Source organism: Tasmannia lanceolata, unplaced genomic scaffold, assembly GCF_043159265.1.
Source record: "Tasmannia lanceolata isolate RefF3 unplaced genomic scaffold, GAP_Taslan_0.1 ptg000002l, whole genome shotgun sequence".
NCBI classification, from domain to species: Eukaryota; Viridiplantae; Streptophyta; class Magnoliopsida; order Canellales; family Winteraceae; genus Tasmannia; species Tasmannia lanceolata.
The window spans coordinates 54823805-54894920 of record NW_027518679.1 but is presented as its reverse complement, the minus strand read 5'-3'; the positions used below and the strand labels follow the sequence as shown (position 1 = coordinate 54894920).

Here is a 71116-nt window from a genome sequence, read left to right as displayed (position 1 = left end):
ATGATCCTAAAGGGCTGATTTTTGGTACACGCCCTATCCATGGTAGGGCCTTCCAAATGAATGCTTTGGATCCCCCAAAAAATGTGGCCCCCACTATGGTTTGTGCAATCATGCACATATAGCTTATCTGTGCAGCTGCACATACTTCATTTACTCTCTCTCTCTCTCTCTCTCTCTCTCTCTATATATATATATATATATATATATATATATATAGAGAGAGAGAGAGAGAGAGAGAAGGGTTCATGCGCTCGAGCGGAGATAGCTTATCTACGCTCGAGTGCTGGAAACATGGGTGGGGCCACATTGGGGGCGTGATCCTAAGCATTCATTTGACAAGCCCCATCATGAATTGGGGGGTGTACCAAAAATCAGCTCCACTGGACCCTCTTAGGGTGTCCATTTGTAGGGGAGACAGATACTGTTTGTCTACAAATCTGCCCATTTTTCACTCCACAAATGGACACCCTATGGTGATCCAATGGAGCTGATTTTTGGTGGACACGCTATCCATGAAAGGGCCCGTCAAATAAATTCTTTGGATCCCCCCCCCCAATGTGGCCCACCCCTGTTTCTGTGCTCGAGCGCAGGAACCCTTTACTCATATATATATATATATATATATATATATATATATATATATATATATATATATATATTACTTAATGGTATTTATTTGATGTGTTTACTAAACGAGCCGAGCTTGAGCTTTGTTGAATTTTGGCGAGCCGAACACGAGCCCCAAAAAAAAAGCTCGTCACGAACTCGAACACCCCAATGTTCAGCTCGGCTCGGCTCGTTTGCAGTCCTAGATCAGCCACCCTGTCTTCTAGCAATGAAGGAGGCACTTCTACATAAGCCTTCTACAAGGGTGCTCTAGCTTAACATCCCTCGAAGCATATATGTTTGGAAAAATTGTCAATTGGTGACACAAAAAATGACAAAATTGTGGATGGGTGACACCCTTTTGAAAGCTTGTGAACGGAGGTCAAAACACCTTTTCCGTACATGGCCTTTTACCTAAATACCCCCCAGAGCAAAAAAAAACCCATCATTTTAACTTTTCTTCGTCTTTAACTGTGGAGAAGCTTCTATTTTTCACTTTTACTCTCTCCTTTTTCATTTTTAACCACCTGCAACCCATCTTCTCCGGCATGAGGTGGTGACCGGCATGAAGATCAACCCATTTTCTCTGGCGTGGGGCGGTTTTCTGATCTAATTCGAACCTCTCTTCTCCGTTGTCGACCGTATTCTGGCGAGGGCGTCATTTTTTTCGGCGTGTTCCCCATCGTCTTAGGTATGGTAGGGTGTCATGTTTCATTTTTTTACTTTTTTTTTCTTTCTATTAAGTTACATTTGTGGTGTATTGTATCATTTTCACTATTTGGAAGCCTTTACACCTCTAGGGTTTCATTTTTTATTTATTTTTCCTATTAAGTTGGCTTTGATGAGAAACCGTTGACATGTACTGTTTCATTTTCACTGTGGAGAACCCCATTTTGATAATCTCTCATTTCCAGTGTTGAGAACCCCCTTTTGAGATTGATAATCCCCCAGTTCCATTGTTGGGAACCCTCTTTTCACTGTTGAAAACCCCCTCTTGAGATTGATAATCTCCCTTTTTCCAATGTTGAGAACCCCCTCTAGGTAGTTCATAATCCCACATTTACCAGTGTTGGGAGCCCCCTTTTGAGGTTGATAATCCCCCATTTTCAGTGTTGAGAACCCCCTCTAGGTAGATTGATAATCCCCCATTTGTAGTGTTGAGAACCCCCTTTTGAGATTGATAATCCCCCATTTCCAATGTTGATAACCCTCTCTAGGTCGCGATAATCCCCCATTTTCAGTGTTGAAAACCCCTCTAGGTTGTTCAATATCCCCCATTTCCAGTGTTTGGAACCCCCTTTTGAGGTTGATAATCCCCCATTTTCAGTGTTGAGAACCCCCTCTAGGTAGATTGATAATCCCCTATTTCCAGTGTTGAGAACCCCCTTTTGAGATTGATAATTCCCAATTTACAATGTTGAGAATCCTCTCTAGGTAGTTGATAATCCCCCATTTTTAGCATTGAGAACCCCCTCATTTCCAGTGCTGGTAACCCTCTCCAGGTAGTTGATAATCCCCCATTACCAGTGTTGAGAACCCCCTCTAGGTAGTTGATAATCTCTCATTTCCAATGTTGAGAACCCCCTGATTTCCAGTGTTGATGACTCTCTCTGGGTAGTTGCCAATCCCCCATTTCCATTGTTGAGAACCCCCTCTAGGTAGTTCATAATCCCCCATTTCCAGTGTTGGGAACCCCCTTTTGAGGCTTATAACCCCCCATTTTCAATGTTGAGAACCCCCTCTGAGTAGATTGATAATCCCCCATTTCCAGTGTTGATACCCCCCTTTTGAGGTTGAAAATTCCTCATTTCCAATGTTGACAACCCCCTCTAGGTAGTTGGTAATCCCCCATTTCCAGTTTCGATAACCCCCTTTTGAGGTTGATAATCCCCCATTTCCAGTTTCGATACCCCCCTGTAAGTAGTTGATAATCCCCCATTTTCCAGTTTTGATAACCCCCTATAGGTAGTTGATAACCCCCATTTTCAGTGTTGATAATCCCCCATGTCCAGTATTGAGAACCCTCTCTAGGCAGTTGATAAGCCACACATTTTCAGTGTTGAGAACCTGATGCAGGGTACATGTGTGTGAAAGATGTACTCGGCTTGCCCGGGTGAAGTTCGGGTGGAACACTGCTAAACTACTAGTGATTTGTCACACTTCAAATGCTCCAAAACATGTAAGGGTTCTTTAGCGAATGAGCAACCCATTCACAACTGGATATCAACATTGAAACTAGAATATGCCAACAATTTTATAGCATATGTGCAGCTATATTTATGCTCGTCAACATAAAGAATAGCTAGGAATTAACATGGCCAAATAGTGATCCAAAGCTGATGAAGAATTCCACTATCTATAGCATGTGTTGTATATCTGTTTCTTGGACTTCAACATTCAACAAATAGATGGAGTGCAAGATATTAAACTACACAACCCTGCGATGCCAACTCAAAAAAAATCTGAGATAATTCTATTTGGGAGGCTAGCCGAGAGTTGAATTTTCCAAACATGTTTGTTCAAATTAAATCATTTCAATATGAGGCAGTAGCTATCAATTCAATTCAGCAAAATCAAATGGTACGTCACACAAATGCATTTTTTTGACAAATTCTACATATTGGAACTTTTTCACATTGACCAAGCAATTAGGGATCGAGTTCCAGATTTGAGAAATATTTGCAAAACTCACTGATCTAGATTTCAATTCTCTTGAATTTCAACAAGCAACTCAAGAACATCGATTTACCTCCATTAATCACAACTCGACCAGCCATTCTAAAGTTTTCTTGCAGAAAATGAGATGAAAAGTCCAGCTCTAAAGGTCTCTCACAGAAGATGAATTAGAAGAGAAAATTATCATCAAAACTTACAAATAAAAGCACGGCCCAGCAAATTGCATTTCCATGGCAGATTTGCACCTTCCGATCCAACTTGCATGTCTTTTCAACAAATTTGGGCGAAAATCCCTATTAGAAACCCTCTTTTACAAGAAACCCCAATTAGGGCTAAACTGCTCTAAATTTTATTTCCAAAAACTAAGGTATGAAATCTACAAAATGAGAGGGAACCGAGCCTTTTATAGGCTTTTCCAAATACAGGTGATGACAAGAATACCCCTACATGAAACCAAATGACCAAAGAGTCATGAATGACTAGGAAATAACCAAACTATCCCTGTATAAGAGAAATGACATAAAATGGTGTAGAAAAATGGTAAAATGCCTAAGCTACCTTACCGATACAAGTAAACTAGAAACAAAGGTGGCCCTACACTAATGGAGCAACGTCGGATGCTGATGGGATAAGGGATGCTCCTGCATCAGAACCCCCTCAAGGTAGTTGAACACTGTGATAACAAGTTGGGTGATACTTGATGTCCATGAGAGACTTGATCACCCCCCTCAGTAATGTTGGTAACCCCTCTCTATATTATTGATAACTCTTTCTATAGAGAGTTGAAAACCTTCTTTCTGAGGGTCGATTAGTCACTTCTAGATTTTTGGCAATCTCGCTTTTGGGTCCTCGTAAAGATACTATTTTTTGTCTCTTTTCTGCACTTGAGAATCACATTTTGGAGTTCTGCACCCCATATTAAGAAAGATGACCTTACAATTAATTATGTTCTATTTGCTTTGTCACAGTGATAATATATATATATATATATATATATATATATATATATATAGTTGGATTGGGGAGAAGGCAAAGTCTACAATGAAGACGCGTGTAAGTGTACTATTTTTGTTGTCGTTTTAGATTGTTAGTCAATAGATCACTCTCATTTTATTCTCTGATTATATTAATAGGCAAAGGGGGGTCGGACTCGAAACTCTAAAAGGAAGCCCTCAATGGGTTTAAAGAAGGACGAGATGAAAATCAAAGGTGCTAAGGGGAAAATGAAAGTGAAAGGTGAGAAGGGAGAAATCAGACTGAAAGGTGAGAAGGCGAAAATGAAAATGAGAGGTGAGAAGGGGATAATCGAAGTGAAATGTGAGAAGATGAAAACCTAAGTGATAGGTGAGAAGAGGAAAATGAAGAAGATATATGTAAGTGTATTTGATCTTTACCGTTTTAGTCTTAGTAACTTGATAAAAGTGCAAGCTCTGATTATGTATTTTGTTTTACAGGCTCCATATGTCCTTGCACGATGTTCTCTATCGTGCTTTAATAAGGAGTTGCGGAGTATACAGTTCCAGCAGTGCCACTATGATGCTATAGGCAAGACTCCCTTCAAGGACTTCATCCGCCTAGAAGAGAATCCCCCTCTAATTAGAGCACTACACAAGAAGTGAGTTCCAGCGACGAAGACATTCACACTAGTGGGTATCGCAGTTCCATTTAGGGCTAGCAATGTTGCATTGGCTTTAGGCCTTCCATTTAGAGGGGAAAATGAATTTGGTGAGGGTTGCGTGGACGAACAAGAGTAAGCCCACTCTATTACTGCCTGGGTGGCCATTTTTAAAATGATATGTTATGGCATTTGTACTTGCCGGGGAAATCAAGGCCTTAGTTGGTCTAGAGGATCAACCCTCTATAGAGAAGTGTGTGAAATATGTACTGCTACACCTATTCGCTACTATGTTATTCACTGAGAGTGCACATCGGGCCGACCAGCTGTTTTGGCCCTATATCGATGATTTAGAGAAGATGTACGACTGCAACTGGGGGGATGCAGTATATGATTGGTTATTCGAGTATTTAAACAACTTAAGCGTGGCAGGCGGTAAATATCTTGGTGGTTGCTCTCTCGCATTGCAGGTATCATGGCCTCTGCAATAGTTTGCCTTTGTTATTTATCTTCTTATTAATAAAATATTAACAAAGTATGTCTTCTCTGTGCAGGTGTGGCTTTTCGAGCACACAAAGTTGTGGATACCAAAAAATCCTGATGCCCGTCCACGTCTTCTGAAGTGGAACTGGAAAGGAAATGAATCGAGGAAGTACTATGTGATTGAGTATGGGAAGATAGACAAATCTGATGTGAGACCCTATCTCCTAGATACTATATTAGATAAACTCTAATATATTCTGATCTAACAACTTTCTTGAAATCATTAGGTGGTGGTCACATTGACGTCACGAGAGGACGAACTGCGGTACATTCCCGACCAGGTATCGCAATAGAGCTCTTTTATATTATGTTTTATTTCACTTGGTAATGTTTACAAATTTTGTGTGTTGTATCCCTTATTTGTATATTAGGAACCCGAGGAAGCAGGAGTGATTGGCCAGGTAGAAACATTAGGGCAGTCCCCTACAATCCCAGCATTGACCGGCACACCTACGATTGAAGGAAGGGACACCGTAGTTAAGGAGGGTGATGACGAGGGCAGTGAGGATAGGAGGATGAAAAGATAATGGGAGAAGATCGGAGAGGCATGGGATATTATAAAAAGAGAGAGGGTACAAAATGAAGAGGAGAATGAGAGGTTAAGAAGACTGAGGGGGAGGAGAAGTTAAGAATATAGAACATGGAGATTGCAGCTGAGAGGGAGTTTTTACAGAAGGAGTGGGAAGCGGTGAGAAGGGAGGAGGATGAGCAAGATGAAATGGAGAAGAGTTGAGAAAAGATGGAGAAAAAAGAAGAAAGGAGGAAGAATCTACAAGGATGAAGGAGATCTTGATTGGAAATGAGACGTAGGAATTGAGAGATAAGTTCGAGGAAGAAAGGAAAGAGAAAGAAGATGTGAGAGAAAATATGGAGACAACAGACATCGTCAGTTATGGACTAACAACTGAGTTCATAGATGTGATGAGTCAGGGTGAAGAGGTTGGTGTCGTAAGCGAAGCAGTTGTAATGAAAGCGTCACATGTTGTTACCATTCTCAATAGTCCTGAGGTTAAAAAGAAGAGGAAGAGGAAGGTAAAATTGGCGATGGGGGACAACAAAAGCGAAGGAGTAGGAATATGGAGCATTGAGAGGGGAGTGAAAACTGGTGGAAGGGATAAGAAACCAAGCTACGCTAATAATAGCCCCTATGCAGCACTCCCATTGATAAAGAAAAAAAGTGAGAGGACGATGAAGAAAGTAACAAAGAGGAAGAAAGACATAGTGGAGAAGAAAGATGAGGTGAAGGAGAAGGATGGGGAGTTGGGAGAGGAGGGGGAAGGGTAGGCGAACTGATCTCATTGAGAAGTTGAAAAAACATGACCAAATGCAAGTAGACGTGTTTTCAATTAACCATTATTCAAAGTTAGATAGTTGCTTCCCTAACCTTTGCATAATTTTGCAGTCATATTCTCATGACCATTGATGGGGTAAAAGTCTTGGCCGAGGATTTGGAAACCTTGTGGAACATGAGAGGAGTCCTCAGTGGCCAAGTGTCATTTTTTAAAGCGTTGTCTTCATTACCCATGGTTGAGATTATTAACATATAACAATAAGTTCTTTTCGAGTGGTAGGTGTTGGATGTATATGGGAAGTATTTGTACGCCTCCAACAATGTCTTGACTGGACGGATTGCATATGTTCCTTTGTCGCTACATGTAAGAGATTTTTTTGTACCTATACATGTAAAACAAAATTCATTTTGTTGTACAGGCATTAAGACTTCAGGTTGTGAATCAATGGATGACAAACAAAAGTTGGAGTGTGATGGGTTGGCGAATGAGCTATTGCATAGTACAGTTAGCCATATCCCGTTGGAAGATATTCGGATGCTCTTAATCCCATGCTGTCAAGACTTTCACTGGGTTCTTCTGGTGGTTGATATGGAAAACAAAAAGATCGTCGAGTTCAACTCAATGGAAGGGGACTCATTTCAGGAACGAGCATCTCTCACTGTAAGTAAATTAACATCTTCCCTAACATTTAAAGTTACCTACATATGTACAACACTCAATTTTCCGTCCTTGTCTTAAATTCAGGTAGCATTCATCAAGGAATACTTGAAGGGACGGGGTTGTAACATCGATGACTTCCCATATTCACAGATGGTTGGCTTCCCAAGCAGAACAATGGGTGGGTACAAACTATGCACTTTCGAATTTTTATACTATTCTTATCTCATTCGTAGATAGTTTAAAAGTAACTCCATTTACTACATATTTTTTTACAGGGTTGATTGTGGCGCTTTTGTCCTAAAAGCGATCGAGCATCTCTATCATGGTCACCCTCTCAATTTTGGGTCAGCAGACATTCCTCAATTTCGGCTTCAACTCTGTCAGAGATTTTTACGAGGAGACTTTGGGTACTGCGAACTTCTATAGGAAAACCTATTAATGTTCATGTTCCGTTACAGGTTTTGATGATCAGGTAAAAGCTGTGTTTTTTAATGGAGATTAGTAGAAACTATGGGAGGGGAACTTGTTTGTGAATGAGGCAACTTGTTTGTGAATGGCAGGGCAACTTGTTTGTGAATAGATGGGGAACTTGTAAAATTAAAGAGGTTGTGATGTGTGCTGTGTTTGTGCTTCAACTTTGAATAGGGGAACTTGTTTGTGAATGGTTGGGGAACTTGTAAAATTAAAGAGGTCGTGATGTGTGTTTGTGTTTCATCTTGAACAGGGATCTTGTTTGTGAATGGCTGGGGAACTTGTAAAATTAAACAGATTATGATGTGTGTTTGTGTTTCAAGTTGACCAGACTATGTGTTTCTGTTTGTATGTCAAGTTGAACAGGATTATAGAATGTAAATTCTAAACAGGTTATGTTATGATGTATTTTTTTGACTATGTAAATCTAAACATACTTACATGTTAAGTAAACAGCTTTTTATGGTCCTATGATGTGATCTTGAGACCCATTTTTGTTGGGTCTTGTGAAAATATGCTATTTTTTATTAGTTACCTCTCTCCATGGAATGGCTTGCACACTGGAAAAAAAACACTACTCGGAACTCCGAAATTTTTTTCGGAATTCCGAGATCAAAACTCCGAGAAAACTCTCGGAATTCCAAAGTTCAAACAGAAGCAAAAAAATATAATTTCGGAATTCCGAGAAAAATTCTCATAACTCCGAGAATGAAACAGTAGAAAAATAAAAAAGGGGCAGAATTCCGTGAACTTTTTTCGGAATTCCGAGAATAATTCCAGGCGGGTTTTAACCCCCCTGGACCGAATCGTTTCGTTCATTTCCCCTCTTTTTCTTTACTTTTCTCTCTTTCACCTCTCTAAAAACCCTAACTCCATTTATCATTTTCCCTTCAAAATCCACCCAAATCCAACCCTAATCCACCTCATCTTTCATAAAAACCCTATTTTCTCCATTAAAACCCTAAAAATTCGTCCCTCTAGATAAACCCCTAAATTTCTCACCACTTTCACCTTGTTTTGTGCTTTCTCTCTCTGTTTTCTCCTTGTTTTTGCACCTTTATTAGGTTGATAACCCACTTTACAATGTCGATCACCCCAAAAAGTTGAAGGTTGGTAAGCCAAATTTCGAATTCCAGTAACTTTATCTACCCAGGTAATTGGTTGGTAACCCATTTTTTAGGTTGATAACCCACTTTACAATGTCGGTCACCCCAAAAAGTGGGAGGTTGCTAAGCCAAATTTCAAATTCCAGTAGCTTTATCAACCCTAGGAATTGGTTGGTAACCTATTTTCTTTGTCGGCGACCCACTTCCGAATGTTGGTAACACTATTTTGAGGGAGTCGATAACCCGGATTGTGAATTCCAGTAGCTTTATGAACCCAGGGTGTGGGTTGATAATCTAATTTGTGCGTTGGTAACCCATTGTCGAATGTTGGTAACCCTATTTTGAGGGAGTCGATAACCCAGATTATGAATTCCAGTAGCTTTATGAACCCAGGGTGTGGGTTGATAATCCAATTTGTGTGTTGGTAACCCATTGCCAAATGTTGGTAACCTCGTTTTTAGGGATTCGATAACCCGGATTGTTAATTCCAGTAGCTATATGAATCTAGGGTGTGGGTTGATAATCCAATTTGTGTGTTGGTAACCCATTGTCAAATGTTGGTAACCTCGTTTTTAAGGAGTCGATAACCCGGATTTTGAATTCCAGTAGCTTTATGAACCCAGGGTGTGGGTTGATAATCCAATTTGTGTGTTGGTAACCCCATTTTTAGGGAGTAGATAACCTGGATTCTGAATTCCAGTAGCTTTATCAACCTAGGGAATGGGTTGATGATCCCATTTTGTCTGTTGGTAACCCCACTTTTGAATGGTGGATAACCTATTTTGAGGGAGTTGATAGCCCTAAGTTCGAATTCTAGTAGCTTTATCAACTAAGGGAATGGGTTGATGATCTCATTTTGTGTGTTGGTAACCCCACTTCCGAATGGTTGATAACTTATTTTGAGGGAGTTGATAACCCTAAGTCCGAATTCCAGTAGCTTCATCAACGTAAGGGATGGGTTGATAATCCAATTTTGTGTGGTGGTAACCCAATTCCGAATGTTGATAACTCCAATTTCAGGGTGTAGATAAGCCTTTGCAGGATAACAACAACTAAATTGAGAAGAAAGAGCATGTTTATATCCAAAAAAATTGTTTATTTATTTATGTTTCGATTACAACCATTCTTTACAAAATAACAAAAAAAGTCATCACAATATCTGACTACACTCAAAAAATTCAATTACAACTTCTCCTCGACAGAAGCAGCCCCCACTTTAGTATGCCTGGAACACACCCTTACACGAAGAAGGGAGCTTGGCAAGGTACACCCGACCTACTAAGTATGGGTGCAGAAGGCCCAATAGCAGTTTGGTCAACTTGTTGTCTTACCACGGGAGGTTCTTTGTAACTTCTTCTATTGTGGCCAAGTTGTCGACATCGAGTGCATTTGTAATGTAATCCAGCTTTCAATTCGCGATCTGTTCTTCTCGTACACGGCCTTCCGAAAGGTCGCTTTGCAATCGGCGATAATATTGTCATCAAGGATTCGGGATTTAATTCCCATTGGATCATATCTAGTGTTGGGTGCAAAACCTCAGTGTACGTATCCCGATATGTCTCTACATGAAATCATTTCTTGTAGTAATCGTACGCATCGAATTCTGTGATGCCAATGGCTGCCATGGCATGTCCGCATGGAAGTCCAAATGTTTGGAATGCACGACAACTACACTTGCGAAGTTGCAAGTTTACTCCATATGTATGTTCAAGGGACCGTACTTCATATGTATGACCCTCAACTCGATAAGCTGTATACTAGCGGCTATCTTCCCTCACTAATGTCATACGTTCTTCTGCGTAATGACTCAACTTTGTTTGCCAACTACTACCCAATTTCTGATGCTTTTGAATGAAGTCAGTAGTCTGATGTCTATTGTGCTCTACCAATGATGCAATCGGCAATCTTCTCGCATCCTTCAGGACAGTATTGAAGCACTCTGATCTGTTGGTAGTCAGTACATCATACCTATGCCCCTTAAAATAAAAACTAGCCCAGTGTTCTTTCGCAATGTCACTTATCCACTTGTGTGCACGTTCATTCCTCACCTTAATTTTCTCTATTGTTTCTCTGAACACACTCTCTCACAAAGTCCGTGCGGCTTTCCAAAACAATCTCTCAAATAGAACATCTTTGAACTCAGATCGCAAATTGGCGGCGAGGTAACGCATACAATAACTATAATGAGAATTGGAAAATATATTAGGCACTGCCTGCAACAACCCCTTCTGTTAATCAGAGCATATGGTGAATATGTCCATCTCCGCTGCCAATACGTACTGCTTTAGCAACATAAAAAACCACCTCCAACTATCTTCGTTCTCCGTCTCAACAACCCCAAATGCTAATGGATATAAGCCGTTGTTACCATCGACCCCGATTGAAATCAATATGATCCCTAGATACTTCCCTCGCAGATGTGTCCCATCAACTAAAATTATAGGTCCGAGTGTTCGATGAAAAGACCGTATTCTGGGACCAAATGTTCAAAATAAGCGAACAAATCTATCATCTCTCCTTGGTCGTAAATCTTTGGCTCTGAAAACAAGCATATAGGTGCTGGGATTTCTTCTCATCATCTGAACTGCAAGTGCAGGCAATATTTGATAAGAGTCATCCACATTCCCACACTTAATCTCAAGTATGACGTTCATCGCGTTGTACGCTTTCCAATAGCTCCAATGCATCTTGATATATTCTCGTATGATTCTCGTCCTCACATCATCCGGGCGAGCGAATAAGCCTAAACATGTCTGAGCAACCCAAGCTGCTGTGACAAGAGGGTGATCATGCCCCTTAATTGAGTTGTACACGTATGGTCGGGGACAAACGACTTCACTAACACACAAGTCATATGATTAGTACCCGTTATACGTCATTTGCAACTCTCTACCTTGCATCGAACGGCATACTTCTTCAGTGTTGACTTTGACCCCACGAACATAAACCTCTGTCGAATAGTATACTCTTTGACAATCTTCTTGAAGTGTTGCATATTAGAAAACATTACCCCAACCGTTAACTGCTCAAACTGAAGATCATTAGCATCTACATCATGGGCCACAACAAACATCCCATATGCTTCCACTGGCCAACTACTGTCAGTCGGAACCGGTTGACAACCCCCTCTGATAGGAGAACTCCCTCTCATAGGCTGAGCGCATGGACTAACACCGATCTTTCCATGATCGTCATCGTCATCCTCCTCCTCCTCATCATCATCGTAATCATCATTACTACCATCGTCATTATTATCATCATTTCTTTCTTCTAAATCTAAATCCCTCACACAGAAACAATCTTCAAAAACATTACTGAAGTCCATTTCAACATCTACCACATTTTGGAAGTCATCGATACCTTCAGTAACATGATTGGCATGCAAATCACTTGCCAATGTTTCATTTAAGTCAATTTGAGATCTGCATAGTTCCGCAATATATAATCAGGTTCGATCCATATCATTAATTCATAAATTGAAATATGAAAGTCTTGAAAGATTACCAAAGAACTACAATACCTTAGACCGGGTTCTGCTGGAGGACATCCGATCTCTTCACTTACATATTTCCGATCAAATTAGCTTTCGTAGTCTTTTTGCAAGTCCACTTCAAAACGCAGATGTTTTTGGGACAGAATCGAAGTAGAAGGAATACTACGATTAAGAAAGTTTACTAGTACAAAGATTGTTTGGGGGAAGCATTAACGAATTCAAAGAATTAATATCATTGTCAATTATGCTCTTCGCTATGTATATCATCACAGAATTAAAAATGTATCTGTCAAACATCCTCAACATTATTTGGAGGACATCATCATCATCGACGTCAATTAAAGTGACTATATATGAATCGACAACATATCGACATTTTATCGATAGTAAAACCTGCCTTTCTATAACACAAATTCTTCTTTGGATTGCAGCTTTAAATTCGTCGAAATTGATTCCGCGGCTGACCGATAACAATGTCTTCTTCCCCCCGACATATTCCCAAGAAACATCATCCTTCAAATCTCCATCACAGTGTAAAAGAAGAGAAACCATTGTTTCGAACATTTTTCTAAAATTGTAAACATGGGTTCTAAACAGAGTTTATCAAGTCATTGAAAGGGGTTATCAAGTTGTTGCTAAAAGGGCCTTTTCATCTCTCTTTGAGGGGTATTCAAGTGTACACAATGGGTTATCAAATTCTTTGTTTGGAGGGCTTGCAAGTCAGTACACAAGGTGTTCTAAGGGATTATCAGGTAATGGGGGTTTCAAGTCTATACAGAGGGTTCTGTAAAGGATTATCAAGTAGTAAATTAAGGATTTTCAACTCTCTATAAAGGGGTTTTCAAGTATTTAAAAGGGGAATTACCAAAAATGTACAAGGGCTTTTCAACCCTCTCCAAGTGGGTTACCAAGCCTCTCCGGGGTGTATCAACTGTCAAAACAGGTTTATCAAGTAAATAAATGGGGGTACCCAACAACAGATAAGGGATTATCAAGTGTAAAAAATTGTGATTCATGCACAAAAGGGTTTACATAAACCATCTATATTCGGGTCATCAAACACTAGTAGCAACTTTATTAGCAGGGTACCAACTCTAGAAGCGGTTCAACTCACTTGTACCAACTCTATAACAACGGTTATAGAGATAATAGAAGCACAAGCCCTAAGTCACCATTTTTAAAAGGGTTATAAGACAGAGTTATCAAACACAATAAAAAGGGTTATCACACACAATAAAGACAGGATTCAGACACAATAACACTTATTAAAGACATTAATGGAAGCACAAACCCTAAGAGAGCAGATAAGCTATACTAACTTTACTTACACTATGTGAGTTTCAGGCGTTAATGGGAAAATCTGCAGGAGATTGACAGTAAAATTTGGTAAGTGAAAAGTTAGAGAGAAGAATTTCTACTCTAACTTGTTCTTTTTGTCATGAGGGGTATTTAGGCAAAAGGCATGTAAGAAAAAGGTGTTTTGACCTCCGTTCACAAGCTTTTAAAAGAGTGTCACCCACCCACAATTTTCCCATTTTCGTGTCACCCATTAACAATTTTTCCTGTATGTTTTGCTTAAATCACATGATAGTACAATGCTTGTGCTCACTCACTTTTTATAAAAATGACCAAGTGAGGGAAAAGCATGAAACATATCTCATAAGTTTCAGGAAACCATTGGAAGCAGAGCTACACGGCAAAAGCAAAACAGTCACTGCTTTTAGTACTTCTACTAACAGCATTAACAGATGGAACCTTTTTCGGATAGGGATCCTTTTAAGGCTTAAAAAGAAACCAACTGCTCACTGTCTTTTTTAGCATTAACAACTGAGAGAACCATGTCTCCTATAAACCAAGCATCTCTAAGGAGAAAATAGGGGGGGGGGGGAACTAGACTCCTACAAAGTAGAATGAAATGAGAAGGTAAATGACAGAAAAAACTTTCCAGCGGGAAAATATATACAGAGGCTTCATCTGCATGGTGTCAAATGAAAAAGGTGGCGATCACTTCTGCACCCTTGATGGCACCGGTTTCTTAGCTTCTTCTATATGGAGTTTCAGATCCTGTAACTGTTTGATGGGGATAGAAGGAAGAGACCCATTGTCTTGAGGCGGAGGAGCACCCCATTTCAGATCCATGTCCAAGGGCTCAATCACATGTACAACACCGTCACTCATGCCCAGAGCAATCTGGTTGGGTTCAGATGGGTGAGCCGCGATCACCAAAGGATAGCTAGAACTGTTGCTGCAAAATTCAACACAATCCCAAGGATTTGATCAGTGTCAAAATAGATATTCATCAACAGAAAGATTTTTTGAAAAAATATTGATATTTTTAGGAGCCATTCAAACACACACACAATGCAACCTTCCCCCCATAAGAATTCTTTTCACATGTCTCTCACCCTAAAAAGAACTCCTTGCATTGCTCTACTCCTCTCTCACCATGTCACCATCAGAGTTTCTTTTTCACACATAGCCCTGGCATGTGCGTGCATTGTTGCGTGACTCCTTAGTAGTGATGACTATAAAAAGAAATCATCCTCAACCACTATGGCGAAAGTAATTTACTAAATTCAAAATAAAGATTAGGGAGCTAAAATCTACACTAGCTCAATTTTGAACTACAATTGTCTGGCACACTTCCCAACAAGCTACTAAAAACCAATAAGAGCAGAGCAGAGCAGAGGAGTACTGATTCCAAAACGAGGGAGGGGGGATATTGTTTCCAAATGTTTTTTTAAGTATTTGGAAGCATTTCCAATTGTTTCCAATTGTTTTTTCAGTTCCTGTAACATAGTGTCTGGCGTAAATTTGAGTAAATTGTGTGACCTTAAGAAGTGTCAATCCAAAACCTGCAATCACCGCTAACAGTTTCATTTGTTCCAGTACTAAAACACACCAACAACATTTAAGCCCTATTCGTTTCAGATTTGTGGCAACCGATTGTCACCCTCCAATCCGATAATTGGACTCAAAATTACATTAATTTTGAGTCCAATAATCAGATTGGGGGGTTGGGGGTGACAAACTGACAATCGGATGTGATAATCCCAAACGAACAGGGCATTAGCGTGCATACCTAGAAACGGAAGGGGTATATAAGTAATCACCGCTATTTTGAGCACTAAAACACATTGACAACATTTAAAGTGCATACCTAGCAATAGAAGGCGATACATAAGCAGAGGGTGCTATCTGACATCGGAGCCTCAAGCTGTCCGCATCAAAGACTCCCACAGCGCTATCACAGAACCCAGTGTATACCAGCAGACCATCACATGAGTAAACTGCGCTTGAGATGGGAGCAGAGAGGGTATCTCTAGGCGACCACTGTACAAGGAAAAAACCTATAAGGAAACTGCACACTAGTTCCATAGGAAACAGGGCCAAAATAATCAGTTATACCAGAAAATGATAGAAATGAACTCCATGTCCATCAAATGACCACCGGTCAGCAGTATAGCAGAAACATTAAGGGGCCGTTTGGATACGCGGATTTTAGAATCTTGAATTTCCTCAAAATTGTAGATGGGAGACAAGAGAAGAAAGAGACCAGCCGTCGTTTTCTGATTTCTTGCTCTTATTTCTGACAGCAAGAGAGCAGGCGATCATCCTGTGTTTCCAGGTTTTAGAAATCTCAAGATGGGGAAGATATTTCTAAAACCTAGATTTCATACTTAAACTCCAAGAAACGCTGTCAGGACAGCATACGGCAGCTTGATCATGAACCCTCTTTTACACTGTTTTCAAACTAAAACCTGGATTCTAAAATCCATGTATCCAAACGGCCCCTAAATATTAGGAAGATTCACAGTTGGTAAATGAACAAAGATCCTTTCATGTGATTTGCATAGACACTATAGTCGATAAAAAAATTTCCCCCATGTCTAGAAATATTTAAAATTCCATTCCCATCTCTGATTTCTTGCTGACACCACTATTCTTTCTCTTTTTTTCATCTTTATCATTTGTTACAGAAAGGTCGGAAATCATATCCAGATCCTCAAGTCCTGACAATATAGCACTTGTCAATTAAAATCATGATACAACATCCAAAATACAATTATATCCATTTTCTTGGGTGCGAGTTCGACTACTTTGAAGTGAGAATGATCTGTCCAAACATGAATTGAGAATGATGAAAGCAGTTCGACTACTTTGATATGTAAAGGAAAGAACTTACTGAACGCAAGCAATCGAGCTTGCCATCATAGACAGCAATTTGACTTTCATGGACCACTAAGAGATGTTCTTGGTCATTGTGGAACTGAACTTTGGTTTCTCCCACTAATGGAGCTGGCCGACCGGCCGGTGCTTCTATTAATCTTGCTTTTTTCTTCACCCACCCATCAATGCTCCATACACATAGCTGCAATTAAGTCCATTGGAAAATAGAATTAGGGCACACATAAAGACAGACAATGCGCAGTAGGTCCACAAGGAAAAAGACACCAGTATTTTTCCATTTTATATTTTCCTCTTTTTTTTTTGAATGATTTTTTATATTTTTCTGTAATAACATCTATTGATAAAATTAAAGAGGTTAAGACAAATCAGAAAGCTTTCCATTTTCTTTAAGCTGGAACTGATCATACTGCCGGTTATTATTAATCACTGCTCCCATGGTTACCAAATATTGTAACTTAAAAAATGCTAAAACATTCGTTTTGTCAGTCACTTACCTGTGCATCAGCCCCTGAAGAGACCAACACATTCATGGACTGGGAAAATGCAAGGCCAGTGATTCGCTTTTGATGGCCCCTGAGCTTGATTTTAACCTGCCAACATGCAAAGGAGTTGAATATTAAGGTGGAAGACCTAAGTAACCGATAGCCAATGAGAATGAACAATAATTCCGGTTTTACTTAAGTTTGACATCCCAATTGTCCATGGATGGCCACCAAAATAACAGGACTTCTCTGATAATTATAATTACTATTTTGACCTCAATTCTGCTAACAAGTTAACCGACACTTCCCGTTATAATAAATTACAAAATGTAACGATTTCTACAAGGTATACTCCACTCCAACCTGGGAAGACCACCTCATGTCCGCTTCTAACAGCGAGCATGTTAGTGAAGACCGTGGTATCTACAGTTTGGATGGTACATGCGACTTCCAACCACAATGCATAAACAAAAATGACATCGAGTAGTGGCTCATATGAATATTGTGCAAGGATAAGAAATGACCATGACACTGTCATGTTAATGACTTGTGAAAGGTCAAGATATTTTATCAGGTTTGAATGATCAGATATACAGCAAATCTTAGAAATCATGTACAAATAAGGCAATATCTGTCTATATATGAATACAAAAGGCATCACCTCGTCAATCCTGACATTGTATATTTGAATAGTAGAATCATCCATCCCTATGGCAATGATATTATTATCTTGTGGGCAGAATGCCAGAAAGGTGGCCACAGGAGACGGTGGCATGAAAGTCGTCATGACCTGAAACAAGTTGGATAATGTCAGAATGGAATCTCCATTCGGAAGCAAACATATGACATTGAAACAAATGAAAATTTAACCAAGGAAACAAATTTTCATAGCATCAAACTTGTGAAATGGGAGACAACAAATATAGACCTTAAACGTCATCATGTTGAACAAAGAAACCTTCCCCCCAGATGCAGAAATGACATATGAGTCATTCTTAGACAAGGCCATACATGCAGCTGATTCTTCAGCTTGGTTGGCTTCACTTGTGTCATTAGTCATGAGTCTTCCAGTGGTAGGTTGCCATAACTGAGGCTGGATTGACAGAGTAGACTGAAAAACACAAAGGAAAGATTGGAATTATAAAAAAGGTGACATGAATAAATTATTTCAATTTTAACTGTATAAATGACAAAATCTAACCTTTCCAGAGGGGTTCCGATCAGTACGATGCCATTTCCACAACTTATGGACTGCATTGGAGAACAGGGCTAACACTGCTAGCCCAGAGTTGGTGTATATCAGCCGTACAACCTGGCAACAAGAGATATGAGAATGACAATTCTATAACCGGACAAATAACACGCTATCGAGAGTTACAAAAATGATTTTTTTTTTTTTGAAGAAGAGTTACAAAAATGTTAAAAAGGGATGGAGTGAAAAATGAAAACTGGACAAAAACGAACTTCTAGGCAAATCAAACAAAGTTTTCAAAACAGAACTGATGAGGCCAAGCCAGGCCAATTTGATCGGAATTAGCCATATTCTAAGTCTTGTCAGATTAAGTTGTCCCTAATTAGTGAAAATTGAATCAACTGGACAGTTTAATGGCTGAACTGTTCGACACCTTTCCATACAGGGCAGTTAATTTGTACAGATAAAAAAACACGCCGAAGAAAGAGGTCTCATCGAGATTTTCTCTTGATTACTTGACCAACATTCCAAAATTGAGTTGGAATTTTGGAAAACTATTAAATTAATGGATTGCATGACAAATTTTATGGTGAAGCAAATTAGAAAATTGTAAAATTTTAATTAGTTTTTTGAAGCTTTATTATTATTATTTTTTGAATGGTTTGAACTTTGAAGCTTTATTATATTAGAATTCCAATTCTAACTTACAGCTTAAAACCTAACCAACTCCCACCATTTCCTGCCTCATTCCATCCCATTTGCACCAGGTAAGTTTTGCCTGAAGAAGCATTTAAAAAGATAGTTTCATTTCTCTACTTTTCGTCATTTTTATATATTTTTTTCTTAAATTTCACTTTATTTTAAAATTATTTATTTGACTTCAGAATTCAACCTAATTTGAAGCATAACCAAATCGGAACCGCAACTAATTCTGGCTCGACCACCTGGTTGGTTTATAAAAAAATGTAATCAACCGGTGTCCATCATAATACCTGGAATGAGATATTTAATCCAAAAATCAGAAGTTATTTTCCAAAACAAGTGCTTGTAGAAAATAAGATAAAGATTAATAATAAAAATAATGCCCGTGAATAACTATGAAAGAATTGAAAATGATATACGCTCCTTGTTTGGAACATAGTTACCAGAAACTTCCTAATTGTAGGGGAAGCTCATTTTGGAAGCTAAGTTATTCTCGCTTCCCAAATTTAAGGTAAATGTGCTTCATACTTGCTTTACAAATGCTTACTACTCGTTTTCTATTTTGGTGATCATTCTTTCCTAGAAGAGTCCCAAGCCAGGACAAAGGACGGTTGGCATCAAGTTGGCAGCCGGCCGTAAAGTTTGCCACTTTTCCTATGAAATGAATTCTATAAAAATATATTCTTGCCTAGAAGAGTGTTTTTTTCCCTTTTGATAATGCTGAAACAAAGTGTCTAAAAATGTATTTAAAACTTAAAAACACATTATATATTTTCAAATGCTTCATACTTGCTTTACAAATTCTTCCTACTCGTTTTCTATTTTGGTGATTATTCTTTTCTAGAAGAGTTTTTTTCCTTTTGATAATGCTGGAGGAGCGTGTCTAAAAAAGAGTCGTATTTAAAAGTTAAAAACACATTATTTATTTTCAAATGAAAGTAATATAGATTTTTTTTTTCCAAAACTTCACATTAAATCTACATGCATAAAACATGTAAACCTATACATCCATAAAACATGTAACTATAATCACTTGCAAAGTCTTATTTACTACATGTAATCCTTAACTACATTAACCCAAACCTTCTATAACCCTACTTTTTTCCATAGGCTTCTAGTTTGCTTCCAATGAGGCTTATTACATGCTTAATGTTGACTTTCAATGATGCTTGTCACATGCTTCCACTTTACTTTCTTTAGATTTTGATACTGACACACGTCTCTTTAATTCAAGCTTCTCAAAATCGGTTGTTGAGGACTTTGTAACAGCCAGTGAGAAAAGTGTAGAATATAGGAGTCATATACTCAGTTGTAAACCGGTGACTCGATTTCTTAATTTTATGACCCGTGCCTCGTAAAAGTTTTTGACAAGAACAGAAATTTAGTTGGAAAAAAAATATAATTATATATCAAAAGATGAAGCATGTAAAAAATATAAGCCAATATAGCACATAGATAAAGCACTAAGTCAAAAATATAAATAACTATATGCTTGTGACTTGCATGCACACAAAATATTAAGTTCTAAGTTCCAACGTCCAATTTTCAACAGAGGCAAGTCACTCATGCGACTCGCCTCGAAAGCCTAGCAACTCGACTTGACTCGGGAGTTGACTCGTACGGCTCGTAAGAGTTTGACAACTATGCGAGTCACTCATGCGACTCGACTCGAAAGCCCAGAGACCGACTCGACTCGGGAGTTGACTCGTACGACTATTTAGAGTTTGACAACCATGCATATACTAACTCCCATATGAAAAGAATATGATTTCAAGACATATTTTACATTTTTTTGGTAGGTAAGTTTGGATTAAACCTGTAATGTCAAGGATGAGAAACAAAGTCTCAACTAATTGAGCTACAAGCCCAACCCCCATATTTAACATTTTACAACCAAAAAAGTCCTCCTAAAACAATTAAGAACCTCATGTCTTCCTCCCAAAAGAGTCTTGATGGCTTTAAATTAGCTTACGAGGCATACTTAGCTGAATCAGACTCCTAACATCCAATTCTAAAGCATACCTTGCCAGTTGTCAAGGGGTCGGGTAACTGTAGAGTTTTGAGCTGAGTTGAATCAACAATATCATCCAATTTCCGGGTCTTAATTTTATCAGCATCTTGTTTAACATTGGCCATCCTGTTGTCGTCAATAGCAACCTGCAATTTCATTAACCAATGTAATCTAACACAACTGCATATTATTGTTTAACATGTAAGTGTAAAGCATAACAGCTCTTACTAAGCTATTCATAGATACTGTTGGTGGCATTCTATCAGATCGGTCAAAGGTGGGAGCTAGAGGAGCAAAAACACTTGTCACAGCAGTCAGTGGATTAGCAATAGGAGGCTGCACAATCATGCACCAAAAAGCATGTTTAGACAAGAACCACGGATGCACGATATTGAAGTTACATTGAACAAAATTTACCTCCATAAGAAAATTAAGCGTGGGAATGAACAATTACCTTTGTGTTCATTGGATCAAGAGGGCCTCGAGTCCCCTCAAATATCCTGCTCTCCAGCATCCTCATCAAAAGTTGCCCATCAGTGTTTGCTAAGATTTTGATTCCATTGTCACTTGTTGTAACTGCCAGCAATGATCCCTCTTTGTTGAATCTCAGCCGAGGGGTCCCCTGCAACGTGAAGGAAGAGAACAATTAAACAATCTATAATTCTAAAAGCAAGTCAACTTGAGTGAGTTGCACTAACCGGCAATCCACCATCTGCATCTACAGTGGTTAATATATTAATTTTATCCATGTCCCAAAACTTAATCTGAAATTCATCACCAGCGGCTAAGAAGCGGTTCCCGGTTGTGTCAAACTGTACAAGACCTAACGAACGTTTCTTAAGACCAGAGTATGTCCTTTTGATGGCTCCTTCACTCTCATTCCACTCAACTAAGTGGGAGTCACCATCTTTACTTGTTCCACATGAGAAGAGCCTATAGGAATATGTAAATACTATAATGATAAGAATATGCAGAACAAATTAGTTCTTCCTATATGTCTTATGAATTTGAGAATAATTCAAAGAACTATAACAATTCAAAGAATAATTCAAAATGTAATATTACTTGTTCCACATGAGCCTGCTGGCAGCTTTTTGGGAATTGTAATATTATATATATATATATATATATATATATATATGAGAAAAGTGTTCCTGCGCAGCTGTGCAGGGAGCTAGCTCCCTGCGCATAAGTGGCTTATAAAGCCTCCAATTGGTCACTTTTTGTGGACCGCAAAGGTGGACCAATGGGAGGCTTTTTAAGCCACTTAAGCGCAGGGACACTCTCTCTCTCTCTCTCTCTCTCTCTCTCTCTCTCTCTCTCTCTATATATATATATATATATATATATATATATATATATATATGACATTAACACAAACATGTTTTGATAATATGTGCGAACTCAACCAATTGCTACAATTCCCAAAAAGCTGTTAGCAGCCTTTGAAAGCTGGTTAAAGCATATGCGACAAGCTGAGATTGTGGCCTATCATCAAAACATAGTTGTGTCTATATCATTTGCTTACATAAAAGTACCTACCCTATTTATACTCGCTAGCCCAGATAAGCTATCTGAGCTCTCCCTCAGACATGTATATATATATATATATATATATATATATATATATATATATATATATATATATATATATATATATATATACTTGCTCGCTCATATGTGTGTGTCTGTGTAAATAATTGTAGCAATCAGTAACAGAAAACATCAACGACAAAGTATTTATCCAACAATAAAAATATGTAATTTTAAGGCTCATAAACTTCACCTAGTTCCATCTGCACTATATGCCATTGTGGTGCACCAAAGTCCAGGAGCATCATAATCTACTCTATATCCCAAGCAATCATAGAGCCATGCTTTAATTTTTCCAGCAGTATCAGTGGAGAAAATAAACTGCAGACAAAGCTAAAGTGAGATAGTTGTATAAAATTGGCAATTATTGTGAAGTACAATGTAGAAGCTGCCACTCCATATCCACCACGTGCCAAAGATGATCTACTGCTACAATGTCATACTTTCAATAAATTATCTAACAATAACACAAGTAATCATGGAAAAGAAGAGGTACAGGGATCGCCTCTTTATGGTGGGGGCAGACAGAATATACAGGAGCTTCATGGCCTTCAAATATATGTTGCCTTCGTCCAGATACAGCTTCCCAAACCTGCATTTATATAATTACGTACATCGGGACAAGATCAACTTCCTTCGTGTATCTCCAAAACCAAATATGTAAGATTTCGAGGTAGTTACCTTAATTGTCTTGTCATCACCACATGTGATGATGCACAGTTGCTTGTTAGGATGAGAAAAGGCAATATCATTTACCCCACCAATATGAGCATCGATCTATATCAGGTACCACCATATACAAGGAGTCAACAAATTATACTTTGAGTTTCTATCAACACAACAAAATATTCATATCTCTGAAGCTACCTCCAAATGCTGTCTTAACCCTCCTGTTGGATCGTAAGTGTATATCTGAACGATATGCTTGGAAAATGCAACACCTAGATAAAAATATAGCAAAGTATAACTATGAGAAAGACAAATCTTATCACGGGAGACATGAATCTACCGTGCAATAAATAAAAGAATCACAATAAAAAAAACAACGTAAAAGTGACGCAAACTTTTATATGTACCAATTATAGATCCATCTGGTCCCCATATACATCGATTGACAGATATTGTGGCATCTTTCATCAGCGTTTTCTGGAAATTAAATCAGGATTAATTACTTAAACTGTTTGCCAAGACATCATAGCAGTTGCGTCAATAAGATTCACTTCAACCACTATGACGTTATTCCACAAACATAAGAAGCTATTTTCCATGCAAAGTCAAAGAGACCGTACCTTTAGTGGCATCGAACAAGCTGAGACATCCCAAACCTTAAATGTTCTATCGGCTAGCCTTTCTCGAGAACCAATTTCCCATATCCCAATGTCACCAACATTTGTTCCAACTAAAATATAATATGGAAGACAATAACAAAGCTCAGCATAGTAGACAATAGAAGTGTTTGCAATCCAAAAATAAGGAAACGAGTGTACAAAAATAGGAAATAATGGCAAAGGAAATCATACGAGTAACTACCTAGAAGAATTGTTTGTTGTTGTGGATGGAAATCCATGCTCATGACACTTGAACCCTGGTTAAGAGAGCGCACAACAGTTTTTGGAAGATCATCTTGCGAATAGATCTTAGGCGGATGTGATGCACCAGAGAATGACACCTAAACAAACCATGTTAGAACATGTTGGTTATATAGGAACAAAAAGATAAACACTGAGCAACCAACATCCCAAAAAGAAAGCCAGCTAATATCTATTTCTCAAATATGTTTATATCCTTTCGCACCTCATCAGATTGGACAGTGTGGATGCACTTCATCAAGTGTTCAGAGTCAGCTGATTGATAATCCATCCCATCATAACCTGTAGGCGTTCTTGGGTGTTTCAAAAATGCAGCTGCAGGCATTCCAGATACTACAGTTTTAAGCTAACAATCTTTCCGAAGCGATTTTAGAAGTTTCATTTAGCCACAGCTGAAATAAGACTGAAATAAGACCTGTGCAAAAGAGGCTCACCTGCATTGGGTGGGTAAACAAGACCAGGGGGGTCCGCTGCTATACCAGCATGTGGTAAAGAAGAATTAGTGCCTGACATCCGTCCTCCAATAGCACTAAGGGATGGAGAAACAACCGGTTGAGATGACTGCATGGTGAGGAAGTTTGATATGAGTAAATGCTCCGTAAGAACCATAATTATGCATGAAAGTTGGACCCAATTCTCTTACATTATTAGCACCAATCGGAGTAAATGCCCCAGCCATAGGAATGGGTCCTACAAGGGGGTTGTTGGTGGGAGGCGGAACACGAGCCCCGTTGCTGGGAGCACAATTGTGATCGGTAAAAAGTGTTTTGATATCAGGGTATGGGCGAGGATTCTTGCAAAGCTGATGCTGCCAATTAAGACTGAAAATGCCAAACCAAATGGTTGAGTAACATGTCCAATTAAAGAAAAGCAAAGGCTTTAAAAAGATAGAAATCTGGACTTGTACTGTAAAAATTTTAAGAACTCCGGTGCTGCTGCAAATTTCATGACATCAGTCCATTAAAAATTTGTTCCCAGAACTTCTGTTGCACATGTGATGATAAGGGTGTGATGGGAATCTAGCAATAACCAATTAAATACATGATACTAATGTTCTGGGCTTCCATTTCGACAAGATGTAGTGTAAAACTATAAATACCCCAATGGGTCCATAAACACAGTTCTAGATATTGCTCCAAAAATAATAGTAGACACAGTTCTCAACTCAACTCAACAGAGCCTTTGTCCCAAACTAGTTGTGTTGGCAATAGTAGACACAGTTAAGTTAAAAAAAAAAACCTTTGGTTAATTAAAGTTCGCAGTCGTGATGTTTTGAAGGGCGGAAATGTAAGCTTGTCACGGAACAATGGATTCTCTTCAATAAGCTTTTTAAGTTCCAAGAACATGATATTCCGGGCAGATTTCGTATCCCCATACTTGGAGAGCTGCTCATTTTCCCTACATACAATAAGAACAAAATGCATTAACTTCCAGTTACATAGGTATCAAAAAGAACCCGGTAGTGACCACCTGAAATTTTCCAGAGTAAGCAACTGGGCCATCTCCTTGAAAAGTTCTTCATTGAAGGGGGCAAAAACCTTGAGATCCTTCACAAGAATTTCCTTAGCTTTTGCCTGGTCATTTCTGAAAAAACAAAACAAAAATCACAGATATAATACTCAGAATGTCATCAAGAACAAATTCAAAACGGAAAAAAAAAAAAAAAACAGAACCCACCTATCAAGAGCTTCAAGATACTTTTGTTTTCTTATCTCAAAAAATATTTTCATTGAGTATCGGTTGTCTTCAACCTTAGTGAACCCACATAAATACCGTTCAACTTCGTCCCATTCACCCGCCTGAACTTGATCCTCAAAGTATTTCATATTGAAGAAAAAACCCGACTCTTGTTCCAACCTAAATTTCACATCGAGCCGCCACATAAGCAAAAGTGCAAAGCAGAGCAATGATAGTCTAATAACTTGTTTGACACAAAAACAGATGAAAAGAGAGGGACTTACTTATGGACTGTTTCCTTAAACTTCTCTTCATCCAAGAACTGTAAGATTAGGAAAACAAGTTCCCTGCTCAAGGACGACATATTTCCGGGTGCCCCTAATCGCTCCAGCGCAAATATCTGATATCAAACTAAAGAGAAAAACACAGAAAAACAAAATTAGTAACCAAAGGACACAATCCTTTCCCCCAACTTCGATACAGAACCGTCAATTAAACAACTCCAACCGAAATTTCCTTCAACCCTAGCCACCGAAACAGCGAAAATACCAAACCCTAACGTGCACAACTAGTACTTAAAAAGGCCCTTCTCCCTCTACAAACCTCAAAGCCTCTCTGTAAAAAACAAGTACGTCAACGATCTAAGTCAAAAACCTCATTTGTTTCAGAGAAAATGCCAAAGATCTGGGTGCAAAACAGTCCAAAACCTCTTAATCCTCTGCGAAAACCCTATTCGTAGCCTAACCTCCAAACTACTAGTAAAAACCCTAATTTGGAGACTGACCTCCAAACTATTAGTAAAAACCCTAATTTGGAGCCTGACCTCCAAACTACTTGCAAAAACCCTAATTTGGAGCCTGAACTCCAAACTACTAGTAAAAACCCTAATTTGGAGACTGACCTCCAAACCATTAGTAAAAACCCTAATTTGGAGCCTGAACTCCAAACTACTAGTAAAAACCCTAATTTGGAGCCTGGTCGTACCAAGATCCGGCTATAAAACCAGAGTAATACCAGAAATCCTGCAAAAGAAAGTCGAAAAAGGCTACTCTAAATGATCGATGGCCAAACTTAATTCACAAATCTTTCTCTTCTTCTAAATACTACAGAGCTTTCGATCTGAAGATACAGAGAACTACAAAACGGAAAAGAAAATATAATAAGAGGTGATTTGGAGAGAGAGAGAGAGAGAGAGAGAGAGAGAGAGAGAGAAGCCTTACGAGAAACGATTTCTAGGGTTTCTTTGCTCTTTTTCCACCTCTGTTTCTCGTCTTCCTCTCAACTCTCTCTTTCTTCTTCTTTCGTGCCTTCTTATAAGTTATAAGGGAGATGATATTTTCACCCCCTCTCCAGCACGCATTCGCCCCTTATGACGGGAAAAGGGGGGGCAGCTTTAACGCTTTTTTACGTCAAGCCACGTTGAAAGAGGGGCGAATTCGTTCTGCAGGGGGGTGAAAATATCATCTCCCTTTTATAACCCTATCAACCCCCATTTGTCACGCACTCGCTTTTACTGACCTCTGTGATTAGGTTTTTAATCCTAACCCACCCCTCGGGTTACTTTAACCAACCAAACTACTCACCGCCTCTCTAACACTTGCAGGATTACCATTTTATCCTTACCCCCTTACGAAATTACCCTTTACTTTTCTGGTTTTTAATTTCTTCTTGACCACTTTAAACCAGCCGAACTACTCAAATTCCTTCTTACGACTCTCTACCTTCGCTTTCAAAAATTAGAAACGGGCATCCCTGTCTTTCAAGAAAACTAATAGGGCAGTTCCGTAATTTCATTCCAATGATTTAGGCACCACGTCATCCATCCTCGTGCACATTTATTCTATCCTTTTCCTTTTGTTTTTCGTGCACATTCACTCCCTCTTTTCCATCTTTATCTTTTCTCAAAGATTCGTTTCAGTTTTCAAAAAAGAAGAAAAGAGAAATGACAAATTCGCTAGGATAATGCGCACCACTTGGCATGATTGACGTTAAAAAGTATTGGAAGACTTGAAGTCCGCCGCATATCCAGATACCCTGCCTTCAATATGGTGCGAATTATCCTCCACCGGGTGCAATTTATCATCCCACAAAAAAGAACCTTAGATATTATCAACCAATCAACCAGTCAATTCATTTTCTTGTGTAGCGAGAGATAAGCCAACGGACTTATCAACCTCCATAAGTAGAAGAACTTTTCTAACATTTATCTCTCTGTCCACCTTCTAATTTTGTAGACTGACGGTCAGATCGGACGGCCTCGATTCCCACCCCAGGTGTCAAATTGGCACCTGCCGGTAGAGGGATCATGTTACACTGACACGCGTCAGTCTGAACTTATAAAGGACGATCGCAATTGCAAAAAGTAAGGATTAAAGAAAACAAAGGAAAGGACATAGAAAGCGACAAATATTATAAAATTAATTTATCGGGTATTTTTCTCTTGATTTCTCATCTTATGGACTTAAAAGTGAGACAATTAACGTGTTTCATCCTACGCCAAACTTCTTTTGTCTTTTTCTCCTGGTCTTGAGTCTTGACGCTGTGATCTTCTCTCCAATATATCATCACCATATAACTCGTTTCCGATAAATTGATGAAATTTTGTTGAGTAATGGATCGTGATGTGTGCCTACACGTCAGTTATCAATGGCCACTAAGTCAGCATTTTTCTTGTCCAATTAGCTTTAGCCACGTAAACCTTTACATTTAAAATTAAACAGAAGCGGGTGTCAAGGAAAGTGACTATGTTGACGCCCCACAGGTGTCAAGGATGCTTTTTGTCTTTTTCGTAGACTCGCTTTCCTCTTTTAAATTCCTTATTATCGTGTGGAGAGAGAGAGAGGGAGTTAAATTACATAAATACCCTTGGTGTTTAACCTGCCTACTGTTTCTTGATCAGTCTCATTGGTTGACTACAATTCAATGGTTATGATGAAACCATCTCAAATTTTATCAATCTATATTTTTCTCTAAAGATTCCAATACAGATAAGCCAGCAACTTTGAAACCTAGTCCAAAACTAAAACCTAATTATTGGAGTAAAAATTATTGGAGTAAAACCTAAAATTTTGTCTAATAATTATTGGAGTAAAACCTAAAATTCTCTTCAATTTTGTCTAATAATTACTTTTGGAGTAAACTCAATTCTCAAAATCCAAAACTAGGTGGGGTCGTGCACAACTCAACTCAATTAAGCCTTTGTCCCAAACTAGTTGGTGTCAGCTAATGAATCCTTTAGAAAATGGCGTCGGTTAATGAATCCTTTAGAAAATTTTCATGAAGAAGGTGAGTAGGTCATGCACGAGTGATTATAGTTTTAAATCCGTGTAGAATGCTCCTATTTGCTCTCTATTTTACCAAGTCTCGTGCTACAAAAGTGCCCTTGAGTTTTTCTCCTTGGGAATAGAAATCTTTGGATAAGCTTGAGAGGGTGGGAATGAGGGGATTATGAAAGGCTCCTAAAAAACATGAAAATAAAAAACTAATTTTTAAGTATAGATAATTTTTTCACTATTTTTAGGAATTGGTGATGCTCTCTCCACCGCCACCAGCTCAAGTCTCTCCCTTTCTTTTCTCTTTCACCTCTCTCACACTGTCACATACTTTCTCAATTCTCACACACTTTGGGCCAACAAATTTTCAATGAAATAATTTTTCACGGTTGTCAAACATGGCTTTTGTGTTGCAGCCACGAGATTGTGGGTTCATGCCTTCTTACCTGCCAAAAAAAGAGAGATCATTCTTTTTATGGGAAAGGTGTCAAGGGCATTTTTGTCATCTAAAATGTCATTGTTGACAGTTAAATCACTTTAAAAAGAGACAAACTTGTCAACTTTTGAAAAGAAGTTACGAAGTAAAACGCTTCTTTCTCTTGGTGACTTAGTGAAGAAGGATACCCATGTAACGAGAGCAAAAAAAACAAAAGATAGGAAAAAAGAGATAGAAGTATAGAACCGAACAAGATTCTCTCCTTGGCCTTCATCCTAACTATTGTTGCCCCATGTTGTCCTTGATTCATATGAAAATTGATGCTGGTCGAATCTGTACCTGCGTGTGAGCGGTCCAGATCAGCGATCCTTCTTCCGAGGGGTATCCGTTCGATCTGTATCCTGCACCCACAAACAAAGGTTAAGGATCACCCGAAGTCGGAACTGCGGGGGGACCTTTTGGCAGTCAAGTCGGACCGAGGCACTAAGAGGAAAGGAGAACTAGAATGTAAAAGAGCGGTGGCGCACCTAGTTGGGTTTCTTACCCTAATCCTGGAATACAAAAGGTTTTCTGTGTTTTCCTCGTTTCCCATGAGACCATGGAAGTGTCTTTGAATGGAGGGGTGTCCCCCCTTTGTATAGGCCGGAGTTTCGGTATCCTAGGCGCGATGTTATGGTGATGTGGACCATGTATATCGCTGGAGATGCGTGGCAGTACATGCATGTACGATTTTGGAAGATGATTCAACAGGATGGGAGATCTGGTGGTGACAGATTGGCAGCTGGTTGCAGCTGACTTTAATATGGCGGAGCAAAGATTAAGGGCAGATCTTGGCGATGTCAGTTTCATGAAGGTGCTATATGGCTCAGGAAAGAGGATTGGAGGTTAGTTGGGGTCAGGCTTGGCCTCTGAGATGGCCGGGTGATTCGGCGGAGGGCGTGGTGCCACACGTCATGATCCCAGGGTGTGTGTGTGTGTGTGTGTGTGTGTGTGTGTGTGTGTGTGTGTGTTTTTTGTTTTTTTTTTTTGGGGGGGGGGAGGAGGGGGGGTGTCTTCGTCTGCTGATCTGGTGTTGCATTTCACGCGTTGTTGGCTAGATTTGGTGCCACACGGCGTGGTTAAATTTCATACCTATCAAAAAACAAGGAGATCTGTTTGGATGTGCCTGATATAGAGGTAGAAGGAAAGGAAAACAGATTCTCTTTGAAAGGAGGGTTGAACAATAACAATAATTTTTATACGGTGTAAACCCATATAGTCCAGTACTGTACAGCCCACACCATAGGATGATCCAAACCGTCCATTTGATGGGCTACAATGTAAATAGGTTGTGCTCCAAAAATCATTTCCATAGGATGATTCTAGCCCTCTGATCCATTGACCAACTGCATATTATGGAAACCTCTATAGATCGGAGGGTTGGGATCATCCTATGGAAATAATTTTTGGGGCACAATTAACCTATTTACGTTTTGGCCCATCAAATGGATGGTTTGGATCATCTTATGGTGTGAGCCGTACAATACTTTTTGAAAAAGAGTAATACTAAAGAGACTGACTGTAATAACCGGTAAAAAAAATATATATATATATATATATACAAATAAATAAAAATGGCCTCATAGGTGGGTAATCATTGGTCATTACTCATTTTTTCCCGAGTTAATGGGGCATGAGGACATCTGGCATAATGGGGCGTACGCGATTCGAACCCAACGCTGAGTGAGGATTGAACGGCTTCCTACCACTAAACCACCGTCCCAGATGTCAACTAAAAATGAGTACATACTTACACATATAAAAAAAAAAATTACCAATAGTCACTATTCATAATTACTATTCACAATAGTCACTATGCAAGATTACTATGCAGAAATACTACGTAAGATTACTATGCAGAAATACTATGCAAGTTCACTATTGAGATAAACTATTCAAAATTACTATTCACAGTAGGACCCACCGAGTACTATTCACAAGCGGGTCCCACCAACAGCGGGTCCCACATAAGCGGGCCCCACACAAGCGGGTCCCACAACAAGCAGGACCCACAAATAGCGGGTCCCACCAACAGCGGGTCCCACATAAGCGGGCCCCACACAAGCGGGTCCCACAACAAGCAGGACCCACAAATAGCGGGACCCAACTCCAGCGGGACCCATCACTAGTGGGAACCACTACCAGAAGGACACACCGCAACCACTTTCATTAACTCATTGATTAAGCGGGTCACTCCACAACCACTATCATTAATGAGTAGTTGTGAATTTAAGACGGTAGTTGAAAAAAATACCTATAAATAGAGGAAGAGAAGAAGAAGAAAAATAAAAGGAAAGAGAGAGAAAAAAGAGAACGAGAAAGAAGAAAGAGTAAGAGAGAGAGGAAAAAAAGAGAAAGAGGAGAAGAAAAAGGAAATCCACTTCATCACTACCAAGGTAAGTCTTTCATATAGATAGTTAAAGTATTTAATATGGTTGGTTCTACCACCTATGTAAATAATAGGATAAAGCATGCATAAGAGGCGATAACTCGCTATAGATTATGCAAGTTTTATCATCTTATTTGAACGGTGAAATGCTAGCATAGTAATCGTAAAGTAAACTTTAATCAAAGAAATGCGAACTGCTGAGCATAGTAGCCCATCTTATTTTAACGGTGAAATGCTAGCATAGTAACCGTAAAGTAAACTTTAATCAAAGAAAGGCGAACTGTTGCGCATAGTAGCCAAGAAATAAACTAAATCAAAGAATGGTGAACTGCTGAGCATAGTAACATGTGAGGTCCACATGAATAGTAACATGTGGGGTCCACATGAATAGTAACATATGGGGTCCATATGAATAGTGCATGCTGGGCCCCATGATTTTTAAAATTTAATAGAAATAACACTGAACACAGGGAACATTATTTTAGACATAGATGGACATTACCTGGACAGAAAGGACACTGCCTTAAAACATGAATTTGATAAAATTAGAATAAATTTACAGGTTATCCACTCCAAGGTGTAAGCTCAAACAAACCTGTGATCGGAAAGCTAGATGTAAGGGTTTCTTATCTTCTAATTCTTTTTTTGTTATATTTGATGTAAGGGTTCCCTATCTTTTGATTCTCTTTTTGCTAAACTTGATGTAAGGGTTTTCTTCCATTGATTCTCTTTTATGTAAGAGTTTTCTCCATTGATTATCTTTTGATATACTGGATGAGAATATTTCATATTCTTTGATTCTCTTTATACGCAATTGCTATAAGAGTTTCTATCCTTCTAAACTGATGAGAATCCAAGGGGGATCCTTTCTTTCAGACCCCATTCCTTTCAGATAAATGATTCTATTTTGTATCCTCGAAATTTGTTTCCGTGAGATATGTTTATGTTTAGGGTTTATCTTGTGATACCCTAATTCTGAATATGGACTGAGTTATGATATGATGACGGGTGGACGCGTTATAGTCCTCCATGTGCACGTGGGTAAAGACGACTCTAGAGAGTGTAAATCTATAGGATTATGAGCCGAGATATAGCTATGAATGGGCCGAGATATGGCTATGAATGAAAGCATCTATGCTTAATGAAGTCTATATAAGTTTTCTCTATACGTTTGGAAAGTATGTTGTGCTTATTCTTTCTTTCCATGTTTATAATGTGAGATGTCTTATCTGCAAAATATCATGTTCTTATGAGCTTGACAATTCTACGTCACTTGTTGTTTATACCCTACTGGGCTATTTGAGCTCACCCCTTTTTCCTTGTTTTATTGTTCCAATCCCCAGGTGAAGTATAGATGAAAGATGATGAATGCTAGAGTTGAATGCAGAACTGTTCTAAAGGACAAATATGTTTTAAATATGTATCAACTATGTCTTGAATTAAGATGTAATAAGTTAGACCTAATTTCTGTAAACCCTCTAAACGTAGTTGTTGTATTTGAGATCTTGGGAATAATGAAAGTTTTTAAGAAAGATGATGTAATATTCTTCTACGCACCGAGTTGGTATTTCTCCAAAAATCTGGGGCGTTACACCGACCGGGAAGGGGAATGAACAAACAAATGGGGTTCGCCACAACATCAAAGTGGCATAAGCCCGGCCCTTAGGCATAGGAAAATCTGTAAAATGTAAACTTATTTTGCACACTTCTTCCATCGGTCCTACTCTCGGTCTCCATATCATTTTCATCTGAAAAATACTAAACTATATAGACTAATACCATATAAAATCTCCAATAAAAAACAGTTTGCTTTTGGAAAATTTACAGCCGACAAAAATGGTCATGTGAATAGTAAATGGAAACAAACAATGCTAAAAAGGAAAGTATTTACTTTTACTTAAATTTTCGTTAAGTGATATGTGATTATGTGCGCCCCTTTTTTGTACTCGGGACAACCCCTCTAGTGTAAAAGAGTAGTTATAAATACACTATCAGGGGTTATCCCAAGTATATCACTTCCCTAATTTTCCCTATTTTTGGTGAGCATATTAATTTATATGGATGGCAGATATTCGACAGTTGCCTCTTGTGCAACGGGCAATGGTTGCCGTGGTTTTGTTTTTATGTTCGTATTTTCGTTTAAAATGGGCATAAAATTTGCTTTACACTCATTTTACGTCGGAAGAAATGGAGAAAAGGAGGCTTATGATTCTCATTTGCTAGTTGTTCTAGAACCGCCTAGGATTTTTATAATTCTGTTCTCTCTTCTCCTTTTATTCTCACATTTGCAATTTTTTCATTAATTCTTTTATTATTATCTAAAGAAGGTAGTGTGATGTAGTTTGCATGTGCCTTTCCCACACGGGATTGGCTAGGCAATTTCGTGGAAAGACATTTCACGGCTCACTTTTGCAGGAGAGGACAGCTACCTCCTAGTAGATTTCGTCTTACTCATTTAATTCATCTGAGGTGTCTGTTCTCTCCTGCAAAAGTGAGTTGTACGTGAAATCGAGGATAAAAATGTGGGTGGTTGGATTTCAATTGTAGTGAAGGCTTATTTTGGTGGTGATGTTGTGTGATTGATAGCTTAGAGAACTATTAAGTTGATTGCCAGGCGATTTCGTGCAATTTTTTTTTTTTTTTTGCAGACATTTATTATTTGTGTAATATGGGGTGACTTGATTGCTAGGGAATGGTCTATGATTTCTGTGTGTTATCCTTGTTTTTTACAGTTTATAAGTTTCAGCTTTTGTAGAAGGGATGGTTGGTTCCGAAATTTCTTAGTTATTAGTTGATTTCTTCTTTCATTCTTATAATTTTTTTTATTGGGTAAATGTTTTCTAATCATTTTCCCTAGAATTTTTCATAGGCTCTGTTTGGTTAGATGAGATTTTAGTAGAAGTAGTAGTCAACAAGGAGGTGACAAGGGTGGAATATGTGTAGACTTGTCTGAGAAGATTAGAGGGAATTTTGGGGAATTTTGGTAGTGTGTTTGGTTAGATGTCAAAGCATGTGGGAGAATGGAGGGGTGTCATTAACAAAATAAATAGTAGAAGAGAGAGAAAGAGAGAAAAAAGTAATGATTACACATGGCATTTCATATTCTACTCTTCTCCCCTCTAAATTTTACCAAAAACAAGGTTTGGCATTGGAAAAGTAGGGGAGGGGACAATCCCGCCACATAGGCGCCACCTAAGCCAAAAGCTAATGTTGGACAAAATTAGATGTTGTCCAGTAGGGTCTGATATATGGCTTGATTGAATCCAGAAATTAGAAATGTAAATAAATCAGTACTTAGCTTTTGTAGAAAACGTTTATGTAAAACAGATCGAGAAGAAGAAGGCTGAGTCGTGCCACTGGTCACTCTCCTTAAGAATCGTATCCGCCCCCTACCGGTGCAAACCGGGATCCGCGAACCGATGCTCCAAGATAAAACAGCCAAAGTTGGCTCCAGTCCACGTGCACTCGCTGACTGGTCCACCCAGAATCACCGTAGAACTGTGCTCATATCAGAACGGAGGAAAGGAAGAAGACAAGCAGAAACTTTGATGTTTTTTTCTGTAAAAAACTATATCCTCCAATGGTGCTGTTCTCTTCTTTTTATAGATGAGAATATGACTGTTGGAGGATAATTAATCACCATTAAAAGACCAAAACGTTTCTCTTTTAATCACCATTAAAAGACAAAAAACGTTTATCTCTTAATCACCATTAAAAGACAAAAAACGTTTCTCTTTTAATCACCATTAAAAGACAAATAAACGTTTCTCTCTTAATCACCATTAAAAGACAAAAACGGTTTTGGTTTTAAAAACACACCACAAGCACACTCACCAAGGTCTTGGGTTCAAGTCCCCACATATGCAAAAGTCTTTTGCCTTAAAACAAGAGAGGGAAACATAATTTGAATCTTCCCTCCAAATTTTTTTTAAACAAAAAGAAAAAGCATCTTTGACTTTTCAAATCTTTTTATTATTTTGTTTTAAAAATTCTAACAGCTAATAATTATGTCTCTTCCATGTCTAGAAGTCCAATGGGATTTGAGCTAAAAAATGACAACCAAACAACATTTGGTATTTCATATTCCTAGAAATGCTCAGCCGTCTTCCCTACTTTTTGCAACCAAACAGAGCCATAGAAACGGATGTTTTGTTTCTAAAAATTTAATTGGTTTTATAAAATGAGAAACAAAAATATGCACCAGCCGGGAATCGAACCCGGGTCTGTACCGTGGCAGGGTACTATTCTACCACTAGACCACTGGTGCCCAATATGGTATTTTGTAGCTACTTATATTATATTATACATATTATTTGTGTAACTTTTATCATTGCAAACGAGGGTGGTATGTGTTTATGAGATTTTACATTGTGCGTGGTCGTATAGTCCAGTATTTTTCATACAGCCCCCTCCATAGGATGATATAAACTGTCCGTTTGTTCAGCCACAGCTTAAATAAGTTGTGCCTCAAAAATCACTACTATGCGTTAATCCTAACCCGCTGATTAATAGAGACCTATGGAAATGTCTTTCACTCTTTTCTTCCCCTCTCCTCTTAGTCTTTTCTCTAGCGCTCCTTCACCATTGAGTAAGGTGATATTTTATGGAAAAAAAATTCACAGTTGCCCGACATTTATTTAATTTAGAGGCTTTCTTTTCCTTGTTTCTCTGTCTTTTCTGCCTCTCTGCTCTCTGAGTCTTTCCTCTTGCCCCTCCTTCACCATTGGGTAAGTAATATTCTATGGAAAAAAAATCAAAATTGCCAAGAGTATGGGTACAGCCCACACATAGGATGATCCAAACCATCCATTTGTTAGGTCACAATGTAAGTAGGTTGCGCCCCAAAAATCATTTCCATAGGATGATTGTAATCCTCTAATCTATAAAATTTACATAATGTGGACGCCTTCTATAGATCAGAGGGCTAGGATCATCCTACGGAAATGATTTTTTGGCACGTCCTATATATGTTGTGGCCCAATAAATGGATGGTTTGGAACACCCTATGGTGTAAAATACAGGCTTATACGGCCACGCATCAATTGGACGCTTCAGAACATCCTATGGGGTTGCCCATACTCTACATTTTGAAAAATACGGACTCATACGGCCACACATCATATAAAATCTATCAAAAGCAAGACACGATAGCAAAGCCCAGAAATTTGTTTTGTTGGGCCTGGGCCTTAAAAGGTCGAGCCCGGTCCAGTCGTTGGTTATGGCCATAAAAATAAACAGGCATGTGAGATTTGCAAAAGGGTTGAGAGGAAGATGACTTCATTGGTGAAGGGCGTGTTCAAGGCGATCAGAGAGAAAGGCATCGGAAATTTCTTGAGAGATATCAAAGAAGAGGGATATTTGTAAGTTGCACTAATTTTCTTTTCTTCTCTTTCCCCCTCATTTGATATTGTCTAATTGTACCATCTTTCTCAAGGGATAGGGGTAATGGATTTTGGTTTGGTCTTAAATCTGATAATGGGTTTCTTTTCTAAGCCTCTTTTAGTTGATAACGAGGACAATTTTCATGGGAAAACCATATTTGGATCTTAGCATAGATTTATATGATTGCATAAATTAAAATTCTTTTTTATATTACCTGAATTTCAGATTGTTTTGTTTTCCTATGTTGGAAGCTTTGTTGTTTCCATGCCTTACCTTCTCCAGCTTTGAAGAAAGTAGGTTTGATTGGCGGGCTTTTTTTTTTATGGGTAAGCTGGGGTTTGGTGGGGGAGGACCCCTACATGTTTATTCGATAAAGAGAAAGATGATTCATTTATGGGCACACCATCCCTAACATGGAACACATGAGAGAGGGAGATCCAAAACTCGGGATAGATGAACACTAAACCTAAGAGTTACATAATCAGCTAGTTTGATGGGCGTATGTTGGGATCTTTGGGAGTGTCTTAGACAATTTTTCTTTGGAACCTTATCCCATGATTCATTTGACTCCTCCCGTTTTGAGCCCTCTTCTTCACTATCATCCTGCTCAACTGGTATCAATTTGACTAGATGATGCTCATCCACCCATGTCACTTTCTTCTTTCGAGCTCATTTCCTAGGCTCTTTGTCTCTCCCCAACTCATCTTCAGCGGATGATTTTGAAGGATTGACAGTACGCTGAGGCTCTATATCCTTCCCCCAAATCGTCTCCAGCAGATAATGTTGGGGGATTTCTCGGATTCTTGTACATAATCTCCACTTCTTCTTTTTTATTATTTTGGGTCTGGATTGCTTTGTGACCCATCTCAAATTCCACCTTTTCTGGATTGCTTATATCAATTTGTGGATTACTTTCCAGTCATTTATCATCAATTGGTATGTTATTTTGTTTTTTTTTCTTCGTTATTTCATGGGTTCAGATTGTTATGTGTTTTGGTGTTTCTATGCCTTATTCAGCTTTGTAGTAAGTAGGTTTGATTGGTGGGATTTTATCAAAATATGGATTAGTTTCCAATAATTTCTCTTTGATTGGTATGTTATTTTTGTTATTATTTTATGGGCTCAGATTGTTATGTTTTCCTATGTTGGAAGTTTTGATCTTCTAGACCTTACCTTCTCCAGCTTTGAAGTAGGTAGGTTTGATTGGTGGGCTTTTATCAATTTTTGGGTTTTGTATCTGATTCATATGTTTTTTTTTCGTTGCTATTTTATGGATTTGTCTGTTAGAAGAAAAAACAAAAGGAAAAAACACAAATTCTGCTCCAAAAAAAATTAATGGAAACTGGAAACTAATATTGTTGGTAATGAATGCAAGCTAGCCATCCCAAACAGAGCTCTACATTGTTATCACTGTGTCATTTTGTTTGGATTTATTGGGCTTATTGAAAAGTTCCATTAGATCAAAGTCGTCAAAACCAGAAGCAGCAAATCGGGTTTCTTTGAGAGAGGGTGGGATGTGCAGGGGGCAGCACCCCAGTGCCGGGGTTTCCGGGGCAGTGCTTTCGGATTTCCACTGAAGGGTATTTCGGTAATATTCTCCATGTAGTGGCATTGATATATAAACCACATGTTAGGATTATGGGATCGAGGCACATGTTAGGATTATGGGATCGAGGTTTTCTTTGTGTTTTCTTGGCCAATAAGAAATAGAGTTTGTAACCCTAGACCGAAATAGTGAAAATCTTTTTCCGTGTGCGTAGGCACACAGCCGAACCACGTAACTCTTGTGTTTCTTGTGTTCTTTGCACGTTTCTTGATTTTTTTTGCCGCACATTGTGCTCGATCTTATTCGCGAGGAGTATTCAACGCAAAGTGTTGTATGTTTCTCGGTTTACCGTCAGGGTTTTGTATGCACAACAAATACTAGGTATATCATAGACATTAATAATATGTAATGAGCCAAGAGACGACAAGACATAGACCTTACCAACATGATGATGGGAAGGGAGGATGAAGGACCAAAATACAGAATGGAAGAACTTATGTTATCTTCATAATCTGTAATATGGTGAGCTACATCTACATTAACAACCCATAAAGCTATGAGAGGTGACGTGTGACCTAAGTCTCCAATGTGATGTGTCAAGGCAGAATGAGAGGCATCATAAGATTGCAGCTCTTAGCGATAGTATCAATCCACAATTGTATGGTTGTGTTTGCCACATATCTGATAACCATAAGACGAAGGTGGAGGTGGAGAGGTGGAGGAAGGTGGAAGGAGGCAACAAGCACATGAATGCGCAGATAATGCTATAGTGGAGTAAACTTAGTAGATGGCTAAGTTGTCAAAAGATCACCTTGAGCTCACAAGTCGTGGTGGTAGTTACTTCCACAAGTGTGTGCAGATAATAAAACTGCTCTTGGTGATAAGGAGGTTAACCTTGTCCTCTACCATTGTGACAAGCACTGCCACGTCAAGAAGAATTATTGTGAGACGAATAATGAACTTCAAAGCTTTCCGAAGAGGTTTAGATGGACGCGGGAGGCCATACATAGCCCATTGCATGATATTGCTAGCTTAATTCTCTTAGATGAGCTCCCATGCATCTTAGTCACAGATCATGTCGCCCTGTTGAAATAGTAAAATCCAAAGCTCGACAAATTTCGGAAAGGGAGTCTTGGTCATTAGGGAAATGTTATCAATCTTGTGGTCATCACTGGGTCCCGGAAGAGTGTATTGGACTTTGTCTGTGTCATGGATTGGATGTTGTATAGCTAAGAACTGATCAGATATATTCTTCATTTGCCCAAGTGTAATATTCTTCATTTTTCCAAGGTACCCTTTTTACTTTCTTTTTATTTTGCACGCAACTTAGAGTTGCATGATCTGAGCCTCGAATTGTTCGGAATAAAAGGAATGTAATTCCTTCGACAGTTCCCTAGCATACATGATATCCAACACCTGGCCAAGCAGTTCAGGTGAGCGTGTGGAGTTAAACCGCATTGTTAGAAGTTGATTCTTAATATGCCAGGTTGCCCTCCCAGGGAGTGAGACCCCCATAAATAAATTCACTAATGTGGAGACTCCTTTCATCTTACATTCTATCAGATTATCTTTATGAGGTCTTCGAATGAGAAATCTAGACCTTTTGGATGATCAAGGAGCCCCTAAGCACGAAGGATGTGAATGATTACCATTATAATAAGGATGTGAATGATTTGACCCCTCCACCAAAGGAATTTGTCTTGAGAACGTTGATGCCGGACAATACCTAATTTAGGAAAAATCCTACACTTCCAATGGGAGTAAGACTTAAGGACAAATTAGGGCTTATGCGGAAAACTAAAAGAACACTTAACAACTAACCTAGGACTGAATTAACGCCTAATTAACCTACGGGCAGCAGCAATAATTAGACTTAAATAGCATAAATAATTGTAAAGATCGTAATTAAGCATGAACTAAACCTTATACAAATCAATCAAAGCGATAAGGATTCGTTAGATGAATTGATAATAGAAAGATTAGTAAGAAACTAGGCCTACGCATGCAACCAAGTAAAAGAACTTAAAGATAAAGTAAGACCTATCAATTAAATGTAACAAAAGCTACAACTCAACTCAACTAAGCCTTTGTCCCAAACCAGTTGGGGTCGGTTAATGAATCCTTTAGAAAATCTTTATGAAGATTACACTCCAACGAATTTTCTATAGGATTCATTTCATAGAAAAGTGGCAAAGTTTACGGTCAGCTGCCAGCCTGACGCCAACCCTCCTCTTTTATCCTGGCTTGGGACAGGCTGTGTAAATTTTTTTTGTTTTTCTTCATTGATTATTATTAATTTCTCATGCTTTTGTTACAACTAATCAATGAATAGAAACAAAAAATGTCCAGCAATAGGAATTGGGTCAAAACAGTCCAGATTTAGGCCATAGGGGTATTTTGGTAATTTCAACAAATCTGGAAATTGAAGGAAGCTGCTGTCCAGATCTTAACTAAGGGTTTAGGTAGGTAAAAGAAAGGTAATTCTAGGGTTTAGGTTCTGATTTGATTGTGGGTTTAGGCTATGGATCTTTAAAAAGGGTTTTCGGGCTTGAAAAGGGTAATAACTTGCAATAAGGTTCAAAAAGGTTTGAAAGTTGAGATTCTTGTGAGTTTTAGGTGAGGTTTAATCACTAAAACAATCCCTCAAATTCTCAAAACAAGATTTTGAAGAACAGGGTGATCTATGGATTTTGGGTTTTTTAGTTTTAGGATTTAAGAACAAAGAAAATAGAAAATCTGATTTACTAACCTTGTTTGTGTTTATTTGATTGAAGAAATAGAAGAGAATACATGAGTGGAGATGAGAGAAGATGGTTCCAAACCACAAGAGGAAGAAAGAAGAAGAAAGCACAAAATTCTAGCTTCAAGCAAATCGTCAATTCTATTCAATATTCAAAAAGCTCCTTACATTGCTTTCATAAGATGTATTTATAAGAAAAGAAACCCTAGAAGATAACTTAAAACCTAAGCAACTAATCTCAACCATTCATCTAATCAAAAGTAAACTAAATAAAATTAAAAACTTACTTAAAATAGTAATCCCATAATAGACCTATGGCACTTCCTAAAAACACTCATAACTTGCTCAAATCAGATCAAAATCATGCGATCTTGGGCTCATTAGATATGTAATTGAAAAACCTTTTTAATAATACCAAAAACACGCCAAACGGATGAGATTTGATGCCTAAAAAGTAGGCTACAAATAAAATGACGAAAATAGAAAATAAATAATAAAAAAAAGAAACCCATGTCTGTGACCCAAGCTAGAGTCTCCACCATCAATCTCGTCCATGTCTGTGCTTGTAAATCTTGAATCCACACTCATTGTTGATGTCCCTATCAAACGTTTAATGGTGACAAGTTGAGAAGACATGAGAAATAAAGAGGATGAGTTACTAGAGGAAATAGATTGAAGGGGATTCATGATGTATGAGAAACAAGAAATCATAAATATGGAGAATGAAAGGGATAAAAATTGGATTGAGCCGAATGTCGTTGAAATGATGCAACACGGGCTTAAATGAAAGAGGATATGATGAATAATCCAAACAAAGTGGGGTGTTGGACTGGAGTGATTTGATTACAAGAGAGTTTTTTTGTTTTGAAAATTTTCGAAGGGTTTTGGAGGTTTCTTGGTTTTTGATGTTGGAAAGTGAAATTCTAATATGAACCTATTTTCAAGTTTTTTGTACCTAAACTGCACCAACTTTAATGAAATGTGTGGGATCTGCTTTTATATTGTAAAGAGAATCTTAAGTGAGTTGATAACTTACAACTCACTTAAGTGGGGCTTAAGTTGTAGAAGTTTAAGTGGGGCTTAAGTTAACAACTAACAAGGAGGAATTCCATTTCAAAAATAAAAAATAAAAATAATCCATTTCAAAAGAAAAACAAGGAGGAATTTCATGAATTGGAAAGAAATAGAGGGGGGAACCATATTATTCGTGGGGTTGGAGAAAAGAAACTCAACGATTTTGAGAAATTTTTAGAAAAGATGAAAACAAAATTTGATTGATGAAGGAAAATGGACAAAAATAGGATTTGATTCAAGGGAAGAGAGAAAGAAGAGAAAGAAGAGAAAAGGGGCGATAAAAAAATGAGGAGGTTGAGGGGACAAGAAATACCTTGATTGTGACGTAGGTCCTTTATATCAATGCTTCAAAGTGCGGATGCGGGTCAAAATGTGGATGGAGAAAATCCTAGTCGACTCGGCACGACGTGGTCGAATACTGGGTAGAAGCGGCTGAGTACTGGGTTGACGCAATCATAATTCAGGAGAGTCGAAGGAGTTTTTATTGACTCTGTAGAGCAAAATGCGGAATGCGGCCAAGGGAAAAGGGAGTCGACTTGGGGGAGTCGACGATGATGCAAGGGGGTTTTAAAACTATTCCTTTATATCTTTATCTTCTTGATTTCAAGGCTACGGTTCCATGTAAATTTAAAATCTCCCTTGAATATGATAGATCATAAAGACAGTAAAAACGTAGAAGAGATGAAGTCAAAACTCAGTTCCTTTCATTCAATAATACTAAAATTCTATTTACAATTGATAATTATGTCAGGGTTTCAAACTGTGAACGCGGGTCAAAATGCGGACGAAGAAAATCCTAGTGGACGAAGCACGATGCAATTGAGTACTCAGTTGACGCGGTCATAACTCAAGAGAGTCAAACGAGTTTTTATTGACTATGTAGGGTAAAATGCGGAACGCGGCCAAGTTAAAAGGGAGTCGACTCGGGGAAGTCTTGTCATCTACGTTCCAAAGCCAATAGCAGCACTCCTAGACACAATCCTTTCAGATTTCAACAGATGTGGTGTGATCATGAGAATTTTTCCCCTTTTGAACGACTACGCGAGGGAGTTTTAAAACTATTATTATGTGGGGTTAGTCAAAATGACCAAAGTACCTCCATCGTGATTTCAATCAGTTCTAATTTTCCCAACAACTAAATCATCATTCACTTACCTTGGCCAATATATGGGGAGAGAACTTAATAGTGTGGAAAAAAACTCAGTTTTCTTTATTTGAATTGTTTGTAGGCAATTTTATAATAGCTTGAGTGGAGAGAGAATACATATTTATTTAGATTATTGAACTTGGCGTGACTTATCTTTCTTGGGTTTCTCAATTTGTGTCTTATTTTTGAGCTATGCACAAAGTAAGCTGGTGACTTGCGCTTACTAGAAATCCCTGGTTGAAGACCAATAGTTGCAATGATCTATCTCCATCACGATGAAATTTTCAAAGATAGCCATGTCTCTTAAGTTAATGTTGCTTGGCCTTTCTGTTGTACTGCATAGTCATGTTTGGAAATCTTTTCTTTTATTTCTGATTGATTTCTTTAGTTAAACAAGGTTTCTAATAACTAATTCTGGCTTCATGTTTTGCTTTTATTTTACAGGAAATGCCTTACAGATGGAAACCTTTTGTAAGTTGAATTCTCTTTGTTCAATAATAGCCACTTCTTTAAGGGATGTTTTGTACAATGACAAAGTTATAACTTAGGAGTCAATATCTTCTCGTAATCTTCATGCATTATCTTTGATTATCGTAATGCATTCCATTTTGTTTACACCAGTTAGTCTTATAGATAAATCTTTTGGGTGTGTAGCTGAAAAACTAATATTGTGTAAAATTGCTTGTTTACTTTTTTTTGATAAATTGTTTCCTCCTATCATAAGAGTTTATTGTAATTGTTATTTAGATCTTATATTTAATTGATTCATTTTTATTTTAAAGAGGTGTGCGGGATGTTTCTAGTGAGTTTAAACTCATGTTCATGGTGTCATGTTGTCTACAGTCTGCATTATTTTTAGTATAATTGTCCGGATGCATATGACTCATGGATTTCTTTTTAGTAAGAGCTTTCTAAATTGTAGGCTCAATCTACTGACCTATTCAGGCAAGTCAAAATCCACAACATAGGAGCAACACTTGTTGGTATTGATAAATTCGGGAATAAGTACTATGAAAAGCTGGGAGAAACCCAATTTGGTCAGTATACATATACGTCCTACTTTGCTCTACTGTCTGCATGTTGTCAGTTTTTTTTTTTTTTTTTTTTTTCATTTCAAATTACCTGTCACAGGATCATTAAGTTACAGGAAAGTTATGGTACTAAGTATCATTTTTATTGGTCAGGCCTTATTCTGGTTATAATTTAATAAGTTGATGATAAAAAAATCCTGATAACTCTTGAGAGACGTGCAGGAAGACACAGGTGGGTTGAGTATGGAGACAAGGGCCGCTATAATGCATCTCAAGTACCACCAGAGTGGCACGGTTGGCTGCATTGCATCACTGACCACACGGGGGACCAAGTAAGTTCGCTATCCAAGTAATAAATTTTGACATTGTTTGATTGAAAAACCTATTTAGTTCTTTTATGCAGAAGTCTGTTAGATTTCTATTGTGTTGAAACTGGAGTTGGAAAAAGAAAGAAAAAAAATTCTTTTTGTTTCGAGTATGCTATTGAAATACAGTCCTCAGTTCTTTATTACCCGCATATAAGTTTCTTTTACCGTTTAAAAAAATATCTGGGTATTTGTCCACATCTTCTAAACATGTTCCATTAAGTGGTTATTTCTGTCTTTTCTCAACAAATGGTAGTTGTTTAGGGGAAATGGTTTCCTCACCAGAGGAACATATCCCCATCCATCTCATTGGTGGGAGTGTATTGTTATAGGTTGTATCAATTGTCTTTTATTTCAATGCATGCTAGTAAGTTGTTGACTCTGCTTTATTTTCGTATCTGTTGATTTCTTCTGATTTCAATTGTCTTTAATGTAGCTTTTTGGTGTTTCTCTGTTTTCTCCCCTCCAAGAAGAACTGTACACCCTAATAAATTACTCTTATCATCAAGCCATAGGTAAAGTACGAATAATGGTAGTGATTAGTCGTTACATGGACTTCCCACTGTATGTCTCATAAACAATTATAGGAAGTGTTACAGCATGCGCTAAAGTTTGGCATTCAATGGGATCAAGTGCACAAACCTAGCATCTATTTTGATTGAAAATTGTGCATTGATGGCATTAATTGGGAGGCTCTGATTATCAATTGGCTAACACTTTCAATCTGTTTCATGGCAGCTCTTGATGTTGAAACCCGAGAGGTATGGAGTTGAACACAAGCAGAATTTCACTGGAGAGGGTGAAGAGTACATCTACCACTCCAAAGGCCATATGCTCAACCCTGGGCAGAGAGACTGGACCCGGTACCAGCCCTGGCAACCCACCAAAACCTAAGAAGGTTCCCTTTCAGCTCTCAACTTTTGCTGGGTATGTGATGAACCCTTCACAATCTATCTTATTCCTTGAATGCTGGCACCAAGATGGGTTAGAAATAAATTTGTTTGCACTGCTTAAAACCTATTTTATGACAAATATGCTCAACTTGTAAAACTTTCTAGGCACATTTGAGTCACATCCAAACAGTTGAACTATTTTTCTTTCTTTTTTTGCTTTCTCATCTTCTTATATATAGTGTTGTATGAATATATCAGAGTCACCTTATGAGATGAAGCGTTTATGGGCCCTATATCATTCTACTGCTCTGTCAATCTTAACGTTTAGGATTGACTAACCAGCTTGGGTAAGTTTTTCTTGCCTGCTGTTCACGAATTTGGCTCTACAAATATGTTATCCAAGAACAAAGGTCAAACAGAGAATAACAATTCTATCAATGGCAAAATAAGCCCTGTTAAGGTGGTCTAAGCTATTTCACGTTGGAGCTCCGTTGCACTAAAATCAGATGGGCCTTTGTATGATGATACAGCAAACCACTTATCTAGCTGGCCTTTCACAATGGATGGCCCACAGTCAATGAATCACATTATTTGGACCAAAGTCCTCTTAATAGTCTAAAAGTTGCCATATTTGAAGTGATCAGGTCCATGGATACTGGTGACCAGTGACCATCGGAAGTCTGGCCTATTGCCCTTGATCTCACACCCATATTGAATGGTTCTAGACTTCTGATGAAGCATGATCAAATAGGCATCCCTCGAGATGTATTTAAGATGCTGATTTTTTACATGCCTTAATCTTGTTAATGAGAACCCCCTTTGACATTTAGATGAAGACCCAATGAGTCCCCCCGTGATAGCTCATTAGATCAATGGTCATGATCAACGAGCACCTACGCATGTGTGCTATGGATCATGGTTGTTGTCGGTCACTAAGACGGTAGTTCTCATGTGAACAAATGCTATTTTCCCAATTGGCTTTACAGATTTTACTAAAGCCGAGCTTTGTAATAGAAGGTGATTCATCTAATGTTATTTTGGGGGTCAGATGCAACAATGATGGCCCTTTGAGAATAGCTAAATTTAGTTCACTCAAAATTAAGGCCCATTGTGAATGCAAGACTGATTATTGGACTCAAAGTTAACGGTAATGTTATCAGCACTACTGTATTTTGATGAGGGCACTCCTCACTTTATTAAAAGTACGGTAGGGCCTTCACCATAGGATGATCCTCCAAAACGTCCATTAGATGGGCCACAGCCTAAATAGGTTGTGCCCCAAAAGTCATTTACATAGGTTGATCCTAACCCTCCGATCTGAGTGTTAGGATCAACCTATGGAAATAATTTTTGGGGCACAACCGATTTAGGCTGTGGCCCATGGCCCATCTAATGGATGGTTTGGATCATCTTATTGTGAGTGCCATACCATACTTTTCATAAAGGGAGGAGTGCCCTCATCAAAATACAATAGTGCTGATAACATTTCCCAAAGTTAAATGCAAATTTGAGTCCAATAATTAGTTTTGGACTCAAAATCAACCAACTCAACTCAACTAAGGTCCTGTTTGTTTTAGATTATGACAACCGATTGCGGAGTTCCCAACCAATTATTGTACTCAAATTTAGTGCAATTTTTGGTCCAATAATAGGTTGGGGACTCCATAATCGGTTGTCATAATCTAAAACAAACAGGGCCTAAGCCTTTGTCCTAAAGTAGATGGGGTCGGCTAATCAATCCTTTAGAAAATTTTCATGAAGATTTTGAGTCCAATAATCAGTTTTGGACTCAAAATTAATTCTCAAAATCCAAAACAAGTGGGACCTAAATGTAAATTTGAGTCCAATAACCTGTTTTGGACTCACAATCTGTTCTCAAAATCCAAAACAAACATGGCATAAGTGTCATACAAATTACAATATATTGATCACTATTTCAAAAGCCACAATTTTCTTCATTTATGCTAGAATTTTCAGCATCCCCTCTCCAAAATGAGTCCTTGAAATCCATAATGAGGAAAAGCACGGTTAGTGCAAAATATCAAAAAATAATTGGCAATGCAAGAGCCAGTAAAAATGGAAATTTCTTTGCAAAACATGCACGTGATCACACAAAGTCTCATCCCCCAAACAATTTTCTATTTCAATTTCCTCTCTAAAATTTACCCATTTTTCATCCCCCATTGTCCGGTCAAAATCAGGCGACCAATAACATGAGGACACATGGCAAGGGGCCCACAGAGACCTGTAACAGCAAGGCTGCATCGCAGCTCCAACCAAGATAAAGGTCCTCGGTCGACTGGGAGCCAAGAACAGTCAACCACTCCGCCATGTCTAATCGATGATATGAGAACCTCGGCAGGAGAGTTCTCGGCCGGCCGAGACCCGGGCATTCACAACTGAGAGCCACCAGACGAGAGGATGCAGAGCCGGCGCTAGCCGAGGGCCAGGGCTCTCGGACAAGCAGAAGCACTTGGCAATCGTACGACCCTCATTGCTTACTAACTCCTCAGCTCACTACTCCGTACAACGTCCCCTTGCCCACCAACTACTGGACTGTCACCGTACAAGGTCCCATCATCCACTAACCATGGACTTGTATTCGTATGGGCCCTACTCTTGGTCTAGTTAGGGTTTGAGCAACAACACCCATAATAACTCCTTTCTAGCCACCAATCATTGTTACCGTAAGTCAAAGGGGAGTGATAAATCGATTCCCTATGTGTCTTTCTCTCTCCTCTGGGTTAGAGAGAGAAAGAGGAGAGAGATTGACACATGGGGAGTCGATTTATCATTTTGGGGGTCAATTTATCACTGCCCTAAGGGAAATCCTAATTTCTTAAACTAAACTCCATTAAACAAATGCCAGACTCCCATCTATTTTCTCTAAGTCCTATTTTATTATCTTCTTCTAATATGAATTTCTTTGTGGATGTGGGTGTTTGCAACATCCCTGTCTCTTGTAGTATATATATAAAAAAGGCTATATAACAGGAAGAATGCCGACTTTTAAGCCTTGGGGTACCAAATTCAAACCCACGACTCAAACCCACCTCCATTATTAAATCCAGTTCATGGTTTCTCAAGCTATAAGACCCAAATCCCATTAGGCCTGCTTTCATTTCTCGGCTCTGCTGACCCATTTCACTACTTTCCCCAATTCCCACATTTCTCTGTCAAAATTCTTTTTTTGGGGTCTTTCTAATCTGGGTCCTCTTAAAACTTGCGCGATCTTTGCTCGGAAGATCTTAGCTTGATAGATCCGAAACCTAACTCCTTTGTTTTCTTTCAAGTTCCAATCTTTCTGTGAAAACCCTTTTCTTTTGGGACTATTTAGACAGGGCTCTGTTAGAATTTTATAGGAACATATAGAGAATTATTGTTTTTATTTAAAAGATTTTAGTTCAACCAATTTTTATCTGTTTTCTCCTCTTTTGAGAATATTTGAACAGGTGGGGAAGATCTTAGTTTGATAAGGATGAAAATGGTGGGAGCTGTTGTTGTGATTTTGTTCTTGATTTGTGGTTTGAAAGTTGAAGCAGATGGTTCAAATCACAAGTATACTGAGAGAGATCATGTGCCTTTGTATGCAAACAAAGTGGGTCCTTTTCACAATCCTAGGTAAGTGGTAATGATAGAAGGGATAAAATGGACAATGGTTTTTGGATTTTTCAAGATCAAAGATCTTTGTTTTACAAGGCCATTTTTTTGGACTTTGGCTTTTTTATGTTAATTTGCACTTGTTTTCTTTTAACTAGGCAAGCACAATACATATGGGTTTGATGGAGGATTGATGAATTTGCATCATGTTGTTTAGCTAGGGCAGATCTGATTGATTTCTCGGTGATGGATTGGGAATTTAAGTTTATTCGTTTTATGCTTGCTCTCTATTGATTTTATGTTTTCTCAAATAATCTTAAAAATTAGCTTATTTGAGATGGTTTGTGAGAATTGGTTCTCTTTCACGGGCATTGTTGATTAATCCCAAGTTTGTACATATTTTTTCTTGACAAACTTTCCTTTTAATTATTCTAATTCCGAACACTTGTTTGTAATTCTCTGTTCTTGTTTCCATGGCGCTTCAATGTGAATTGTACAATCTAGGAGTGTTTCTTAAGTGCGTTTTAAGAATTTTCCTTTTTGTCACTATGTGACTTGGTGATTCATGTGATAGGATGAGATTATTTTACACTTTTAAGCATCTGTGGGTTATGTTGATAATGGGGTGTTTTATGCATCTGCAGTGAGACATATCGGTATTATGATCTTCCATTCTGTGCACCAGGTTTGCCAATAACATTTGCTCTTATAAAATTCATGACAATGATAAAAATCCATGCTTATCTCAACAATCTATCATGCTACTAGTTGGGTTGGTTTCTGAATCTTAATTAATAAAACCATCACAGATCACGTGAAGGAGAAGAGAGAAGATCTCGGTGAAGTTCTGAATGGTGATCGTTTAGTTGATGCCCATTATCAATTGAACTTTCGAGTGGACAAACAGTCCGAAATTCTCTGCAAAAAATCATTGTCAAAAGAGGATGTCGCGAAAATGAGGGACGCCGTCTCAAAGGACTACTATTTTCAGATGTACTATGATGACTTGCCCATTTGGGGATTCATGGGAAAGGTTGACAAGGAGAACAAGCTGGATCCAAGCGAGTACAGATATTTGCTCTTTAAACACATTCACTTTGATATTCTCTACAACAATGACCGTGTCATAGAAATAAATGTTCAAACCGATCCAAATTTAGCTGTAGATATCACAGAGGACAAGGACATTGATGTGGAATTCTCCTATTCAGTTAAGTGGGAGGAAACTGACATCCCCTTTGAGAAGAGGATGGAGAAATATTCAAAATCTTCCTCGATGCCCCATCACTTGGAAATTCATTGGTTCTCAATAATAAATTCTTGTGTAACAGTCCTCCTTCTAACTGGATTCCTTGCGACAATTCTCATGCGTGTGCTCAAGAACGACTTCCTTAAGTAAGAGTTACCTACATCCTTCTCATCTTATTAACTATGTGGCTATGTTGCATCAGTACGGATACGAGTGTCGGAGTACAATACGGGTATCGAGTGTCGGATTCAGCAAACTTCAAAAATAACAATTCGGGGATTTGCCAAAATATTTTAATCAATTTTCAAATTTTATTTTCTTAATCAACTTTCAAATTTTATTTTCTTACATAATAATATGGTTATAACAAGAGCTATATTGAAAATTTTCATCATTTAAGTAGATATAGTATTTTATTTCTATTTACAAAACTTGCTAGTAAGATGGGTAAATCTCAAAACATGAGGTAATTGTAAAATCGTGGTAGTGGTATGCAGAAAAAAAAATACAAAACAGATAAAAGAGATCTAGAAGTGTCTAAGAGAATCCTGAAGTATTGGAATCCGAGAAGTGTCCGACATGGATTCTTTGCCCATTTAGAAGAATCCATGTAACATGGCTATTTGGAGTGCTCTGGTGCATTTCTTGACTGATTCTTTTTACTTTCTAATGTTAAAAGGTATTCACATGATGAGGAATCGCTCGATGATCAAGAGGAAACTGGTTGGAAGTATATCCATGGAGACGTCTTCCGATTCCCAAAATACAAGTCTTTCTTTTCGGCAGTTCTTGGATCAGGAACTCAGCTCTTAGCTCTGTAAAGTCCCCAAGTGCTTTACCTTCCACTTCGTTGTGATACACATGTATTATAGCTAATTTTCATGCCATAAGTTGTATAACATGCATTTTTCTGTGATGTTAACAGTGCAATATTCATCTTCCTTCTTGCGATTGTTGGCGTATTCTATCCATACAACAGGGGAGCTCTTTTCACTGCTCTAGTTGTCATATACGCTCTTACCTCTGGCATTGCAGGCTATACTGCAACTTCCACTTATTTGCAACTAGAAGGAACTAACTGGGTATGAGCTTGCTTTCATTTTTTTAATACTCAATTCTCTATGCATGTTGAATTATAAATGATTAAATAATACCAACTCTAACAGAGTAAGCTTTTGGACTAATTGGTTGTTTCACATGGTATCAGAGCTATTGCCTCACGGCAGGTCCTGGGTTCAAAACCCAACAACTCCTCGGTATTAAAAAAAAACCCACATGCACGGCCAGCCCAAAAAAGAGTGGCCACACTTGAGGGGGAGTGTTGAAGTAAAAATGATTAAATAACACCAATTCTAATTGCTTAAGCTTTTGAAGTAATTGGTTGTTTCACAATGTGGGGTTATTTTAATATTTCGTTTTCTTTCGTCGCAGGTGAGAAATTTGTTGCTAACAGGTTGCTTGTTCTGTGGGCCTCTGTTCTTGACATTCTGCTTCCTTAACACTGTTGCTATAGCATATAGCGCCACTGCAGCCTTACCATTCGGTACTATCTTGGTTATTCTTCTCATATGGACACTAGTAACATCTCCATTACTTGTATTGGGTGGAATTGCTGGTAAGAATAGCAGGACAGAATTCCAAGCACCATGCCGCACAACAAAGTACCCTAGAGAAATTCCTCAATTGCCTTGGTATAGAGGGACTATCCCTCAGATGGCAATGGCCGGTTTTCTGCCCTTCAGTGCCATTTACATTGAGCTGTACTACATATTTGCAAGTGTGTGGGGTCACAAGATTTACACCATATATAGCATCCTATTTATCGTTTTCATTATTCTCATCATTGTCACGGCATTCATCACGGTAGCGTTGACATACTTTCAGCTTGCTGTTGAGGACCATGAGTGGTGGTGGAGGTAAGCTGTGTTTCTACTTTTTTTCTTTTAATCTTGTCTTATTTGATGCTAAGAGCAGTGTGTGCATTTCCATGGCTACATTTGTGCTTCTAATTCAACAAAATATGAATATGTATTACGTACCCTATGCATGTTGCACATTTTGCGTCTAATTATTGCCACAACTTTATATGATTTTTCGCTCTTAGGAAGATATTGACTGAAACTATACTACTTTTATTATGAGTGTTTTGGCCAATTCAGTATCTGACCATCATGTTGACGATGATTATTCTTTCCAGTTTGAACATCATAATTATGTTATTGTTCGCTGTTGTGCTATAAAAAACTTATTCTAATTCCAAAAGTTTTTTTCTTTTTTTTTACGATGATTTTATATTTATAATCGTAAATTGTTCATGATTATTGTGGAGAACCAAACCTGCTCTTTCAAAAAAAAATAAAAATTGTTCATGAAATTGCTGTTACGAAGCTATTTGACGACATTGGCGTAGAAGTATAAATCTTTTGGCACAGCTGTTCCTTCTGTGTAGCTATTCATACTTCAGAGGACTCCCATGTGTTTAGATTTTGAAATTGGTTAGATTCTGCCTCTGGGCTCTATGCCGCAAAAACCATAATCAAATTGCAATTTTCGTTGTTTCCTCCATGACTAAATAAACATAATCTTTTCATTTTATCTACCATACATATATTATCTGATGCAGAGAGTTAAAACACATTTACATGAGTAATTATTAATAACATGATGTTGAGTGGATATTTAAGAAGCAATAGAGAAGTAAGAATTGGTAAACTGAGGAGAAACACCTGGATGTGATTCCTCGAGATCTGGTAGCTCTCTCACTAACATCATCCCTCAGATATGAAAACCCACTGCATTACTTTGGGAGTGTTCCTAATTCATGGCCTAAAAATTGTGTACATTTTATGCAGGTCTGTTCTTTGCGGAGGTTCTACCGGCGTATTTATCTTTGGATACTGCTTGTACTACTATTATGCAAGATCAGACATGTCTGGCTTCATGCAAACATCATTCTTCTTTTGTTACATGGCCTGTATCTGCTATGGATTCTTCCTCATGCTTGGGACTGTAGGTTTCCGAGCCTCTTTGCTATTCGTGCGCCACATATACCGTTCGATCAAGTGCGAATAGGCGACTCAAGTAACAGTGTAGTAGGAGACTAGTAATAGCCAGTACCCATGATTTTTCCATTGCTTTTATTTCCAAATTTCATCTTAGAGAAGGACTAGATTCTGTCTACCTTGAACTGATTCTATTTTTGTCTTGCCTGGTTTTAGCATTGAGCATATGTTGCAATCACTTGAAGTGGTGCAAATCAAAATCATGCTTATTTATAGGAAGTTATATTTTTATACAGTGGATTTCAATTTGATTACCGACAGTTGATGCTGAATTGGTTAATCTGAGGGCAACAAATGGGACTAACCCTCTGCCTATCAACATCTAATTATCATCTGGTGGAAACCAGGACCCCACCTTTGATTGATTAGACTTTATCAGTTTCTTAAAGTTGATTAATCACCCCCCTCTTGCTTTTATTTTCCTAAAAATGGCTGCATTTTCACCTCTCTTTTTGTTGGCCATTTTCTTCATTTTTCCAGAAAAGGCAAACTAATGGGTGGAAAAGCTGAGAAAGAGGATGGAAATATCATTTCCCATGGAAGATTAACTACCAGAATACCCACCACATCCTTGTCTTAAAAAAATATTACATAATTTTGGTATTTGCTAGGGACCATTGCAGAAAGCCATCTGGCAGAAAGGCATCATTCATGTGAGAACAGCCACCTCAGCTGAATTACATGAATAAAACAAAATCTGCTGAAAAGTGAGCTTGTGTGGCTGCTCTCACATGCAACAGCCAGCCGTGAAATGCCTTTCTACAACGGTCCCTAGCAAATCCCCATATTATAATTGACTTAATTTAAGACACCCTTATTTTTATAAGGACACCCAATCTTTCATAAACAAGTCATCGTTAAAATTTAAAAGCATGAAAATTGCAAGAAGAATGCTGAAAGTATTAGTTGCTTGGTTCTTTCTTAACAACCACGTTTTAGGCCCCAAACTTGTTTCACATGGACGTGATCGGACGTATTTAGATTATCGATCTTGCATGGCATTCAAACCGGTCGGACATGACGCTAACCGTCTAATTTTTGCTTTAAGATGCACGTTGATGGTTGAGCATTTCTTGTAAATGCTAAGGATCATAGTTAGCAAAACTCTGTTTTAAAAGGCGTCGTTTTGAAAGAAGAAAAAAAGGTGTTTTATTGGTGTGTAGTTTGAAACTCCGTTTAAAACTTTTACAACGAATAAAACTCTGTATTTTTGCCGTCCCATTGTTCTGCTGAATCACGTTTTGCTAACTGTGCTCAGGATCAAGTGGGTATTGCTTTATTACTATGAGCCTTTAATTTTATGGCTCACCGTAAGAACTATCGAGATCTGTCAACCATACAAGTCTGCCCAACTCAGTTTGATTAGCAAGGCGGGACTAAAGACCGATTATAACTGAGCTGACCTGGTTGAGAGTGTTGATACAATGGGGTCACAGACTCACAGCCATGTAGTGAACCTTTTATTAAGAAATACCTAAATGGACACTTCTCTATCAATAATCATGGTCGAGTCTCCCTTCAATAATCAAAGGGCTAGGATTGTCTGATCTTGCTAGAGCCAAGAAGATGGATTGAGGGACAGACCAGATAACCAATACCTGTAATGTGGGCCATGGCTACTCTTTTTTTTTTTTGGTACAAGAGCCTTTTTTCCGATGTTCTAAACTTAGTAAAATTAGTCCCACATCGGAAAAGAAGAGAGAAATTCGAACAGAGTCTACCTTATATAAGACCCGATTAATGCTATTTAAAAACTACGCAGCCTCGTGGTGAGCACATAGCGAACTATTCTTTCGCCTTTTACTAAAGAATACCGTGTGCTCGCCACTCCAAGAGGCATACGCCTATTTTTGGAGGGTCCTCTCTTTACTTAGGGAAAGACCCTTACAAATTCGAGATCAAATTTTATCGTTAAGGAAATGATATTTCCACCCCCTAAATGGATAAAATCCGCCCCCCCCCCCTTGTGTGTGAGAGAATGGTTCACTGCTTGAGGTTAAATTCTCTTTCTTCAACGTTTCTTCTTTACCTTTAAAACTTAACGAAACCTTGGAGGTGGGGGGATATCATTTTAGTTATAATATTAAATTATTCTGTAAAAATAGTAGTAGGGGGGGTGGCTCGGGGAAGAAAATGGGATAAATACATCATTGGCTTTTTTTCTTTCCAGCGCCACCTCTTATACTGCAAATGGAGTAGTAAAAAATAAGGTTTTAAAATACCCATGTACAGCATGGCCCCGAATGCTAGTATGCATTAAAAAGCATTGTTGAGTGAGATTTTATACGGTGTAAGCCAGTCCCTTATTTTTCAAAAAGTACTGCATAGGATGATCCAAACCGTCCATATGATGGGCCATAACGTAAGCAGGTTGTGCCCAAAAAATCATTTCCATAGGATGATCCTAGCCCTCTGATCTAAAGAGGTTTCTATAAGAAGCAGTTCATCTATAGATCAGAGAGTTGAGATCATCCTATAGAAATAAAATTTTTTGGGCACAACCTATTTACGGTATGGCCCATCATTTGGACGGTTTGGATCATCCTATGCAGTACTTTTTGAAAAATAAGGGACTAGAAGGGCTTACACCGTATAAAATCTCGAGTTGAGGGTATTATGAGTAATTTCATATATTTGGATTCTTACTTTCCTTTTTTGCGCGCCTCTTTTAAACTCTCTCTGATATCTGTCCCGCGATTTTCTGCAGAAAATCCTGCTCCCCATGATTACCAATTTGCTATGCAACCTAAAAATCCGATTATAGAAATCAAAACATCACTGCAACCTTTCTATTTTTATTAATAATCGATTGTACTGTAAATATATACACAAGCATAAATCGAAAAAACCCATGTCATCTCCACCACACTAAGGCCTCTCTTTGAAAACCCTCTTTTTTTTTGGGTATTTTGATGGGTTCTTTAGAAGATATTGGAGTTTCTTTCATCATAAACATACTCAGTGGATTTATCTTCTTGTTAGCATTTGCTGTGTTGAGTATTCAACCCATTAACGATAGAGTTTACTTTCCAAAATGGTATATAAGTGGCTCAAGGAGAAGTCCTAGGAGGAGTGGAAATTCTGTTGGGAAGTTTATTAATCTCAATTTCAAGACTTATTTGAGTTTCTTGAATTGGGCTTGGGAAGCAAGGAGGATGAGCGAGAGCGCGCTTATTGATCATGCTGGACTAGACTCTGCTGTCTATCTTAGGATTTTTGTTCTTGGGTTTGGGATTCTTACTTCAATTATCTCTCTCTTTTTTTAATTTGGTTATGGATTGTTGTAGTTTTGAAAATTTTACTTTTATAGATCTAAAAATTATTGATTTCATTTGACAGATTGAAGATTTTTGTGCCAATGATGTTCCTAGCGCTCTTTGTTCTGATTCCTGTCAACGTATTCGGTGGAACATTATTTTATTTAAAAGATTTAGTTTACAGTGACATTGATAAGCTTTCAATATCAAATGTTAAACCTGGGTCCCAAAAGTAAGTTCATACTTCTCTTACTCATGCAAGATTTCTTATCAGTGTATGCTTCTCTTACACTATCAGTTATGCTTCACAGAAAGCTATATACTTATCTGATCTTTCTATAAGCAGATTGGACAGATCATTTAATAGGACATGATCATTTTATAAAATAGCTTAAGGAAATGCTTACAATTATACTTGATAGTGAGAAAAGGAGTGATTCCCCCCTAGTGAAAAAAAAAATCTGTTATTAGTCTAGTTGGTTGCAAGTCAATTTCTCAAGATATTTTACAGACATGGGTTATTTCTTAGAAAATACTGAAAAATGATGCATTGGTAACTTTCACTTTGTTTATTGAAATGCCATGATATTATTGAGAGAAGTCTGGAAGTGTCATAAGTGCAAATGTTCACATAATCATATTTTACTGTAAATTAGTTACAAAAGTTCATTTAAGCGTCACAATTGACTTGACAATTTCAAAAACCATATCTCAGGGTCTAGATGGGCTCGGAAGTGCCCACAATTTAGCATAAACGATCGTACTTAGTCAGGCCTTGGTGTACGTCTCACATTCTTTCAGCTTTTGTAAGGTTAGGAATATATTTACCGGAAACTTTCTAGTTGGATGAGAAGCTCGTTTCCCTGGAAACTCGCTTTGGAAGCTAAGTTCTTCTCACTTCCCAAATTTAGGGGAAGCGCGCTTCCCAAACGCTTCCTATGTGTTTCTTCTTAATGGAGAATACGTTTCCTATTTAGGTGATTATTTCTACCCAAAAGAATATTTTCTCATTTTGATAATGTTGAAGGAGTGTATTTAAAAAACAGTGCATTTATAAATTGAAAACTAATCTTAAGTTTCAAATGAAAATTATGTGGATCTTTTTGTAAAATCATAACATTCAATATACATAAAAAAACATATAAACTGTAAATTCCTAACACTTGTAATTCTAATTAGCAATGAAGTCTTCTATTTTGCTTGTTATCCTTTCCTATACTAACCCTTCCCTCCTAACTTATGAAAATCCTACTTTTTCTCTGTACTTCTTGTTCACTTCTATTGAGACTTGACTTTCAACAATGCTTCTCATACATTTTCTCTGTACTTTCTTTAGAACTTTTCGCTTCCTGCATTTTCTCTATTCTAAACCCTCGCTTCCCGCATCGCTTCTCGCTCTGGCAACTATGGTTTGTATCTCGGATAAATATTGTATCTACAGAGTTGAAGCACTGAAATGGGTTTATTGTGTCAGAGTGGTTATATTCTTGGTGTTTATGAAGATTCAAGGCACACCCGCGGGGTGTGTGTGGTGGTGGGTTGGGGGGGCTGCTACGTTTATTTGATGCACTTGGGATAAATGACAGAAAAATCATGTGCACCATCTTTAATTTCATCCTTGAAGGATGTAAGATTTTGAATGCATCAGTATTTGGTTTGCTATTTAGTGGTGAATTTTGTCTTTTAGCATCTATTGCCATGTTGCATGTTGCAACCTTGAGGTCCCAGAACCAAATCCAACCTAGTTACCAAATACCGAACGACAAAAGGAAATAGAATTTTTTGTTTTCCAAAAACTTGGATATCAACATAAAATCATTTGCTGCTTTACCACCATGTGACCACTTTTTATTGCATAAATGTATCATGCTGATCATATTTTATATACCATTGTTTTCCCTTTTAATTTTATAGGAAATGTAGTTGGACATTGTATTAAGAGAAGAAAATTTATGTTTCAGGTTTTGGGCCCACCTATCAATGGCATATGTGTTTACAATATGGACTTGCTATATGCTCTACTTGGAATATGATGAAATAGCACGTTTGAGGTTGCGTTTTCTAGCCTCACAACATCGCCGTGCAGGGCAGTTCACAGTAAGAACTCAATGAAAATTAAGATTTATTGTACTCCTGAAATTAAATTAAGTACCCTACATATTGGGAGAAATCAGTCATGTGCTGTGTAGAGATCTTGACAAAATTCAATTATTTTCCATTTTATAGAGTAGATCTCTTGTTGACGGTATGTGGAAGATGTTACATGATATGACCACTTTGGTTGTACGACTTGATTTTATGTATTTTCTCACAACAATATGCATTTACCATATTCTGAGCACACCTTATTTCCTTATAAATATAAATATGAAGAGATAAATCGAGATTTAATGGAGTGCCCTTGAATTACTTTTACATCTTGGATGCATAAAAACCCGAAAGTCAGATGAAAATTGTTGTAGCGTGTTCTTCAGGAAGCATAATCATATGAGATTGGATGGGTTCACAGATGCCTATTGGACAAGATCTCCAGCAGATAGGAGATCGACTACAAGTTACTGCATCTTTGTTGGAGGGAATCTAGTCTTGGTAGAGTAAGAAGCAAGATGTGGTGGATGGGTCGAGTGCAGAGGCAGAGTATTAAGCTCTGGCTCATACATGCGGGGAGTTGACCTAGTTGAGGTCTCTTCTATCTCAGATTGGTATTCCTTCTTCATCTCCAACATCATTTTATTGTTACAACAAGGCAACACTTCATATTGCTTCCAATCCAGTGTTCCATGAGAGGACGAAGCATATTGAAGTAGATTGTATTATGAAAAGCTCCAAAGAGGAGAGATCATCAGTACCTTCACTCAATTTGGAGATAAGCTGGCAGATGTATTTATTAAACCATTGGGGAAGTCCAAGTTGAAAGATATTTGTAAGAAGCTCCAACTTGAGGGGGAGTGTTAGAAGGGTATTTTAGTCTTTGTATGTAACCATAAGTGAACACACAAACACACACACACACACACACACACACACACACACATGTCATATATTCTGAGATGTTGTCATTCGACTCTCATTTCCTCCCTCATTCTCTTTCTCCTTCACTTCTCTTTCTTCCATGGAGATTAGGTTACATCAAACACATGGGATGTCATATCGGCATGGGGCCAATAATACCTCGTAACTCTATATGGTATTGACATGTGGTTGGGGTCCTTAGAGGGTAGACTGGTCATTGTACTTTCTTATACTTGATTACAATGTACTTCTGTATTGACATTACTGTTCTAGACATGTCTTGGATGTCACTAGGTGTTCGATGTGTTTAAGCCATTATGGATGATATTGTTGCTCATGTGATGGTTTCTAAGTGTGTATTTATGCTTATTTTAGCATTTTCCAAAGTTTCATCTTAAAATTTCATCATTTGCACCATTCAAAAATAAAATAAAATCATAATTTCCATATGCTTCCCTACATCTCTGTGATTGAACAAGATTTCCACTAAAATTCCACCGAAACCGAAATGTTTATGTTTCCGTGCAGACCGAAACACGAAACCGAAATTTAAAATCTTGTTTGTTATAGACCTATGATATAATCTTGTACTCATGTTGTTCTGGATGCATTTGCACAATAAATAATCAATTTAACATAATAAAGTTAAGATTTAAGCACTTGCCAAGATAAGCTTGAAAAAATGTGGTTTACACTCGAATTCGACTTGACTTCAGTCACATGTCAATTAATCTCTATACTATGTCTGTAGACATTTTGCTTGAAATGTCCCAAAAGTTATTGACATGCACCGATGTCGGCTGCCGACATCTTATAACTGTTGAAGTACCCATGGATTTCACATTGGTAGCCAGTGAAAGCAATACATGTCAGCCAAAACTGACATGTGTCAGTCGATGTTTGAAACTATGACCAAGGAAGCAGATAGTTCGAGTCATGCCTGACCATTCAACATGATAAAAGAAGAGAATAGAATATCCTCAGTGACACTGCAGTAGTGCCTTCCAAAAATCTCATGTAAATGACCATATTATTCTTTTCTGATGTATTATTCAATACTGGTATACTGATAAAAGATTAAATCTCCTGCATGAATAGAAACAAGTCCTGACTTTTTTTTTTAGTTTTTAATGTTGATGTTGCATTGACCGTGAGCCGTGACCAACACTTCATCATGATCAATTCTTCTTTCATAACTTGACTATGCCTAACATTCTTTCCAATGGTTGTGATTTTTTGCTGCTCACAATTAATTTTAATTTGGTTCTGGATATTGTTGAAGGTGGTGGTCAGAAATGTGCCTCTTAATTCAGAACGCTCAATGTCAGAGGTTGTGGACCATTTCTTCCAAACTAACCACCCCAATCATTATCTTGGTCACCAGGTATTCTTCATTGTTATAATTAAGTTTTTTTTTTTTTTTTTGAACAGGGTGATTTTCTTTCCATGACATGGCAGAATAAGCTTATGCAGTTGTTTTCACTTGTCATTATAGAATAGGCTGTGCAAAGCTTTCTCCACTAGGAAGTTCCTTGCGAATCTTCATATATTATATCTTTTCTTCTTTTTCCATAAATGATAAATATGGTTTTTACTATGTATAATTTTATGTATTTATTGATAGTTGATGTTTGTTATTTTCAGGCTGTCTACAATGCAAACGAATTTGCTAAGCTTGTGAGGCAAAAGGAGAGGCTTCAAAATTGGCTGGACTATAACCAGCTCAAGTTGGAAAGGAATCCAGAGAAAAGGCCAACTACAAAGGTATATTATTTTACAATCCCATGAGGATACAAATCCTTGTAAAAACTGACTTATTTTTAACTGAGACTCAAAGTTCAGTAAAGGCTCTGCCGGCTAGCTGTCTTTCTTTTGTGTTTAAAATTTGAATAATTGATTGCTGTTTTCTCTTTTCATCTTTCAGATTGGATTTCTTGGACTTTTTGGTGAAAGGGTGGATTCGATTGAGTTCTATGAACACAAGATCAATGAGCTTGAGAAAAAGGTAAGTCTTCTAGATACATAGATAACAATCTTGTATGGCGCATTTGTGTTTGCATCTCAAAGCTGTTGATGATAAATGTCTTTGTAAAATTGTGGGGATGCATACTACATATGCATTGCATTTTTCAATTGTATGGCAACAGAAACTGTTCATAGTCGGATTCTACTTCCTAGTTTTAGATTATGAATGATTACATTTGCTCTATTTTGTACATGTCTATAGCCACTTAAGGGCTGATGCATTTTCTTATACTTGATTGGTACCAATGTTTTAAATGTCGGTTTAGGTGTCGTTTTCGGCCACCACCGAAAATTTCAGTTTCCGCCGAAATCAAGTAAAATTTGGTAAAAAAAATTCGGTGGAAACTCTTAAAATTTTGGTAGAAATCTTGTAAATTTCGGCGAAATTTCGCTGTAAAAAACCGATTCAATGTACTTTCGGTTTCGGTCAACACCGAAACTGAAACATTTCGGTCGAAATTTAAAACTATAATTGCTACGGATATAACAGTCAGATGTTGTTTTCGATTAGTTTGGATGCTCAATTATGTATGCTCCAAAAAGTATTTATAAAATTTTCTAATGTCATGTTTCAGATGGCATCTGAGCGTCAGAGGATTCTTAAAGATCCAAACTCTATTATGCCAGTAGCTTTTGTTTCATTCAATTCGCGATGGGGGGCGGCTGTATGTGCACAGACACAGCAAAGCAAGAACCCTACACTGTGGTTAACTGATTGGGCCCCAGAACCACATGATTTGTACTGGAGGAATCTTGCTATACCATTTGTTTCTCTCAGCATCCGAAAGCTTGTTATATCAGTATCAGTTTTTGCACTGGTCTTCTTTTACATGATACCCATTGCGTTTGTTCAATCACTTGCGAATCTTGAGGGTCTAGAAAAAGTTGCTCCTTTCCTCCAGCCAGTGATCGAATTGTAAGTATTAGTTGTCTGAGGTGCTTTATAAGTACAATAAAGTTTATAATTTCAAGATACTAAAGTAAGTTATTACGTAAGATGACAAGAAGACTTAGTTGGGAATTTTTAGGTACCTTTTTAATTGTCAATAACCATGAACTTCCATAAGGGTAAGTGGTTACTGTGATGACTTGCTTGCCAGTGTTTATTGTAGCTTTTCTAGTCTGTCATATTATAAAAACGAACTCATGATTTGGGCAACCCTAGCTACTCTGCTTAACTTTTTGAATATTGAAGTCTTGATTGCTCATTCAAGATTTTATTTTTAGGGATTTTCAAAGCCTATTTCTTAAATGAGATGTCAGTTAAATGTTTGTTCTGGCATGGCATTAATTTTCACTGTTATTGACTTTGGACACTTATAATATCATGCAGGAAAGTGATCAAATCATTCCTCCAGGGATTCCTCCCCGGTTTGGCTCTAAAAATATTTTTATGCATTCTTCCTACTGTCCTGATGATTATGTCAAAAGTTGAAGGCCATATGTCCCTATCATCGCTCGAGAGAAAGACTGCGGCGAAATATTACTATTTTATGTTGGTTAATGTGTTTTTGGGGAGCATAGTGACCGGAACTGCTTTCCAACAACTCCATTCTTTTCTCCATCAATCACCTACCCAGTAATGTTCTCACACCTTATGATGATGCAGATCTACATTTGCAGATAATACGCTTCTTATTTTAGAGCAACTTAGTGTGAATGAGGCCATATTGTGCACTTATACTTCTTTGTAGTTGTAATTTGTAGAAGTTTACAGTTATCAAAATGTAACAAGGAGAGAATATATGACTTTGAGTGAGGAGACAACACTTTTGATGCACATGATCAATGTGAAGTTAAAAAGTATCACTTTTGATTTCTTGATTGTGGACGTGATGGTTCATGATACAAGTAAACTATTAGGAATCCACCAAAAGTACATCAAAACTTCACACACACATATATAGGGCCAAAACACCTTAAAACCCTAGCTTAATCTTAACCATCAGTATAGGATCAATCTTAGTCCTTAGATCAACCTAAATAAAGAGCACCCCAAAATGAAAATATGATGTGTTACATGTTGCTATCTAAGAAACCCAAATAACCAACTTTTAAAACTATAGTACTTCTAAAATTACTTTCCCTATTGGATAAAAAACACTATTCAATTTTTTTCATTGGACCTACCAAAACTTATTGAAAATTTTCTTCGAAATTTAATAAATGATAGTCTCCATGAATCACGTCCTCGAGGGCAGCATTCATGGCAATCATCACTATGATCCAGATTGCCAACTTTTGTGACTAATGGAGCTATGTAGGTCCCACAGTTAGCATTAGCATGATGTTTCTGTTCTGATGGGGACCATCCTAGGCCGATATTCTAATTTTTAAGTGTCATTTAGGTGTCTTTTATGTTTCTTAAGTTATAAGGGGTACTGTGGTCTTTTTCCACCAATATCTCTTGGTTTTAAGTTGTAGGTACTTAAAATGGGGCCCACATGTTTATTACAAAAATCTTAAGTGATAGGGTTATTTAAGACATTTGTAACTAATCACTAAGTTATTAAGTGACCACAGTGGCCCACATTGTAACATAAGGGAGTAATTGGATTTGTGGGACTTGAAGTGAGTTAGTTTCCATGATGGGTTTGAAGAGTTCTAATTTATTTGAAGATGAGATAGAGTTCATGTAATGAGGTCGTTAAGTCATTAGGAGTGGAATAAGTCATTTGACAGTTGCCTAGTTACTTATTGGTAAAAAATAGGACTTCTTAGAGATTTAAGAAATTTGTTTTAAGAAGGAAAGTCCATGAAAAAAGTCTCAAGTTGATAGTAGGGTAGGAATTGGGGTTTACAACTTAATTTGGATGAGGCTTAGTTAGAATTCCAAAGTCTTCCCTAATCATGAATTTTTCAGGGCATGATCTCTCTCTCTCTCTCTCTCTCTCTCTCTCTCTCTCTCTCTCTCTCTCTCTCTCTCTCTCTCTCTCTCTCTCTCTCTCTCTCTCTCTCTCTCTCTCTCTCTCTCTCTCTCTCTCTCTCTCTCTCTCTCTCTCTCTCTCTCTCTCTCTCTCTCTCTCTCTCTCTCTCTCTCTCTCTCTCTGTGTCTCTCTAAGGAACCATCAGTCCTCCCTCATTCCCTTTTTCCTTAGATTCTATTTCTTTCTCCTCCTAAAAAAGTAACGAGAAGTGTTAATAGTAACGACACGTGTGAAAGAACGTACTCAACTTGTAATAACTTAACGACTCCCATTACATGGACTCTATCTAATCTTCTTACAAATGAACCAGGACTCTTCAAAACCATCGTGGAACTAATTCACTTCAAGTCCCACAAATACGAAGACTCCCTTGTTGAAATGTGGGCCCTTGTAGTCACTTAGTAACTTAAGCAATTTATTGCAAATGACTTAAATACTCCTATCAGTTATGATTTTTGTAACAAACGTGTGGTCCCCATTTTTAGCACCTACAAGTGAAAGTGACTACATGATATTAGTGGGAAAAGACTGTGGTACCTAAAGGAAACTTAAAAATTAGAATATGTGTCCTAGGATGGTCTGCATCATGTTCCCCTCTTGCTTACTTGCCGATCTTGATCTCTCCTTTTCTTTTCTTGAATCATCTTTGCTGAATTATGGGATTGTTCGTGAACTCAGTTCCTAAGTAGGTGCAAGGAAATACACTTGAGTATGCAATATGCTTAGTTTTTAAAAATATTTATTTGATATGAATGCATGCACTTCTTAATTCTTATTTAGTGAGGAGTTGTTTGCATAATTAGTGAGATAATCTGGTTACACTTGTAGGAAGAAGAAAAATGATATTTGGATTGCATGATGTTTATGCTGTTATGATTAGATCAGATGTGAAATTTCGCATATGAAAATGCATGAGACCATTCAATTAAACTGGTTTTAGACATTTCCATGGAAATTATGATTCATGCATGATGTAAATTGGGAGGTGTGGTAGCCTGTATATCATGCAAACTTGGAAACTTTACTTTCATATTTGATAAGCAGAATTGCACATGGAAGTTTGCATGCTCTTAAACTCAAAACCTTGCATATCCTTTAGCTGTGCACAATTAAATTTTGAAAATTTCTCATCGAGTGAACATCTCTATTAGCTGGTCAGACATAAAAATCCTTGAAACTCTTTTTCTATCTCTACAGGATCCCCAGAACCATTGGAGTATCGATACCGATGAAAGCTAATTTCTTCATTACATATATAATGCTTGATGGGTGGGCTGGCATTGCTAGTGAGATTCTACGACTGAAGCCACTGGTCATATTTCATCTGAAAAACATGTTTTTGGTGAAGACTGAAAGAGACAGAGAGAAGGCAATGGACCCTGGAAGTGTTGACCTTCCGAAGAATCTCCCAACACTCCAGCTATATTTTCTCCTGGGGATTGTATATGCTGTTATCACTCCAATTCTTCTTCCATTTATATTTGTCTTCTTTTTGTCGGCATACTTTGTTTACCGCCACCAGGTCTGTATTAATCCCAATTATATGCTTTTTCTTTATTTCCGATACATCTTCATAGTGCTTATTGCTAGAGCAATTCAAACATTCAATATATGAGAAAACTTGAATTAAACGTAGAAGGTTACCACATTTTTAATGGCGGAAACTGACTCTATACATTGAATATCTCTACCATAAGCTCTCCTTTCAACTTAAAAAGGTACTGGTTTCAACAATTACAAGGTTATTTTTGTGAAGAAGAGTGATTCTTGATGTTTTTATAAGCACTCGTGGATATTGACGTCATTGTAAAGTGCAAATGACGTTACTGTTAGCAATTTCTATAAACTCATAGGTAATCAAAATTAGAAGGACTAGTGGACTCAGTGGCTCAGGTAATTCAGTCATTTTCTTGGTGAGTTAAATAGTAAAAAGAAATCGTGAAAGATTAGGAATAAAAGTTAGGTGAAATGTGATGATATATGTAAAATAAGAAAACAATGGACATATACAATTTGCTGATGCGTTTTATTGTTGAATGATTCATTCAACGCACCGAACCAAGTCACAACATAAACGATCTGAGTTGGTGTTAAATTGAGCTTGACCTTTCACAGAGTTGATGTGGGTCCTTTCCAGGTTTTTGAAGCTTGAAAATTGGCTTGTAATGATATTAATGACTTAGGAAATGATAGGAGTACCCTTAGTTCTTCAAAACTGACCAACCAGTTCTTATGGTGTGTTTTTTATCTTGCGATCACTTTGATTGCCTTTTCCATAAGGGATGAATGAAAAGGTCAATTATTTTTCAAGAATGACTTAAAATACCCATCAAGTGAGCTCGTGCAAGTGCAGCAATGACTTTGTACCATTTTTTGGAGCTTAAATTATTGAGGGAGAAAAAAGGGTCTACACAACATTTGAAAAACATGCTGACTACTTTTCCCTAAAACTCTGCCTGCCTTATAAATTCTTGTGTTCCCTAAGAATGCTATTGAGAAGAACACTGTCGAACTTTCATATAAAACTTAATTTTTTCTTCACCTATATAAAGATTAGCTTATGATTTTCTACCTTCCAGATTATTAATGTCTACAATCAAGAATACGAAAGTGCTGCTGCATTTTGGCCGCATGTTCACGGACGCATTGTTGCGAGCTTGTTAATATCCCATCTTCTTCTTCTTGGTCTGCTCAGCACAAAGAAAGCTGCCAACTCCACTCCTCTACTTCTTGTTCTGCCTGTACTGACGATATGCTTCCACCGGTACTGCAAGAGTCGCTTTGAACCTGCATTCAGAAAGTATCCACTAGAGGTGAGCTTGACATGATGCATTTTTGTAACTTCTTTCAGCTTTATTTTCATTTTGGAAATCAAACAATTGTTACCAGTAGAAGAAAAAATGCTTGATGAATTCAGAATTAGCAGTCTCCCTCAGTTAGATCTGGAACTGATACTTAAGTTCGAAACTGATGTTTTACAGCACATAGATGTAGCAGCATGTTGCCCTATTTGTTGTCTCCTATGGTCAACATTCTTCCTCTTTGTGGGTGCTGGCTGGAAATTCCTGGCCAGAAGTGCTAGACCGAAAATAGAATTTAGATTTATTGATCAGTGAATTCATCAAATTTGGGTACTTTAGTCAATTCAAGTCTTAGTCTTCTTAAACATTGAGTATCATCATGCAAAAATTGGCAGAAACTGTATTCATCACACTAAACCTGCATACCATTTCATGCATTCAAGGAGTTAATGCCAAACAGCAGGTGTTCAATGGAAATCCGCTGGTCTGGTGTTATAGGGGGTGTCCTTCATTGTTTTGGGACTGGAAAGGTGTTCCCTTTTACGCTCAAGGAGCTCTTTGTGATCTGGTGGAGACCTGAGCTAATTGTAAGGACTGCCTGTATGTGGATTATGGCTCCGACTGCGATTTTTTTATTAATTTGGACTGAAAGAAACCAGCAGGTGTTCAATGGGAATTGAAGATCAACTGGAAGATTAATTTGGGGGTTAAAATTTCTCATGGCGAGTTGGACTCTTGGCAGAGTTTTTCAGAGGTGGTTCCATCTCTGAACTTTTTATGAAATGGAGAGAAGTGCTCGATGATAGTAAAGGTAAGAAGAAAAAGATCGGTTAGTTGGACATATCTGCCAATCGGTGTTACTAGGTAGTCCCGGTCTGGCTGGAATTCGAGGGGTGTTTAGAGACAGCAAGAGCTCTAAACTGTGGGAATTTGAAAATGAGGGATGAGGTGAGAATTTTAATATGTGGTATGGAAGCTCACAGGCATCCCTCCAAGCAAATTTATGCAGGGATGAGGTCGTAACGGTCTTCTGTATTGGCATTGAATGGATGGGGTGTGCAATAGTGACTAGTGACTTTGAGGTAGGCATTGATGATGTTTACTTGTGGGATGGCTCGGCCCGTTATCTGTAAGCTTGCTTATGCTATATTAATAAATTGTGTTTCCTTTCAAACAAAACTGTGGGAGTTTTAGGGTCCCAGCAGTATTGCTAATGCCAGTCGCAATTCCCCTGAACCCAAGGCCTTGTTTTCTGGCTCGAGGATTTTCAAAGCTAGGTTTGAAGGTGGTCCTCTCATGGTGGAAGGTAGCTCAAAAAAAAAATCAAAGGGCCGTGATGATTGGGACTTACTTACAATCAATGACATAGTCAACATAACGAGGGAGAACAACATCACTTTTAAACATGCTTTAAGGGAGGCTAATGAAATCGTGGGTGCTTTGGCCAAAGATGGTGTGGGGCAGCATTTCTTTTTGAGGGGTAATCTTTGCCCTGTGGGGCAGCATTTCTTTTTGAGGGGTAATCTTTGCCTTATTTGTAGTTTTTTTTTTCTTTTTTCTTGGTTGATTCAGTCGTTATAAAATATAAACTTTAGCCTCTGTTTAATATAATTGGCCAGATTTGGAGAACACATTTTCTTTCAAATGAATCTTAAGAATATTTTATGCAATAGAATCTTCGTAAAGGATAATCTAGTACCTGAGACCGCCAAAATGGCAGGGATTGGCAGCTTTACTTGTGTTTGATCAATTGTCTTCTATTTTATTTTATGAAAGTTTCCATATCCTTGTTCTGCTGCTGGTAATTTTTTAAAGGAACACTAAAATATCAATATAGGTGTATTTCGTACCAACTAAGGTGACTGAACACATGGATATCCATATACTATCAATGATAGATACTTATCTTCTCATCAGGACATATTTGTTTCTCTTATTTGAAGTTCAGCTAAGTTGTTTCTGTAAACTCTAGATGCATTCAACACAAATGCACTGTATCAACTGGGAAATGGAATGCCACTCACTTTCTTTGGTACTTTCCAGTTGCCACCCATCTCATTTACGTGGAATTTTTACAGTGGTTTCTACAACTCATTGTAAGTTGTATGAACCAACAACATACATATATCCATACACATATATATATTGGGAAATGATATCAACACTTGGTTTGGTGATAGCACTCTCATCTGTTCTACACTTTTGTAATAACCTGCTATATGCTATTACAATTCCTCAAAAGCCATCGATAGTTAATCAAAGTGTTTAATAAAGTGAAGAGTTATAGTTTCAAAACAAACGAGTGCATATATCATTTCCCACATCTATACACGTGTGTGTGTGTGTGTTTATGCAGTTCTTGTTTTCTTTTCTAGCTTCATTTGCTTACGTTAATGTCGCTTTTTCGTGTTTTAGGAAGCCATGGAGAAGGACACATTGGAGCGAGAATTGGAATCAAACCTTAACCTTAAAGCATTCTTAGCTGACGCATACTTGCACCCAATATTCCAGTCACTCGAGGACGTAGAAATGGGAGAGGTCATAGTAGAAAAGAGTCAATCTCATAGAACTATGCCCACATCGAGTGAACAAAGTTCACCATCCCCTCCTGATCATGCCCATCAATATGAAGTTAAGCCTTGATCGATTGTAGACTCTCCGACCGCCGGTAAAACCCAGTTTTCTTATAGTGAAACACCACTTTCGCTCAAAATCATCTATTACAGTTTATTGTTTCATGTATGTATGTCCATTCATGCAAATGTAAATAATGAGTAGACACTTCTTGGGTAGGAAAAGATAGGAATTCAAAATTCTCTCAATTCCATTTGTCTGAATCAGCATTATGCATTATTGTTTGTTTTCAAAAAAAAATTATGTATTATTGTTAGACTAATGATATTCCCACTACCATGTTTTGATAAGGATGCGAAGTCACCTTGTCTTTTATTATTTAACCAGCTGTCAAAA

At 37.9% G+C, this 71116-nt stretch overlaps 4 protein-coding genes, 1 non-coding gene and 1 pseudogene across 8 annotated transcripts; 4 read left to right on the top strand and 2 right to left on the bottom strand.

The window, feature by feature from the left end:
* Window positions 1–14152: 14152 nt before the first annotated feature.
* LOC143879394 (protein TOPLESS-RELATED PROTEIN 2-like) lies at window positions 14153–27273 on the bottom strand. 2 transcript variants are annotated; one of them, XM_077381760.1, is made up of 26 exons: window positions 27120–27273; window positions 26184–26310; window positions 25900–26079; window positions 25693–25806; window positions 25462–25620; window positions 24866–25043; window positions 24657–24783; window positions 24428–24537; window positions 24164–24302; window positions 23923–24032; window positions 23710–23779; window positions 23501–23574; window positions 23315–23410; window positions 23130–23225; window positions 22827–22954; window positions 21739–21973; window positions 21495–21662; window positions 21269–21376; window positions 21052–21186; window positions 18337–18447; window positions 18064–18246; window positions 17797–17925; window positions 17148–17243; window positions 16649–16834; window positions 15623–15795; window positions 14153–14707 (listed from the first exon to the last, which is right to left on the bottom strand). In XM_077381760.1, the coding sequence occupies exons 2-26, from the start codon at window positions 26261–26263 to the stop codon at window positions 14467–14469; spliced, it is 3426 nt and encodes a 1141-aa protein (XP_077237875.1). In that variant the 5' UTR covers window positions 26264–26310; window positions 27120–27273; the 3' UTR covers window positions 14153–14466. The 2 variants fall into 2 exon arrangements, with proteins under 2 accessions (XP_077237875.1, XP_077237884.1); XM_077381769.1 differs by having other exon boundaries at window positions 23139–23225.
* Window positions 27274–36231: 8958 nt separating this feature from the next.
* On the bottom strand, window positions 36232–36302 carry TRNAG-GCC (transfer RNA glycine (anticodon GCC)). Its single transcript has one exon. It is a non-coding gene; the product is annotated as a tRNA-Gly (tRNA).
* A 963-nt stretch (window positions 36303–37265) lies between these two features.
* On the top strand, window positions 37266–46421 carry LOC143887161 (NADH:ubiquinone oxidoreductase, 17.2kDa subunit). Its single transcript, XM_077391270.1, has 5 exons — window positions 37266–37395; window positions 44369–44395; window positions 44870–44961; window positions 45178–45287; window positions 46059–46421. Exons 1-5 carry the CDS (start codon window positions 37307–37309, stop codon window positions 46212–46214), a joined length of 474 nt encoding a protein of 157 aa, XP_077247385.1. The 5' UTR covers window positions 37266–37306; the 3' UTR covers window positions 46215–46421.
* A 2734-nt stretch (window positions 46422–49155) lies between these two features.
* LOC143879390 (transmembrane 9 superfamily member 2-like) lies at window positions 49156–54384 on the top strand. Its single transcript, XM_077381753.1, has 7 exons — window positions 49156–49834; window positions 50458–50498; window positions 50623–51208; window positions 51742–51879; window positions 51988–52144; window positions 52494–52978; window positions 53915–54384. Exons 1-7 carry the CDS (start codon window positions 49692–49694, stop codon window positions 54132–54134), a joined length of 1770 nt encoding a protein of 589 aa, XP_077237868.1. The 5' UTR covers window positions 49156–49691; the 3' UTR covers window positions 54135–54384.
* A 1500-nt stretch (window positions 54385–55884) lies between these two features.
* On the top strand, window positions 55885–56003 carry LOC143846179 (U5 spliceosomal RNA; annotated as a pseudogene).
* Window positions 56004–57036: 1033 nt separating this feature from the next.
* LOC143887140 (hyperosmolality-gated Ca2+ permeable channel 1.8-like) lies at window positions 57037–70915 on the top strand. Of its 3 annotated transcripts, none has more exons than XM_077391254.1 (12): window positions 57037–57350; window positions 57464–57613; window positions 59343–59478; window positions 61676–61777; window positions 62038–62157; window positions 62318–62398; window positions 62994–63334; window positions 63752–63997; window positions 66543–66867; window positions 67925–68158; window positions 68607–68609; window positions 70562–70915. In XM_077391254.1, the coding sequence occupies exons 1-12, from the start codon at window positions 57037–57039 to the stop codon at window positions 70787–70789; spliced, it is 2280 nt and encodes a 759-aa protein (XP_077247369.1). In that variant the 3' UTR covers window positions 70790–70915. The 3 variants fall into 3 exon arrangements, with proteins under 3 accessions (XP_077247369.1, XP_077247375.1, XP_077247363.1); XM_077391260.1 differs by lacking the exon at window positions 68607–68609 and adding an exon at window position 67105 and having other exon boundaries at window positions 67947–68158; XM_077391248.1 differs by lacking the exon at window positions 68607–68609.
* Window positions 70916–71116: the final 201 nt, after the last annotated feature.

What these genes read in the sequence shown, in the direction of transcription:
- LOC143879394 (XM_077381760.1), bottom strand. Translation starts at nt 26,263, where the DNA reads ATGTCGTCCTTGAGCAGGGAACTTGTTTTCCTAATCTTACAGTTCTTG. An exon ending in TATCTTGAAGCTCTTGATAG is followed by an intron (nt 25,807 to 25,899) that starts GTGGGTTCTGTT and finishes TTGTTTTTTCAG; the next exon opens with AAATGACCAGGCAAAAGCTA. An exon ending in ACAACAAACAATTCTTCTAG is followed by an intron (nt 24,033 to 24,163) that starts GTAGTTACTCGT and finishes ATTATATTTTAG; the next exon opens with TTGGAACAAATGTTGGTGAC.
- LOC143887161 (XM_077391270.1), top strand. Translation starts at nt 37,307, where the DNA reads ATGACTTCATTGGTGAAGGGCGTGTTCAAGGCGATCAGAGAGAAAGGC. An exon ending in GCTGGGAGAAACCCAATTTG is followed by an intron (nt 44,962 to 45,177) that starts GTCAGTATACAT and finishes AGAGACGTGCAG; the next exon opens with GAAGACACAGGTGGGTTGAG. An exon ending in CTGACCACACGGGGGACCAA is followed by an intron (nt 45,288 to 46,058) that starts GTAAGTTCGCTA and finishes GTTTCATGGCAG; the next exon opens with CTCTTGATGTTGAAACCCGA.
- LOC143879390 (XM_077381753.1), top strand. Translation starts at nt 49,692, where the DNA reads ATGAAAATGGTGGGAGCTGTTGTTGTGATTTTGTTCTTGATTTGTGGT. An exon ending in CTCAAGAACGACTTCCTTAA is followed by an intron (nt 51,209 to 51,741) that starts GTAAGAGTTACC and finishes TAATGTTAAAAG; the next exon opens with GTATTCACATGATGAGGAAT. An exon ending in GACCATGAGTGGTGGTGGAG is followed by an intron (nt 52,979 to 53,914) that starts GTAAGCTGTGTT and finishes CATTTTATGCAG; the next exon opens with GTCTGTTCTTTGCGGAGGTT.
- LOC143887140 (XM_077391254.1), top strand. Translation starts at nt 57,037, where the DNA reads ATGGGTTCTTTAGAAGATATTGGAGTTTCTTTCATCATAAACATACTC. An exon ending in GCCGTGCAGGGCAGTTCACA is followed by an intron (nt 59,479 to 61,675) that starts GTAAGAACTCAA and finishes ATATTGTTGAAG; the next exon opens with GTGGTGGTCAGAAATGTGCC. An exon ending in ATCATTATCTTGGTCACCAG is followed by an intron (nt 61,778 to 62,037) that starts GTATTCTTCATT and finishes TGTTATTTTCAG; the next exon opens with GCTGTCTACAATGCAAACGA.